At 42.8% G+C, this 60948-nt stretch overlaps 1 protein-coding gene across 1 annotated transcript; it reads left to right on the top strand.

Moving 5' to 3' along the window:
* The first annotated feature begins 3918 nt into the window (after positions 1-3918).
* Positions 3919-30049, top strand: hace1 (HECT domain and ankyrin repeat containing E3 ubiquitin protein ligase 1). Its single transcript, XM_041942865.1, has 24 exons — positions 3919-4159; positions 5221-5275; positions 6537-6626; positions 8976-9080; positions 10449-10524; positions 10676-10807; positions 12517-12599; positions 12791-12887; positions 12971-13072; positions 13419-13525; positions 14661-14811; positions 15513-15817; positions 16876-16944; positions 17127-17214; positions 18856-18967; positions 21073-21170; positions 21310-21397; positions 21497-21646; positions 22471-22667; positions 23636-23767; positions 24891-24989; positions 25318-25388; positions 25472-25585; positions 26749-30049. The coding sequence occupies exons 1-24, from the start codon at positions 4069-4071 to the stop codon at positions 26849-26851; spliced, it is 2715 nt and encodes a 904-aa protein (XP_041798799.1). The 5' UTR covers positions 3919-4068; the 3' UTR covers positions 26852-30049.
* The last annotated feature ends 30899 nt before the right edge of the window (positions 30050-60948 follow it).

Raw genomic sequence — 60948 nt, 5'->3', positions numbered from 1 at the left:
ACCCAACTCCTTGAAAGAGGTTGGATTCTCTTCTACTCTGGAGTTGCCCGCAGTGAGAGGCGACGGGCTGGTGTAGGCTTGCTTATAGCTCCCGACCTTAACCGCCATGTGTTGGAGTTTTCCCCGGTGAACGAGAGGGTCGCTGCCCTACGACTTTGGGTTGGGGACAGGTGCCTCACTGTTGTTTGGCCTACGGGCCGAACAACAGTGTAAAGTACACACCCTTCTTGGAGTCTGTGGGAGGGGTGCTGGAAAGTGCTCCGACTTGGGACTCTGTCGTTCTACTGGGGGACTTCAACGCTCACGTGGGCAGCGACAGTGCAACCTGGAGTGACGTGATTGGGAGGAACGGCCTCATCGATCTGAACCCTAGCGGTGTTCTGTTATTGGACTTCTGTGCTAGTCACAGTTTGTCCATAACAAACACCATGTTCAAGCATAAGAGTGTCCATCAGTGCACGTGGCACCAGGACACTCTAGGCCAGAGGTCAATGATGGACTTCGTGGTCGTGTCATCTGACCTTCGGCCATATGTCTTGGTCACTCGGGTGAAGAGAGGGGCTGAGCTGTCAACTGATCACCACCTGGTGGTGAGTTGGATCCGCTGGCAGAGGAGAAAGCTGGACAGACTTGGCAGACCCAAAAGGGTAGTGAGGGTCTGTTGGGAACGTCTGGCAGAACCCTCTGTCAGAGGGGTTTTCAACTTGCACTTCCGGGAGAGCTTTGACCAAATCCCGAGGGAGGTTGGAGACATTGAGTCTGAATGGACGATGTTCTCCACCTCCATTGTTGACGCAGCTGTTTGGAGCTGTGGCTGTAAGGTCTCTGGTGCCTGTCGTGGCGGCAATCCCCGAACCCGGTGGTGGACACCGGAAGTAAGGGATGCCGCTGAAGAAGGAGTCCTATCGAACCTGGTTGGTTGTGGGACTCCTGAGGCAGCTGAGGGGTACCGGCTGGCCAAGCGTGCTGCGTCCGTCTGGTCTCTATTCATTATTTTTATGGACAGAATTTCTAGGCGCAGCCAAGGGCCGGAGGGAGTCTGGTTTGGGGACCACAGGATCTCATCTCTGCTTTTTGCGGATGATGTTGTTCTGTTTGCTTCTTCGAACTAGGATCTCCAGAATGTGTTGGGGTGGTTTGCAGCCGAGTGTGAAGCGGCTGGGATGACAATCAGCACCTCCAAGTCCAAGGTTCTCGACCGGAAAAGGGTGGCTTGTCCCCTCTGGGTTGGAAGAGAGCTCCTGCCTCAAGTGGGGGAGTGCAAGTATCTTGGGGTCTTGTTCACAAGCGAGGGAAGGATGGAGCGTGAGATTGACAGGCGGATCGGTGCGGCTGTAGCAGTAATGCGGTCGTTGTACCGTTCAGTTGTGGTGAAGAAGGAGCTGAGCCGAAAGGCAAAGCTCTCGGATACAAGCGGCTGAAATGAGTTTCCTCCCAAGGGTGGTGGGGCGCTCCCTTAGAGACAGGGTGAGGAGCTCTGTCACTCGGGAGAAGCTCAGAGTAGAGCCGTCTGGTCTCTATTCATTATTTTATGGACAGAATTTCTAGGCGCAGCCAAGGGCCGGAGGGAGTCTGGTTTGGGGACCACAGGATCTCATCTCTGCTTTTTGCGGATGATGTTGTTCTGTTTGCTTCTTCGAACTAGGATCTCCAGAATGTGTTGGGGTGGTTTGCAGCCGAGTGTGAAGCGGCTGGGATGACAATCAGCACCTCCAAGTCCAAGGTTCTCGACCGGAAAAGGGTGGCTTGTCCCCTCTGGGTTGGAAGAGAGCTCCTGCCTCAAGTGGGGGAGTGCAAGTATCTTGGGGTCTTGTTCACAAGCGAGGGAAGGATGGAGCGTGAGATTGACAGGCGGATCTGTGCGGCTGTAGCAGTAATGCGGTCATTGTACCGTTCAGTTGTGGTGAAGAAGGAGCTGAGCCGAAAGGCAAAGCTCTCGGATACAAGCGGCTGAAATGAGTTTCCTCCCAAGGGTGGTGGGGCGCTCCCTTAGAGACAGGGTGAGGAGCTCTGTCACTCGGGAGAAGCTCAGAGTAGAGCCGCTGCTCCTCCATGTCGAGAGGAGCCAGCTGAGGTGGCATCTTTACCGCATGCCTCCCGGACGCCTTCCTGGGAGGGTGTTCCGGGCATGCCCCACCGGGAAGAGGCCCCGGGGATGACCCAGGACACGTTGGAGGGACTATGTCGCTTGGCTGGCCTGGGAACGCCTCGGGGTCCCCCCGGAAGAGCTGGAGGAAGTGTCTGGGGAGAGGGAAGTCTGGCTTCCTCGTTAGACTGCTGCCCCCGCGACCCGGCCCCGGATAAGCGGAAGAAAATGGATGGCTCCCACTGGGCATTTTGCGGCTTCTCAACACACACACACACACACAGACAGAGAGAGCACACCTGTCAACAGTGGGATTTGAAAATACAGGACGTCACCACGCTTCCTACTGTCCACACCTCTTACAGTTAGACAAGGCTGCACACAGTGAAACCTAAAATCACTTCCAGGCAACAACTTCCTTTAAAATATCAGAGCAACAAGGACTGGGTTAATTAGTTCCTACATTAAGTGGTGGTTAAAATCAGGTCACTGGTTGAAAGTCGAATACTCTGAACATCCCAACGTTATGAAAATAAAAAAATTTCAGCATTTCAGCACACCGCTTTTACTGTATCACTTAAGAAAATACTTTATTGATCCCACTTGTTACAACAGCAAGACTAAAAATGAGAGGTGAAGGTTTCTGCACCTCTCATTTTGTTCATGGCAGATTTGTCACGCTGGCTCACACCCAGTGTCCGTCTGATGCACTAAAATCTGTGTGCCATATTTTATAAAGAAGCATGGCCAACATAAGCCCCCCCCCATTTGATAAGATACTTGCACATCCCTCTTGCGTTCGTTTTTCTTTCTTATTTAAAATACTTTTAAATAATTTACGTGAAATTGTTTGAATGTGAGGAGAGCAGGAAAGAGGAGTAAGACACAGGGGAATCCCAGGTGAAACAGGAGGGCCGACAGGTTTGACTCAGAATCAGGAGTTACGGTGCGTTAACTATCAATGTGCTATAAACTAGATCGTATCTTTATGTGTTTACATCTGAATGCAAAAGATGCGGTCTTCAATGAAAAGCACACAAAGACACACAATCCAGTATTCTACAAAATTAACTCTCTCCGATGAATTATACTTCGCATCACAGACCCATCATGAACAGGAGGAATGATTACAACAAGCGAAAACAAGCGAAAACAAGCGAAACAGTATTCAGGTGCACACTATTTATGCGTGCACCTGAATACTGTTTGTATCGAGTTGAACGAAGGTGAAGCCATCCTCAAACACTGGCGATGGAGGAGGCCCTCACCCGCCTCAGGCAGGGACATACAGGGCTGAACAGCACATTAAGAATAGTTGGTAAACACCTTACAGGTAACTGTAGAAGCTGTAATAAGCAGGAGACAGTGGAACGCGTGTTAATGGAATGTAAAGAGTATGAAAGAGAGAGGAGAGTGTTGAAAGCAGACCTGGAGAAAGAGAAAGTAGGATAGTAGGATTCACACTAGGGAATCTGTTACAAAGATCAGACGATATTAATAAACATGTACGAAGATATTTGAGGAAAGCTGGTTTAGTTGAGAGGATCTAGATTGGGTTTGGAGGGGGTTACCCCCTCCCATTTCTTTTTCTTTTCTTTTTTTCTTTTTTTTAACTTTACTGCTAGCCTCCTGTTCCAATTCCAGTCCAGTAGGTGGCGGCAATGCGCCTACTGGTAGGATGCCAGCCGCCAATCCAAACCAAAAGAAGAACAACACTGGCGATGGTCAATGGCGTGTAAAACTACATTACCCACATTGCATAGCGTTAAATGTCATCACAACAGGAAGTACCAGAGGCTGGGCAGTAACAACATTTTTTTGCATGAGAGGAACAGTGTGGTCGGAAAAAATGAATGTACTGTAATTCAGTGGGTCTGTCGGAGAAACTGCCAGCGCCTATGGACGACGCCCAGGAACAACACGTCCCCATTAGGAACAAATAAACCCCACGGGCGAGGCTTATCCCGCTGGACTGGTCACCTATGATGGAACGGGCGATGGAGCAGCTCAACGTACAGCTCAACCGGCTGACCCGTTCCCTCCGCCGGGCCAGGACCGTCGAACTACCGGAAGGTACCGACACAGGATGTTAAAGGCTGTTGCTAAAACAGCGCGAGCGGCCACCGTAAACAATGGTGGTCACGTGCATAGAGTCATGGTGAGGTGTCATAGCACCCTGCCTGGCCTCTGTCACTGTTACTGTTCTGTATCTTCCTAAGCTAGGTTATTCTGTGATCTGTTATTTCCCAATTTAAGATTTATTAGGGATACAAAGTCAGAGAGAGCAGGACAGTGTGTCAGTCAGCAAGAAACTGTTTTTACATCATTTATTGTCATTTCCATTCAGTCACATGTGAGGCTCGATGATTTCCAATGTTCATAAGACACTATAGTCAAATTGGGTTATTAAATAATGAATTCATCAACAGAATATCAGTAAATACAGAGGCAAATAAAGAGTAACCAATATAAAGGCATTCTTCCTGTAGAAGTGGTTCCTGTGCCTCTGAGCAGGACACAAAAGACCAGACTGCAGGTTATTCATGTGATGTTTGTTGAGCAGATAACAGAGCACAGAGAGAAAACACTGCTCCTCAGGCACTGATAACTGTGTGCTGACGATTCATCTCCAGTGTCTACAGCTGTGATGCTTCAGAGGAAAGAACTTCTCATTTGTATAAAATCAGATTTCCTCGTTTCTGCTCTGATGATTTTCTTGTCTCACTCCACACATCCTCATTGGGAGAGGCTATGACACCAGGAAAACATGCAAGTGAGGGAAACATGGTGCCATTTAAGAGACTTAAGAAGTACCCAGTGTGATAGTGAGCCTTCATGAACCCTGCTAAGACCCTGAAATTGAAGCAGATACATGGAATTGAGCCATTATTCATTTCATTATTTACCCTTTTTTTCTGCCATCAAATGTCAAAATGTCTTCTGTGAAAAAGGCCTACTTTGTGTATCTGTTGTAGTCCATGTGAGACGTACATGGACAGGCACTGTCCCACTCTCGGAAACATGAATGTAATACAGTAAAAACCCAGTTTTTCCTCTTATTTCCTGCTTAATAACTGTTTGTTTGGAGGTGTAATATTTGTCATGTTATTCATCGTCTATCTCTCCCTCCACAGACAATGAGACTGCAGTGTACACACTTATGCCAATGGTAATGGCTGACCAGCACAGGTAAGCATCAAACCAGACTGTACAGCATTGTAGTGTATAGTTGGCACACTGTGATCTCAGTGTTTGAAGAAGAATGCATGTATCGTGGCATGTTTACCTACAAGCAACATAGGAAGGACCCATCTCCCAGGACAGACATGCAATAGATGCCACACACATAAAACAAAAGCCAAACATCAAAATATAAACAGATTTTTGTAATGAAAAGATAAAGTGTCACCTGACAGGTAGAACCTGAGCTGACCTCCTGTCATCCATGAAGATCTGGAAAGAGGACAGGCCACACAAACACAGATGAGGCAGCACAGCAATTAGAGACAGGAGAGGCAGACAAACACACAGAGGGAGGGAAGGACATCATGGCATGCAGACAAGGCAGCGAAGAGGAGAGGCTTAATCTCCTGGGGGATGTCAGACTGAAGTTAATAGATTAATTGAGACTGAGACTGGCCCACCGTAAGGATAATGCCAACAGGGACAAGGCCTGAGGTATCAAAGGATGAGCACCAATCAAAAGCTAAGGTGAAAAGATGAGTTTCTGCTCAACCAGGAAGTAATTCCAGAGGTAAGGGTTGAGTAGGAGAGGGACCTGCATCCAGCGGACTTCTTTTTAACTTTGCTTCAGGAGCCCTGTATTCTGAGAACATAAAGCACGGGGTGGGATGTAAGGTTTGATGGTCATCAGAAGCACCCGTGGATAAGGAGCCAATGAAGGGAAGCTGAAATTGGTGCACTTTGGTGAAATTTTCTGAGTCTAGCTGCAGAGTTCTGAACCATGTGAAGCCTTTTCATGCTAGCACGTAGCATATCAGACAGCAAAACATTACACTTATCAAGTCTGGATGAAACAGTGGTGCGAATTAAGGCCTCTGGGTCAGCCATGGACAGAAAAGACCAAATTTCAAAAGGCGATCTTAGTAGTTTCTTTAATGTGCTCATAGAAGGAGCAGGTAGGATCAAACGTTACACCAAGATATTTGACTGTTAAACTTTGCAGAATTACACAGTTTTCAAGGGTTGCTGTTATTTGGTCAAACTGGTGTCTCTGTCGAACAGAGCCAGTGACCACTGTCTCAGTTTTATTGGAATTTAGGAGCAGAGAAACACTCCGCTAAAATGATTATTTGAGGATGATCACAGCTAAGTATCCTCAGGCCAAGAGTGGAAATGTATTCTGTAACTACGTATAATTGACCTGCAGAGGTATAGTGAAGTTTGTGTTGTGAGAAATGATCTGTTTGTTGTATCCTGTCTCTCAAAGGTCAGTGTCAGAGTTGCTGCTCAATTCCAAGTTTGATGTAAACTACGCCTTTGGACGGGTGAAGAGAAGTTTACTGCACATCGCTGCCAAGTAAGATATTCTTCTCCTTTCTGAATTCTGCCTGGACCGTCCCTCCTGTCCAGCATAGCGGCTGCACATGTCTGTGTGAGGGTTAGCCTTGTACTAAGTGCATGCTGACAGACTGGCCAATAATGGCTTAATGCATGTTGGCTGGAAAGTTACAAGAAACTGCAGTAAAAAAATAATCCAGCCTGGGTCTGAGGTAATATATAAACAATGTCTCCATTACATTTCCAGAAACATATGCAGTTGATTTTTCAATAGTAAAATGTCATGCTCCAAAAAAACACATGTATGCATCATTATTATTTTTTTAAAATTCCCAAATATTATCAGCCACAAACGATGCAGAGGGTGAGGGCCTTATTTGTGATGGACAACTGGCAGTTTTGCGTACAGCCTTTCTCATTTTGCGTCTTGACAGGATGTTGATATTCAAGAAGAGATGAATGGCAGCTTTACTTCATTTGCATAGCACCGTTCATGCAAGAAATGCAGCTCAATGTGTTTTACAAAAAAGGAATGACATACATAGAATGAGCATAAAACAGGGATAGAAATTTGATGTAAAATCAGATGGAGAATAAAACCCATTTAATAATAGTAGTAAAAATAAGCTAACATTAGAATGAAGTCATAGCATAATTTGAGATGGGAAAAAACACTTAATTGTAGTAATAAAATAAAGTTTAAAATAGAGTACATAGAATGCATAAAATCAAATAAAATAGGATAATTTAAAAGAGTTGCAGCAGTACATACGTGCAAGGCAAAGCACAGAAGTTTGAGGCCTGTAACTAGAAAGTCATTGCCAGTTAAAGGCTAAAAGGAAGTTTTTGCTTTCTTTTAAAAGTATTCAGTGAGCTGTCTTCCCTGATATCTAGAGTGTTCCAGAGCTTTGGTGCGTAATGGACAAAGGCTGCCTCCCTGGTTTTCTTTAGGCTGTTGGAAACCTGCAGTAAACCAGCAGCAGGTGATCGCAGTGTATTTCAAGGCAAATAATAAATAAGTGATGTAACAGTGTAGCTTGGTTCAAGTCCATTAAGGGCTTCATATACAAGGAGGAGGACTTTAAAATCAATTCTAAATGTTACAGGAAGCCAGTGCAGAGCAGTAAAATGTGCTCTCTCCTCTTGGTTCTGGTTAATTGCTGAGCTGCAGAGTTTTGAAAGAGCTGAAGTCTGTCAGTGTTTTTTTATTTATTTTTTTATTTTTTTTGGAAGACCAGTAAATAGTGTTACTGAGTCCACTTGAAATAAAGGCATGATCGGTTTTTCAGCATGCTTGTCATGTATAAATGGTTGTTCATCAGCTATGTTTCTAAGGTGGAAAAAGGGCATTTCCATTACTGTGTTGATGTGGGAATTGAAGCTTAGATCTGAGTCTAGTGTAACACCAGATGCATAACTATGGAAACATACATCATCCTCTCCAATGATATCAGCATGACTTGAAACACTGTCAAAGACTTGCTTTAAAAATGCTGTATGTTCAACACATGAGGTGGACGAGTTAGACTCAGTGACAGTCTCGCAGAGCTCAGTTAATATAAGACAGTTAATTTTCACATGGTTTCATCTGTTTTACAGGGTTTGTTGAGGTCATCTGTGATCACATCAGCAGCAATGCTGGCTATAATTTAGGCTATGTTGTTACTGAAGAACGATGCAAGTTCTTCACAGTTTGATGCAGAGGACTGTGGACGGGTGGAAGCAGTGTTTAGTAGCTGGTCAATAGTGGAGAATAATTTTCTAGAGTTCCCAGCATGCTCTGTATTAATCTAGGAAAAGTAATCCTGTTTTGCCAGATGTATCGCTTTGCTATAGACAGTCATGGCTTCTTTGTATATATTACAGTGAACTGTGAACTGTTTTCCTCCATTTACTTTCAGCTGCTTGACAGCACTGCTGTTGTTTAACTATGAAGAGATGCTGTTAGTCAACCTCTTTTTAACCTTCAGTGGAACAACAGAATTTAAATCAGATGGTATAGTTGAAATGTTCAGCCATGTCATTTAAAGAGCAGACTAATTCTCGAATAAACCATGAGCTCCCTCCCAGGCTACTTTAAACGCATCATTTCATTTCAAAACCACAACCCAACTCAACTTAAACTTAAGTTTAATGTTTCCTTCTGAAGCAACAGACCATCGGTCAGTCAGACCATATGTTATTGACTGGATTTTTTTTTTTAATTAAACCAGGAACTGTTATGAGTTCTTTCTGTGTCGCGTGTGTCTTTTAATGTCATTACACACTTGCTTTGGTCTGGTGTCTGGTGTTGAGCAGATGTGAGTTTGTGTGCATGTAGGACAGTTGTCTTGCCAGCTGCTCTGACACTAAGATGCTCTCTACACAGCTGTGGGTCAGTGGAGTGTCTGGTCCTGCTGCTGAAGAGAGGAGCCAACCCGAACTACCAGGACATCTCAGGCTGTACCCCTCTGCACCTCGCTGCTAGGAACGGGTAGGGGTCTTAAACTGCATTCAGTCTCTGTTTGCATGTTGGTGGGGTCACTTTTAATTCAAGGTCTTGTGGCATTTGGTCCAGTAAGTTCACTTTTGGGACATCCCGGGATGTCTAAATACTGGACATTTCGAGTTATTTGCTGATTCTTCTCATTTCTTTCTGTCTTCATTCTCTGGTCCAGCAAAGTATTGAATGCATTTCCTTCCTTATAAATCATTTCTAAGTGTCAAGTATTATCAAGTGTTGTTGAATTCTGCATTATTTTCATCTGTGTTTACCATCTTGCAGTCTACTTCTTTGCTGCGTTTCTTGGTGCACCACCTCCACCTGTTGTTAAGTGAAGTGGTGTGAACCATTGGCAGGAAAGTGGCTCGTGTCACACGTGCACGTCTTTGTGTGTTTGCACATGACAAACAAAATGGGGACCCAGTCATAAAAAAACTGCTCAATAGCACCACAAGAGGTGAAAGAAACACCACAGGATACCTTAAACTCTCCTCTGGAAATGCTGCCAGTGGATTAGTGGGTCAAAAGATTTGAGTCCTGAAGTATTCCAGTGATATGCAGACGCCCTCCAGACAGTGTGCTATTAATGTGTGGACATTAGCTGCTGCAGAATCCTCTTTAATCTGCAGTCTTGAAGACTTCCAGTGTCTGGCCAGATGCAAATAAATATCAGCAAACTGGCCCAGGGACTGGGCTAACAGAAACCTTGTCAGATACAACATGACATTCTAACCATCCATAACTGTATTTCTACTGTCAGCTGACTCCAGGATGCTGTCAGACAGGACCGTCAGCGGTTGCTTAGCTTGTTTAGACACTATTATGTCCTAAGACATACTATTATGTCTGTCCTATTTCTTGCTCATCATTTTTCATGCATCTTTGTGGAAAGTTTCAGATAACACGCGAGCTTCATCATTCACGCGGACGCTTTTCTCTTTTTTAGTGCAGATTCTGTCGTGCCAGTTCATGTAGAAATTCTCCTCCTGTGTGACTGGTTGCTTTGGTTAAGTGGATTGTAGGTTAAGAAGCTACACACCAAAGTAGAAAAAATAGACAACTTATGAGAATTGAGCTCACTCCTCTCCACTGAAGTCATACACTGACAGTTATCTCAGGGACCAAATGTAGCTTATCAAACTGTTGTTGTAGTGAGAATACAACTGGATGGATCCATTACTCTGATGGCACTTATTAGACCTGCAGATGTTACTTGCCTGTAGTCACTTGTAGTCAATGAACCTTCAAGATACTCATGGCTGTTAGAAGTGTGAAATGGCATGAAACAGAGTGTGTGTGTGAGAGAGAAAGTGTGAAATGATACTGTCTAAACACTTTCTTGTGTCCGTGTTCCCTCAGACAGAAGAAGTGTATGGGCAGACTATTGGAATATAATGCTGATGTGAACATCTGCAACAATGAGGGACTGACTGCAGTGAGTGATGTCTATCCTCTCATGGTGTGGTTATTGTATATGAATGTCTTAAAATCACTGTAATGAAATGATTGTTCTGCTCTCTGTGTGACTGGTGGTTAATTAACACCTGTGGTCAGGATAGTGACTGTAATGCCAACCTCTCCTGCAGATCCACTGGTTGGCAGTGAACGGGCGGACGGAGCTCCTCCATGATCTGGTCCAGCATGTGTCCAATGTGGATGTGGAGGATGCCATGGGGCAGACAGCTCTACATGTAGCCTGTCAGAACGGACACAAAACTGTGAGCAAGTTTGAAAATACTTCTTTATTCAGTTATTGAAAAATGATACACTGTATGTATTTTTAGCCCTGCTACTTCGAGCATGGGACTCAAAGTTGGCAACAGATGTTGGCCTTTGGCTTGGTTCAAGCCACTGAAGTCCAGGTGGGTGTTAGGAGCAGCATGGCTGCTTGTTAGTCTTTTAGGACTGTATGGCCTGTGGTTTGAAGGTACCTGTTGGGTGGTTTTACCTGCAGTGTGAACACTTGTTGGTAAGCTACAGAGCCTCAGTAAAACACTGTGGGAAATTTATTTTAGAAATCTTTTTTAAACTACTTTTTTGTTCCCTCACAGTTCTTTGTACGTTCTCTTTGATCCATATTTCAGGGGGAACTCTGCATCACCCATCGCCACTAAGTGTGACTACTCCGGCACACTGGCTGGTTGTTCCTGGCTAAAGCTTTAGCAATGATTGTGACTGGCTGGCTACTATTTATAGCACTAAAGATAGTAAAATCGTTCAAGACAGTGTTGTAAAGACAGGTGCTACCAGGATTTGAACCTGCGACTTCTGTCAGATATGACAGATATGTGTATTCAGGAATAGCTTCTCCAGAAAGCAAAGCCAAATGAAAATCCAAGTTGGCAAATATAAAAATATGCTGAAATAGGTGTACTTTGCTACAAACTCACCACTACAAGTCGAGTTGACCATGTTTTGCTTTGCATCAGCTCGGCAGACTGATTGACCCAGGCCACCTGGCCCAGTTACCAGTGCCACTGCAAGTACTGTATGTGGTGACACATTGTGGGAGTAGATCAGTCTAATGGGAAAGATTAGGAACATGGTTGAAGTACAGCTAAAAGAATGTTTAGAGAGAAGTGGCATGAAGAGTTTTTAAAAACATTGTATCTGTCGTGGAAACTGAAGTGTCAGTTTTTGTTTAGGCTGGAAAAAGTATTTAAAGGTCAGCACCAGTCAGCCATATTCCCTTTCTTCAGTCATCATCAGCATTACATCAATGTGACTGAAGAGAGTCAGTCCCTCCTCTGCTTTCATACACCTTAGGTTACATGTTACACCATTAACTCATTTCAAAGCAAGAAGCACAACCTTTTGACAGGAAGGATGAACTTCTGACACAACATTGATTGTTCTTCTCGTTTTCACATCTCAATGGATTTCTTTCTCTGTTCATTCTTACCCACAACAGTCAGACAGTTGCCATTATTAATAGACTTCCTCTTTTACACAGACACAGGAGAAGTCCAGCGCCTCTGCTTGGACTCTGCTTAGCCAACGCATCCTTGTCACTTCACTGCACCTGCAGAGGCCCTGCATGTGGCTACTGTTAGACCCATTAGATCCATATGTGTGACAGCATTGCAGTGATGCAGCCTTTAGTTGGGTTACCTACTGTGGCCGTGGCATTAGCCAATCACAGCAGAGGGTAGGCCTGCTTGAGCTGTGCTCACAGCTAGCAGATGGAGCTACTGTCTGAGCTTGGCCTCCGGAAATATGAATAATAAACCAGAATTATTCTTTTAGGGGGATTCCCTAATATAACAACTTTTTTATCCTGTTGATACTTTGCCATTACATAATGAGAATGTAGATACTAAAATCGGTAAATCTTGACGTAATCATTTTCTTACATTTTTTCTAGGTGTCTAGTTTTCAGTTTAATATTTCTCTGCATGTGTTTTGAGCGTATGTTATTTCTGCTCAGACGGTGTTGTGTCTTCTGGACAGTGGAGCTGACATTAACCGGCCAAATGTCTCTGGAGCCACGCCTCTTTACTTTGCCTGCAGGTGATGTCATCAGACATGTCATTGTAATAGATATTAATTCACATTTCACAAAACAAAAATACCCCTGTAATAACACAGGGATTGTCATATTCTTACATGCTCATGGATAGCTGTACATAGCCAAGTGCCAGTATTGGTATTACAGTCCATTACTCCAGTTATACTGAAAACTGTCTTGTGTGATTCTCTAGCCATGGCCAAAGAGACACAGCACAGATCCTGCTCTCTCGAGGTGCCAAATACCTCGCTGACAAGAATGGAATCACTCCACTGGATCTCTGTGTGCAGGTGGTTTAAACTTTTCACTCTAAGCCTTGTGCTGCTTGGTTTCTATTGAGCTCCTGTGGTTACAGTCCCTCCTGTGTTTTCAGGGTGGATATGGGGAAACCTGTGAGATCCTTATCCAGCATCACAACAGACTGTTCCTGACCCTCATCCAGATGACACAGAATGATGATATTAAAGAGAACATGGTATGACCAGTTTGTCTCTATATACATTTCTGTTGATGTGATATGTTTTAGTTGCCTCTTAGGGACCTTCTCTGGTATAAAAACCAACCTTGTTGGGACCAGATGTCCTCATGGGGACCAAAGCCTGGCTCTAATGAGGAAAAAACACTTTTTGTAAGGTCCTGATTAAGTTGTGTATTGAGGTTAGGATTAGGCATGAATTGGTTATGGTTAAGGTTCTGTGTGTGTGTGTGTGTGTGTGTGTGTGTGTGTGTGTGTGTGTGTGTGTGTGTGTGTGTGTGTGTGTGTGTCTGTGTTTGTGTGTGTGTGTGTGTGTGTGTGCGCGCGCATGTGCGTGTGTGTGTAGCTCAGGCAGGTTCTGGAGCATGTCTCTCAGCAGAGTGACAGTCATTACCAGAGGATCTTGACCAGTCTTGCTGAAGTGGCTACCACCAATGGACACAAGCTTCTCAGGTATAAATGTACAGATTTCATTTACATATTTGCTCTGTTTTTCCTATTTGTTATTTGTTTCTTGATCTTGTGTACAGTCATTATTGTAAGTAAAAAATACACTGTTCTAGTTTTAATCAGACTTATTCATAGTTTTATAGGTCTCTTACCTGGTGAGAGAGTGAGACTGTATATAAAGAGAACCAACATGCTGACAACATGCAGTATATTTATCGCCCCCTGGTGGCTGACTGCAGTATAGGTCATAGACCCTGCCCCCTCCATGTTAGAGGATCGGACATAGGCCAAACTAAAAAAATCAAATGTTTTTTCCAAAGGTGTTTTCTATTCAGGTAGTTCTTATCACACTGCTGCATGTTTAAGTGCTCATTTTTCTGCTAAGTGTGGTTTTAATTAGACATTTGATGCTATACAGAGGTGGTGTTCCATCATGACTGGCAGTTGAGTCCTGCTGATGATTGGGTTGGGCATGTGCATGGGCGGGACCTCAATACCCCAAGTTATAATTAAAACTGCCTCTTTTTGGGACTAAAAAGTTCTACTGTATCCTGCTTCATCGCAATAACCAAATTTAAAGGAAGTATGGCCATTTAGTAATTTGCGATACAGTTTCAGATTCACTTTAAAAGTCAAGTTCTGAAAAGTAAAAAAAAAAAAATCAAATCATGTAATTATTTAGAAAATCTTTTTAAATGTGACACTTAACTAGTATTCTTAGTTACGTGGAGTTAGTTAATGTGTGACTTTGCATTTCTATTAATTTCCATGATGACTGATGGACTGAAGAGAGCAGTTTCCCCACTTTACGTATTTCTCAGAAGTTATCTTCATGTGTCACAATAGTGTGACAGTCAGCATTTCACAGGAAAGATTATGCCTGAGAGGAGACAGAGGACCAAAGATGTTTAAAGATGTTCAGACAAAATCAGTGTTCCTTGTTTGATTCAGTTGAATCTGAGCAATCAGTGCTCCTGTCCATTGACTGCAGACACATGGAAACAAACAGCAAATATTTCAATATCATGCCTCCCTCCATTGCAGCTGTCTTATCTGAGTGTGTTTGATTTCAAAACTTGGTTGTTAAGTAGTGCTAAGATGTGTTCCAGTCCCTCCTTTTCCCTCTGTCCCTCCTCAGCCTGTCGAGCAGTTACGAGGCTCAGATGAAGAGCCTGCTGAGAATTGTTCGCATTTTCTGCCATGTGTTCCGCCTGGGGCCTTCATCACCCAACAACGGCAATGACATGGGCTACAATGGCAACAAGACGCCTCGCAGCCAGGTCTTTAAGGTTAGTAGGAGGTGTATGTACAGTATATTGAGATCTGTAGATGTTGTAAGGAGGCCGCTGGGATGGAAATTGTGTATGTCTTGTGTTATTTGCAAAAATGTTAAATTAAAATGCCAATTCAAAATAAGTCAAAACTGATCATCAGTTGCATTTTTTAAATCATGATTTAATGCTTTATTGATGCTTAAAACTTAATTCATGAGAAAAGTGTGAATCAGTAAGCATTTCTGTATATTTCAATATCAGCCAACCCCAAATAGTGTCTTGCTTTTGGGGTTGGGATTGTGTTATCAGAAACAACCAGAGAATGAAAATGTGGTCAAATATCACACAATTCTCTGTTGCTAGATAGCACAAGAGGCCAAGCATGTATTTTTGTAGTTTGGATTAACTGCACACTTCTGTGCTGGTGTGACTGACAGGGTATCTTCAGGTCCTTGACAATCCTGATAATGTTCCTTAAAATGACCTGAAGCAGGGTCAGTTCTTTTTTGACTTGTACTCAGAGAGGTCATTCTTTGGAGCTTTTTTCTATGAAATTAGATTTGCAATCCCAGATAAAATGAAAAAGGTCCTAAAACCGTAAATGAAGCATTGTAAAATGTGCAGCCACCCGGAAGGTCAAAGTCACTCCTGTCATGAATCATGCCATTTGCTTTGTCTTTGACCCTGTGCCTCTCACTCCCTCTGTCTCTCTGTAGCCTCTGGAGCTGCTGTGGCACTCGCTCGATGAGTGGCTGGTGCTCATCTCCACAGAGCTGGACAGGAACAGGAAGAACCCATCCTCCTCCTCGTCCAGCAGCGAGATAGCCTCTCTGTTTCTCAAACAGCGGGAGGCCGACCACTCCGGCTCTATGCCAAAGCTCCCCTCTTTGCTGGACCCTCAGGTCGTCATGGAAACTGAGGTGTACGCCGATGGGGAGGACGTTATATCCATGACAGCCAATCGTCTCAGCGCTGTGATTCAAGCCTTCTATATGTGCTGCTCCTGTCAGATGCCACAAGGGTCTGTGCTCAGCCTTCATCTGTCAGCTGTCATACAGTGTGACACATGTCATACTGTGTTCTCATCAATACACAAAGAGGCAAAACCTAACCTGGAGAGCAATAAGTAGCATCCAAATAGAGCTCTTACAGTACCAAAGTGACACTGGTACTACTACCACACTACTACTGCTGTACTAATACATGACTTCGTATGAAGCCTGCCCACTGTTGTTTGTATAGTGTTACATCAGTGTCCCTCTGTAGGCTCACAGTCTTGTCTACCCTGGCCGTCTAGTGAAATGAGCAGCTGCTTCAGTCCTGTCACACCAGATATGTCCGGCTGCAGTACTGCGCTTGTCTAAGCTGCATGTTGGCAGTGCACGCAGCTTAAAATGCAATCACTGTAGTTATGTGCAATGAATGGAACAAAATCGACTTGAAGCCTAAAAGGACAGATAAAGTTGCAGCAGGTGTAAACAGCTGTGCTGGCGTAAATAGAAGCGTAACACCCGCGAGATGGACGACTGAAACTCGTGTCCTCTGTAGACAGCCTCAGTTCCCCTTGTGGGACTTGTCACTCTGTAATCTCTGCTGTGCTGATCTTGGTGTATCCTTGTGGACAAGGAAAAATACATTGTAGTCCTCAACTGCATACAGTATATCTCAATAGATCTGCATTCATGGCAAACTACTACTAATTACTACCACATAATATCACTATTTCTCTCTCTCAATACTTCCAAGAAGTTGAGATAGCTCCCACTGTGACCAGCCCTCCCTAACCTACCTCCTGTTTGCTCCCACATGCATCTATCTTTGTCTTAACCCTTCTCCAGGCCCATAATCATATGCAATTAGATCATTAAAGATGCCTAAATAACAGCAGATGGAGGCCTGTTATGGACATGCCTGCTGAAGTGAGCGAGCTTTCTGTTTTTGTTGCTCTTGCCCTTTTCATCAGCATTCCACATCCGTGATGTCTGATCATTTCCACTGTAGTGGTTTAAAATTACTCATCTCTTTTCCTTTCTCACTCCACCTTCCTCACTCTTAACCTCCCTCTCCTTCCTCACCCAGAATGACGTCCCCTCGCTTCATTGAGTTTGTCTGCAAGCATGACGAGGTGCTCAAGTGTTTTGTAACCAGGTAAGTCAATGTGGCCCTGTGCCACACTTCAAACTCCTCACACAGCACCAAGGGACTGAGTATTGATCTACCAACTTCTTTCCTCTTAATTTATTTCCACGCTGGTCTCTTTGTGCTCTCACTTCCCCCTGTCTTGTTTATCTCTTTCTTCATCTCTCTGCCCCCCACCCCCCCTTTTTCAGGAATCCAAAGATCATCTTTAACCACTTCCACTTCCTCCTGGAGTGTCCAGAGTTGATGTCACGCTTTATGCATATTATTAAGGGCCAGGTAAGACACAATGAATTATTTTATGAGATGCCTTGCGGGACTTGATTAGGAAGCACAAGTTTGGAAGCTAAATTCAGTCCATCAGAAAATATGGTCTGTTCCTTATTGAGCAAGAAGTTACAACTGTAATTCGTTAGAAAGTGCACAGCTCCTGTCAAGCTTTCATCATGTTGATTTTAATGTTTTCTTCGTATCGTTGGAATGGCCTGTTGCTACACATGCCAATATACATTAGATTTAGTGTAGACATGCAGTATATGCAGTACCAAAATATCTTTATTCTGCTCCCACATTCATCATTCATTCACATTCATCCTTTTACTCCTTCTTGAATTGATTAAGTGACTAATCTTTTCAACATTATAACCCACCATGCTTTGCTCTGAAAGGATTGATACATTCTCTATGAATTAATTAGTCATTCAGTAGAAAAGTAACAGGCAAATATTTTCCTAATCAGTTAATGCTTGAAGTCATTCAGGAAGCAGCTGGAACCAGAGATTGATTGTCTTGTTCCAACTTCTTCAGTGTGAGAATTTGCTTATATCATTATAAACTTTGAGTTTTGGGCTGTTGCTCAGACAAAACAAGGCCAAACATGTATTCAATAAATCTAGACAGATTAATCAATGACGAGAGTGAGCAAGAGTTGCAGTATGCATCTCTTTTTCAGCTGGAAAATGTGCCCTGCTGTGCACATCATAGCTACTGTTTTTACAAAAGAAATCAAAGTTCAAGGTGTTTTTATTAAAAATGTTTCTTTTATGTGTTCATGTGAAGAACAAGACTTGCGATATATATCGTCATCAGAGTTTATAAAACACAGTTTGTTTGTAAGTGACTGCATTCTGTTTTTATTTATGTTTTACATAGCGTCCAAACTTTTATGGATTCGAGGTTAAGCTCCCAAACTGAACCAAATCCATAACATTTCTCCCATCAACCCTACGCTGCTTGTTTTCTCTCTCTTGTAAACAAACTTCGCTGTGGCTCCAAAAGTATTATCTAGTATGTACCTTATTCTTCATTTTCCACTTTGAAAACTACCTCTGTGTCTTTATGTTTGTGTCTTCAGGGACTTTGAAAAGTGACTTTGAAAGTCCCCCGTCTTCACTTCAGGATCATTTAGCAGTGTTACAACCATGGCGATAACACTTGTCTTAAGTTCCATTTATACGGCTTCATAAATTTTAAGTGCTGCTCCAAGTTGTGTGCTGTTCACTCACTCTTCAGTATTCATATTTGAGCTGCGGCGTTCGAGCCTCGTTACCCATGGATTATGGCTCGCCTGGGAGTAGGCCCTTATTTTAATTACAGACTTTAACCTGTGAATTTGATTTCATCTCCTGATTCCTCACTCGGTACGCCCCGCAGCCCCAAGGGGAAAAGCGTTTCTTTCTCTTCCACGCTTATCCTTCACTCTACCTCCATCGCGTCGAGAACAAAGGCATATATTATGCAAATAGACCCCAGCCTCATCTCTGTATTACAGGCAAGTATTTTAGCACAGAAAGCTTTCAGAGCTGTCGGTTCAGACTGAAAAATCCACAGTCTGCAAGTTAAAAGCACAGCGAAGCGGTAATTAGTTTAGGAAAGTGCTGTGCAGTGTGCGATGTCTTGATGTCTTGTTTTTCCCCTCAGCCCTTCAAGGATCGCTGTGAGTGGTTCTATGAGCATCTGCTGGCCGGCCAGCCAGACTCAGACATGGTTCATCGTCCAGTCAACGAGAACGACATCCTGCTCATCCACAGAGGTACAGACACACTGTTCGTGTGTGAAGAGAGGATCATGCCAAAGTCCACTCCAGTGTAGTGTTGCCTGGCTTACTGGCAAATGCACAGAGAATGGGCCAGTTGTTGGTATACTGTGAACATTTGGTCTCATTTTAGGAAGACACTAAAGCTAAACAGGCACCAGAATTACGCTTACAATACTTCAGGCACTGCTTTACAAAATGAATTAAAAAAGCAACCAAGAAAGGCTGCTTCGAGTAATCAAACCATGAGTTTGAAGGCTATAATACTGTCAGACATTTCATAGTACATTCACATTTTGTACAGCTGTCTCCCAGGAATGCACACTTGCATGCAGGCTACGGTGCGATGTTGGCACCTGTGCCGTGCCAACACAGTGGTCAGTGAGTCACCTAGAGTTTTAATCCTCCATATCTCAGTCCTGGTTGATTAGGTTGACACCTGTGGTTCAGATAAAGTCCTGGTTAGTTCAACAGGGCAACCTACAAAACAAACAGTAAAACATAAAACATGGCAAAACTTACAGCTTCCAAGTTTGCTTAGCCTGCCAGATCTGCCCGGGTTCCTGCATTTACAGACGATGAGGCACGTTATGATTGGCTGTATGTTGGAAAGTGGAAAGATGCTATGTGTTCACAACACAGGCTTCCAAATTTTCATTTTGCAATTGTGTAGAGAAAGAGATCTGCATCTCGTAAAATGTTCCTGCCAAACCTTAAATTGACCTATTTCGTATGTGTTTGTGTAGAGTATAAGTTACTGTATTTTTTAATTCTGTGTTCCATTCTGTGTTATGGAAGTTAGTCAAACAAATGTTTGCCAATATTTACATGTAAAACATACACCTCTTTATAGATACATTTATTTAATAAAACAGCGCCACATACAGTAGATGTTTGAATGTGTTTAATATCTTTGATGTAGACAGTAGCCCATCTCTACACAAGATTTTAGATTTTTTAAATTCTGTGCTGGGCATACATGCACTGCTGCAGTCTGGAACATGGGCTGCTCCATTATTTATTAGAAAAAACATCAAATTCCACGCACAAATGTAATCAGTAAGTTAAAGGTCCTCGAGCTTGTTCCATTACCAGCCCACGTAAAATGCAAACACACATTCCAGGCTTCCAGTTGTTGTGGGGACATTTCTGTCACATTTCTCTGCCTGCCTGTGCTGCGTTTCTTCAGCAGCTTGGAATACAAGTGAGGAGAACTCGGAAGTTTTGTTTTTGAGTATGAGCACGCCGCCCTGGCTACCCAGAGGTGGAGACTAGACCTCCAAGCTGAAAGAGCCTGTAGCTCTCTCTTCCACCCCACTACATCAGTGTACATGTCAAGTGACAGGAGCTGGAGCCAGAAGAACAACAGACTGTGCAGCCGGAGAAGTCTGTTTACTGGTCGATACGGCACACACTGACAAATTTATTGCATCAATTGACCACATTTACAATCCACACAGATTGGACAGCCACATAAAAAGTGGCGAATGTTCCATTTAAGAACTAAACATCCTTTCGTTCTTTAGCAGTATGTAAATGCACTGCATTTATGTAGTGCTTTTCTCGTCTACCGATGACTCAAAGTGCTTTACAACAGAAGCCAGCATTCGCCCCGGCGTGCAAGGTGCCTGCCTGCTTATCAGCGATAGGGATGCAGCACTTTCTATCCAGATTCCCTCATGATGATTCTATGCACACACACACACACACACACACACACACACACACACACACACACACACACCATTGACACCAGCCATCTTGCCCAAACACACTTGGACGTGCAGACTGGAGGGGCCTGGGATGGAACCATCCGACCTGGCTCCTGGTCCATGAATGATGTTAGTTGTGAGTGGTAGGATTGAACTGCAAAAGTAAAGATGCTGCTTTGTGCAAAATTGTGAGATAAAAAAAGTGATAAATTGTGAAGGTCTTCTGGGTGTGGATGTATGACAATAAGCAAGGTGACTATAGATTGGCAGGTTGTAAATGGAGTTTGTTCTGTCTATGAAAGAACAGAAAACATGTGGCTCTAACCCACCACCACATTTACAACCCTCTCCCCCATCTTTTTGTTCTTCTATTTTTCTACACACTAACAGACTCCATATTCAGGAGTAGCTGTGAGATGGTATCCAAGTCCACCAACGAAAAACTCAAACAGGGTATCGCTGTTCGCTTCCACGGCGAGGAGGGGATGGTGGGTTTCTAAATTCACATGACACTGCATGAGTTCTCAGTGATACAACTCCTTTTCTGTGTGCCTGTTTTGGCTGACGGCTGATGGTCTCATTTCAAAGCAGTGACTTGTTGTCACTTGTGTCTTCTGTGTGTTTCAGGGCCAGGGTGTGGTTCGGGAGTGGTTTGACATCCTGTCCAATGAGATCATCAACCCAGACTATGCTCTGTTCACTCAGTCAGCTGATGGTACGTGACGTTTTGCTTTCTGTGATAACATTCAAGTGACAAGCATGACTTCATCATGTGGAACGAAGATGTGTGTTTATGTGTGTGTGTGATCCACAGGTACCACGTTTCAGCCCAACAGCAACTCCTCAGTGAACCCAGACCACCTGAACTACTTCCGGTTCGCAGGTCATATCCTGGGGCTAGCTCTGTACCACCGGCAGCTGGTCAATATCTACTTCACCCGCTCCTTCTACAAACACATTCTGGGTAAAAGCATGCAGACATATGTGTAGATAAGGCTCAGACTACTGTTTTGCCCCTTTACATTTGCTTCCTGACATAAAGTTCCTGGTTCAAGTTGGGCCTTTATTGCTAGTTTGTCCTTCTCTCTTTGTCTTCACTTATTTTCTGTCATGTCTCTTCTGTCAAAGGCAAAATAGCCGAAAAGACACAAAACGAAACCAAACTGAAAAATGTTTTAAAAAAAAACAAGTATAGAACCACTGACAAAACAAATGCTGTCATCTCTGAGAGGCCTAGCTCGGAAAAAAAAAACATCACAGTTTGACAACATGTCTGTCTAAGACATGGGAGAGAAAATGTAGTAAAATCAGTCTGGGTTCAAAGCATTCAGTGTTCGATAAGATTGATCATTTTTATTGGTCACACATTGTTTAAACTCGATGGTAATCTGACATGTTTGTTGTGATCTTTTGACCTTATTCTAGTCAAGTATGTTGCTACACACGGCAGTATTAGCATTATGAAAAAGCTGCCTTTTTGTTAGATATTTGCCATGATTATTATGCTCTAGCAATTTATTTTATTTTAAACAACTGCTCAGCAAAAAAATGGATCATTCAATTTGGAAGATTTTCCATCCTGAAATAAAGAAAAATGTTGGGGAAACAGAAACGTCAAGCTCTACTGCACATGAAATGTCAAATTTGGCTGACATTTTAGAGCATTATGTATCTGACTTCCTTCACTTTCAGTAAGGTATAATGTCCTGGATCCTGGACAGTGCTCTTGACTTTCCTTATTATATATTAATATATAATGAAGTATGTGTCTGTGTTTGTGTTTTCCAGGTATCCCTGTGAACTATCAGGACGTGTCGTCCATCGATCCAGAGTATGCTAAGAACCTGCAGTGGATTCTGGACAACGACATCAGTGATCTGGGTCTGGAGCTCACCTTCTCTGTAGAGACAGATGTGTTCGGGGCGATGGAGGAAGTGCCACTCAAACCTGGAGGTACCAGCATCCTGGTTACCCAGGACAACAAGGTCAGTCACCGCAAACACAGTCAGAGGCATAATGTCATCCATCATGCAACGTGTTTGTTTGGTGAAAGGACAAAGCTCAGTGCGAGGTGGTAACACTTTATATTCTGTATGTATTTCTCTCTCTCTATAAAAGTTTTGAAGTAGTTTGCAGAACATTTATGTAAATACGTAACTAGCCAGGCACCAGATATTTACATGTTTGTGAAAGCAGTTAAAAGTTAGAGTTAGAGTTAAAGTACAAGGCCCTGTCAACAGACATTCATATCTGGTTGTTTTGCATCTGAATGTGTGGCGGCCAAGATTGGAAACAGCTTACAGCAGTGGTTCTCAAACTTTTTCTGGCATGTCTCCGCTTCAGAAGCCTCCTCCCCACCCTGCAGTGGCTCTATGTGAGATGGTTGGAGGGATTAAATACTAGTGTGGAGACTTGCAATGTAACAATCATAGTATGTATATGCAAACTTTCATTTCTAAACAATATTGTCATTATTATTACCAATATTGTGACATCATTTAAGCCATATCACCCAACCCTAACTTGAATGAACCAATAACCTCTGTCCTCTTTTCCTCCATTTTTGTTTTCAAGTTTAATCCCAGAAAATACTTTGATTTGATCTGTTAAAGTCTGAAGAGAACACTGGACATTGAGTTGAGTATTTTTGTGGTGTCATGCTGCAGCAGTGTGGCTGAAGGTGGCGTTAATGACCGGCCTAAGCTTCCCTCCAGTATATTCATACATAGTTGGTCTCCTATGAGCAATTGATCTCTCTCCTCCAGCTTACTGCCTGGAAGAGTCCTCATTAGAGAGTGCAGTACTGCAGTGTTCCTGCAGATGGCACTGTCTTGTAAAGCAGGGAGCAGTCCAACAGGAGCAGAAAGAATAACTATGTATGAGCTCAGTCTCTTTCTCTTGTCCGTCAGTATTTCTGGAGGACTTTGATCTATGTGTGTGTGTCCTCTCTCAGGCTGAGTATGTCCAGCTGGTGACAGAGCTGAGGATGACGCGAGCCATCCAGCCTCAGATAAACGCCTTCCTGCACGGATTCCACACCTTCATCCCTGCCTCGCTCATCCAGCTTTTCGACGAATACGAATTGGTTAGTCGTCCTCCTCAGACCTCCCTGTCCTTCCCTACTTTTCCTCCTCTCCCCTCCTCCCCTCATCCTTTGTCTTTTATAGTTGGTTTTCTCCTTGTTCCCTGCTCGGCTCTGATGCAGGGATTGATTAGCCATGTTTGGGTGAGGTGGGAGGGCTGGGGGGCTGGGGTCACCTTGAAGCCCCTCCCTCTTCTCCAACTCCATTAGAGGGTTTCTTTCTGTGTGTGTCGGCAAATCTCCACACTCTTGCGAGGATCAATAGTGTAGCGTGTTGATTATCCCATCCTGGATTTGTTGGACATGCCTCGGTCATGCTGTCATTGCAGGGCAGCTGTCAACTGAACAGCATGTTTTGTGTTTTCACAGCACAACAGCTGCTTCACTGTCACTCTGATCAGCTGCTATCAGCAGAGTGAATGTTAGGAGAGTTTATAGTAAGGATGGCGACATCCTATATTTTTCTGATTCTCAACAACTCCCATGTGAAGAGCCAAACCAACACTGAATCTGTCTGACTAACTCATAATGTGTGTATAGCCAAAGCTTCATATATCTCATTCCTCTATGGCACATAGAGCTCCATTATTCTTGTGAAAAATGTACAACTTCAATAGCAACCAATGGGCTTGGGTGCCACAGACGGGGTAGAGAAGTCAGAAAATATTGAGTGACAGACTAAGTCATTGTTGGCTTGGGTCTGCTCATGGGGTTTGTTGACAATATGAAAAATACCAAATAAAATTATGCTTTGACAAATTAAGCCCAGGGTCTCAAATGGTAAATCTGTCTAAACACAAGCAGCAGTACAAGAACTCTTTTTAAAGTCAGTAGAGAGAAAATCAAATTATTTCTACACAGAGAGGATTTGAAATGTGAGGAAACAAGTGAGCGCTGGCATCAGACTGGTGTTGGCAGATGCTCTGAGATGAGCTATAGAATCATAAGGGGAAGAAGTTGGATCTGTGCATTCCTAAGAATCAACGCAGGTAACGGGCTGTCCAGATAACCAACTTAGCAATCACACTGCATTGTGTTCATTGTGTCAGAGGTGGACAGTATTGGTTGATAAACCAGTTGTTTAACACGTGTAGTTTTTCTTCATGCCGTGTGTGCGTGCATGCAGGAGCTCCTGCTGTCGGGGATGCCAGAGATCGATGTGCGGGATTGGTGCAGGAACACTGAGTACACCAGTGGCTACGACTCCCAGGAGCCAGTCATCCAGGTGGGTTCTTCTTCTTCCAGCCTGATGCTCTGAACCCTTTAAGACGAAACAATTCATCTCGATGTGTCTAGTGATGTTGATGTTTACTAGATAGGTTGTCCAAGCCTTAGGCACAGGTTTTTGTAACTTAAATCATCATGTCTCATTTCATTAGAAAGTTGATGAGGATGATGTTGAAGAAGGTGGTTGATTGAGAATAAATAGCTCAATGTTTTCCAACAATACTCAGTAGTAGGGACGAAGAAACAGAAGCACCTCACCTTCTGGGTTGTTTGATTCTCTGTCTCTTCCTGTCAGCCATGGTTTACCTATCTGCAACTTTTTGCAGTGGTTCTGGGAGGTGGTGAAAAACCTGACCCAGGAGGAACGGGTTCTTCTGCTTCAGTTTGTCACTGGAAGGTTTGTCTACTTAATTTCTGCTGTGGTTCTTGATATAGGAAATGTGCGAATGTCCGTTTCAGTAAAGTGTCCTTCTCTATCAGTTCCAGGGTTCCTCATGGTGGATTTGCCTTCCTAATGGGTGGCAGCGGTTTACAGAAGTTCACCGTTGCTGCAGTGCCGTACACCTCCAACCTGCTGCCTACCTCTAGTACCTGGTAACGACTCTTTCTGTTTACGTAGTTCTATTCAAGCCTGCAGTGTGTGATTCAGGTCTTTGTCTCGAGTCTCTTTTGAGGTGTTTATTCTGTTGTCCTTGACTTACATAGACTTGTGTCTCAGTCTTGGCCGCCAGTATTACCTGTTACAATCTTTGCCCTCAGCTGAGTCTGAGCTTTTTTATTTTGCCTTTTCCTGCCCACCATCGCTTGCCCCTCTTGTAGCAGACTCACAGAGATGTTACATCTTTATTGACAAGTGCAGGTACAGCATAGTTTCAATTGTATGTCTTGACATTGTCAGAAACCTTCCTATGAATTTAAAATTACAAATTGGTTTTTATAGTTTTTATCAGAAATTATAAGACACTGTGGGATCTGTAAAATAAAGCGTTATTGAATAGTTTGTCATAAATATTTGTTTTGTTGTGACTTGCAATCCCACAAATAATCAATTATACATGAAATTTGTATTTTTGAAGGAGCATGAACCTTTCAACCTGTTAGTTAATCAGCTGATTCTGGTTGACAGTGTTTGATGAAACTACAGCACTATGTTTCCTGTTACTGTCACATTTCAAACTAAATCTAAATCCAAAGGACGCAGTTGACTCGGACTATGAACAACAGTAAGACAACAATATGAAGAATATTAAATGAGCACTGTCCTGTTTCTTTGAACTCATTCTGGACTCAATCTCAAAAGTGCTCACAGTTGGAATTGTCTCAGACTCACCTTAAATGGCCGTCAGCCCTAGTTCAGCACCGCACATCCTGCTGTGCTGGCAAAGATGCTCAACAGTACTGCCAAAATTTGTCAACAGGCGAAACTAAGCACTCTAATGACCCCTCTCTTTAAGGAATGAGTAAACAGACCCAGACTCTAGCCTTAACTGAGGGACATTTGACAGCTATCACTCGAGGCACCAGAGGGCAGTGTGTCTCTTCTGTGTTGTTGGCACCGGGTAGTGGCATTGTCATGCACTAATTTGAACACAGGGAGAGGTCTCTGCCTGCTGGTATGTGCAACAGGTGATTTATTTTGCTGCGGGCCTTTCTTTTGGATAGGTATGAGAGCACTTCTCCACTGGCTAGACAGATCGTCATGACCACAGGGTTCCACTGAGTTGACCATGTCCCCTGCTTTTTACTCCTCTCCACAGTATCAACATGCTGAAACTCCCAGAGTACCCAAGCCAGGAGGTCCTGAGAGACCGGCTGCTGGTAGCACTGCATTGTGGAAGCTACGGGTACACCATGGCATAAACATCATATCAGTTCCTGCTGCTGTGAAGGTCTGCAGACTCATGCAACACTCTAACCTCCTCCACTTACACTCTGTTAGTAGTCAGGCACTGCTTTTGCTGGACATAAAAGGGAAATCCAGATTCTTGTAAATGAGCTGCTGGAGAGGCACAACAGACTGTACAGAGACCACATCCTCTGCATCGCCACTCATACCTGTGCCAGGACTTTTATTTTTTTGATTGAAGCTGGTCGTTTATGCAAATAATAATTCAACATCTTAAAATTTGACTATTTTCATGTGCACGTTCATTTAAAAAAACACAGCATTTATACCAAGAATTCTCTACTTAATAAGCACTATAAAACATATTCATGCAAGCTTACTGAATGTCAGATATCGACTGAATGGAAGCCGTGTGGAATCGATCAGTTTCAAACATGCAATTAATCAAAGTGCATCATATCCATATAAGTGTAGATTACTTTAAAGGGGCAACATCAGGCCCAACTATCAGCATACTGGTATAATAGAATAAATCTTCAATTTGTTTTTACCTCAGTTTAAGTTTTAAGACTTTTATGTGTTTTTTCTTTTTTTTTTTCTTGTGTTCATCTCTTTATTTGAACAGTTCTTGTCTTTTGGACCAGTAGCTCTACTCTGAACTACCAAAACCACTGACTGTCAGGGCTGCGTATCATCAGACGTATAAGATTCCAGTGCCAATGGGGTACATGATTTTTTGATACCTTATTGCACTGTGAAGAAACCAAAATCTCTTTTATTAATCAAAATAAGCCAAACTTACCAGATTCTTCATTGTTTGAAATATATTGTAAAAACAATGTACTTATGGCCAAAAGTAAGCAAATCGCCTACATTCCAGTCATATGTGAGAGTTGTCCAGAACCATTGGCATCAATGTGCTGTTACAACATCCTCTACTATTCTGCCTTCAGTCGTCCACCAGATGTTGAACCTGGCTGCATGGATTTGCTCCCATATAGACATGAGAGCATTTGTGTGGTCCAACACCGATGTTGGCTGATAGGCCTGGCTCACAGTCGATGTTTCAGTTCATCCCAAAGATGTTGGATGGGGCTGAGGTCAGGATCCTGTGCAATTCGGTCAAGTTCTTCTAGACCAAAGTGGAGAAAAACCATTTGTTTATGGAGTTGGCTTTTTGCATGTTTAAACAGGAAAGGCCCAAACACCAACTGCTGGCACAAAGGTGGAAGAATGCTATTGTGTGAAATAATACTGTATATTGTAGCCTTAACATTTACCATCATAGGAACTAAGGGGCCCTGACCATGAGAAATAGTGTATATAAAAAACCTGAACCGGGATGAAAAAAATAATGTCATCAGTGCTAAAAATTTGAGCATAATACAGTTTACTTATCTACAGCAGACTGAAGGCATCAGACACTGTTCCAGTATGAGCTGCTCTGCCCTAAAGTGGAAACACACATTTACTGTTTGTGTTTCCATACAAATTACAAATGTACTACATTGATATCCTGCTTTTCTAGCGCTTTGCAACACAAGTCAGCGTTCACCCATTCACACACACATTCATACACTGCTGGCAGAGACTACCATGCATGGTGCCCCTGCTCACCAGGAGTCATAACCACGACCTTTACCTGCTACTCTTTTTTTGACGTTTTCCTTTTTTCACAACGAGTCGATATTAGCCATGTGTGACTTCAGTTGTCTGTCCGTTTACAAAACAAATTAACATTTGGGAGGACTCAAAACTAGTTAGCCTAGCTTTGAAGCTAGTTAGCCTAGCTTTTTAACTGCTGATTCCCATTACACGTTTTTGATCAGGTTATTTCAACAGCTGCTGAGTTATTGGCAGCATTAGCTGTCTCTCTTTCATGGGTCCAGATGTGGTGATGGAAAATGACCGGACCCGTTACTCAGGGTTTGTAGCACAAAATTCTGGGCCTTGTACATAGGCGTTCTCTGTGGGCCCCTCCCCGCATCCATGGTTATTATTTTATTGTTTTTGTGGGCCCTCCTCACATGAGTCCTGTATACGTAGTCCCCTTTGTCCCCCAGTCCTTCACCCCTGCAGTTACTCAGTGGGTGCAAGACTGGCTGCTAGTTAATCACGTCAAGTCGAGCAGCCTGTTTTTTGTGTTTTAGGGTAAATTTGGGGACTAATTAAAACAAATAACACAGGATTGTTATAGGCTGGTTCCACTCTTTCTAGTCTAAATATATTTGAATTACTACTGTTAGATGAACAAAAACATAAAGGATTCAGTATTTCTCCACCAGAATTGCAGTCCTGTGTCTGTAAAGAGGGATGAAAAGAGCATTTAGACTTTCATATTAATACAGTTACAGAAAATGCAAATGAACAGTTAACGGGATGTGGATTCATGGCTACGCTCCTGTGCATATCCACACAGATATAACAATGTCATGCCCACTTTTTGACCACAGAAGCAGTAATATTGATGCCTTTATTAGTTTCAATCTCATTTGGACTTCTTGTCCATCATTGTCCGTTTATCCATTTATTTGAGACTTATCCAGCTGTGATGGAATGTGTATTTGCAGAAGAGAAATTGCAGTGTAACAACATTTATAGAGGTATTGGACAGACTGTATGGCTGAAGTGTTTTCCTTTGTCGGCATAGCTGCATGAACACGCCCCTCCATCCCTGTAGCATGAAAACATCATGCTCATCATCATCATCCTCGTATAGTTTACTATGTGAAATGCTTTGTCATTTTTGAAGCCAGTTTTTTTGCTGTGATCTGTATTGTGCTTCATGAATGAATAGCAATCTTCTTTAGCTTCCTTTTTGTTTTTTCCCTGTTTAGGAGACATTCACAAGGAGCAATACAGGTTATGTTCATGCCAAAAAGCTGGAATCCTTATTGCTTTGTTTTTTATATATTTTTGCCTACACAGCATGCTTAAAATATGTTTTTATTCTAAAAGAGATGGGGATCATATATTGACGTTTCCCCTCTTTCCATTTGTAAAGGGAGAGAACGTATTGGTTTGATATTTCATATTATCTTTCAGCATTGTTTTGAATCCTTTGCCTGAAATGCTTTTGTAAACTGATGCCAATGTGTATTGAAAACAAGAGCCTTTATACATATTTCTGTAAATGTCATAAGTATCAAATGGTGTGTTTTACCATAAATATATGTTGTGCTGAGATATTTTATCCAATAAAACTTGTTTTGACAATCCAGGTGATTTGGTAACGTTGTAAGCAAGTTGCAGATGAAAACATGTCTCATGATTGTGTTGGGATGAAAAAAGGGGGGCACTGAGCGTGAGAAGACGGTATACATACGCTGATGTGCAGCCCTCTGGTGCGTGCGTGCGTGCGTGTGCTCGGATAGACATATGTTCCCCCAGCTTGGATGCTGTGTTGGGTCACCAGTTTAGAGCAGCAAGTCTACTGGTTGTAAATGGCCCCTAACCAGCGTTCAGTCCGTCCAGCATCTGCTGCTTCTCTGTCTGAACAGCACACTACACTGGCTGCAAACTCGTTGGCTCTTCACCCTGTTACACAAAGGTGAGCAAAGTCACTTCAGCTACTTTAATTTAGTTGAAACAAGGAGTGAGACTCAATCACACATGTTTCATCATCACAAAGCCTGCAACATTTCAGTATTTACACACTCAGAATTGTGCAGTTTGTGCCCCCTTCATTCATTTGTTTGTTCAAATATAGCTCAGGATGTCTCAAGTGAGTTTAATCAGGATTGATCAAAGGCATCTTGAGTTGTGAGCCAATATGTGGACCCTCAGATTTGAGTTAATACATGCCGCCAGAACATGCACAGGAAAACTGGTCAAATTTTGTCCGCTGGTGAGGTACACATTTTTGGGTTTAGTGGCGTCCCCTATAGGTCGAGCTCAAAATGCATCAGCAGGCCAATTATGATACATATGATTTATGATGATTGGACAAATTGTTAATGAGCTATGGTTATGCTCATTGATGGCGGCCTATATGTAAGGGGTCATGAGACTTCTGTTGAGATTTGGTGCGCTATAAATAAATTTAATTCAACTGATCTGAACATTGAGCTGGATTTGTGTGTCCAATTACAAGTCAGTTGGACTTAGGAGGTGAGCTACATGGCCATCCCAAAATTGCATTATTGGGCCTTAATTACAGCGCCATCTTCTGATTGGGCTCATATTTCTTGGGAAACATTTGCAAATAATTTACAGTTATTGGGCTGTGTTTCATGTTTGTAGCTCATTCCAGCTCATGCCAATTTGAGCTCAGACAACATATATATATATATATATATATATATATATATATATATATATATATATATATATATATATATATATATATATATAAAAACCAGCACATACACAATAGGTTTCTTTTTTAAAGGTGTTAACTAAACTAGTGACCAGGACACTCACATAGGTAACACCAAATGGATAAAATTTGATTTGTGATGAAAGGCTGCTCTCCCAGTAAACCCATACACTATATCTGTCTTACCTTATTCTTCAACACGGTACCTGGTCACCATGGTAACCACTCCCCCCCACCAATAATGCACTGCACTCTTCTTTAAACACAGGATGCTTGCCATAGCAACAAGGCCTTCATAGCATTAGTCTGGTATTGCCATGGTCACAGCTTTTCAAGTGCTGCCGGTTTCCTGCTGGCAGGCCTGAAAGACTGTGGATCCGTCACAGCATAGTACAGCTTCAGGTTTATAGAACTGCACCGTATCTGCTGAATATCTAACTACTGGATGTGTTCTCTGGTGTTCAACAACACAGTACTATTTTATTTAGTGGTATAACATTACTCTCAGAATGACATGTGCAGCCCCTCACTTGATCCAAACATACAAGCTTGCTGTCTTCAAACGAGGCTGCAATGCAGTGGAAAACCTTCCACAGCAAACTGATGTAGAGAATGTGATTGGTCATTAGCAGCGGCAAAAAAAAACGGCACCAGGTGCATGCTGCAGGGCACCAGGGTGCACAAAGTTGTGCTACTTTTATGGTGAAACAGTTACATTTTGTAGCATCTAAGGCAGCCTGTATGGCACTGCATCACATTTTCTCCATTGGAAGGGCACCCGAGAAGGCCCTGCATCGTGTTGTCTTGCACACTGGGCCACCATAGAGGGTATATTTTATTTACCATAGGGCCATCCAAGGGTCAGGGTCTTTGGCTCCACATAATATACATGTTGTAGATTGTGCCCACTCAGCCATTTTTATTACTATTTAGCCCAAATTCAAGTCAAATAGGACACACATTGCATTAATATTTTAAGGCCCCTGCCTCCACACAAATGCACTTCCTGAGTAGTGACTACAGTTCACATAATACATGCTGAAGTAATGTGTATGGGACTTGATCATGGAGAGGTTATCAATCAGCAAATGGCAATACATTAACATGTTGATCAGTAAATCTTTCCTTGAAGAGGAAGAGAAGGAGGAAAAAAACAAGTATCACAGCCAACATGTTCTACGTTGTGTTGATACTGATTGCTTGACACAAGTTGTGATTTTACTTGTGCTAAAAATGTGCACAAGTGTGGCCTTTGTGACTTTGTGTGTACTCTTGCTGGTTACTTTGTAAAAAGTTATATGGTTATGAACGCAAACCAGGCCAGAACTAAAACAACAATAGATCATGTCTTTTAACTTGGTCTGGACCAAGTGAACCAAACTACAGGTACAAAGGGGACATCTAAAGGGGCCCCTATGCCATGTAAGGGCCCCTTTTGATGAGAACGATTTCTCACATGGCCTAACCTGAAATAATAATGTGACTCTTGGAGGTGTGTTTGTCTGTGTAGCATTTTGTGCATCCTTGCCACAGTTTTGAAACAAACACAAATAAGTCAAATCCTGTGACTGTGCTTAAAGTGCCCGTCTGCTCCTCTCTGGCTGTAAATCTCACACAGGTGATCCTCTCCCTGCGCCTAAACTCCAAACTGCTGCTTCTGTATCTGCTGGCAGAGGTTTTTCCTGATTGCTCCATGTCTTCATGACAGAGATAGATTCACTTCTCCAGCTTTCCCCTTGTGGAGTTATTACCTCTGCATCCACACACGATGATTACATCTGTTCAACCCTGCACTCTCACACACAGGAACACACTCCGGCTGCTGCTCTGCTGTACAACAACACCCTGTTCCATTCTGCAAAACACCTTGTTCTGCCTCTTTCTCCTCATTCCCCATCTCCTGACTTTCTCTGTCCGCCTCCCCTCTTCATTCTGCAGCACACACACACACACACACACACACATAGTCATATTTCCATCACTTTTGGGGACATTGCATAGACTTACATTCTAACCATAACCATCATCAATACTTGCCTACCCAATACCCTAACCCTTACCCTACAACCCCCCCAAAGCAAGGATCTAACCTCAGGAGAGTCAGACAAGCACACATTCAGACCACTTTAACTCGGCCTGTGGTTTTAAGTCTGTAGCAGATAACTGTGTTTGAAGTTACAGAGGTACTATATTGTATTATTTCATTCATTTTTACCTCATGTTCAGCATCCTGAATATGAACAAGAGTTTGTTCCTCATTGGATCAGTGACTGGAGGAGTGACTACAGCATGCAAAACCTGTTTCAGCATTCATATAGGCACCTGACTCTTGTTTTAAGACAGACCTGAACCCATCCTTGAGGGTTTAATAGCAGTTGACAACAGAAAAGTTACTGAATAACAGCCATGTGATCACTAAGACAAAAAAAGTGTTTGTTACAGTGAAAAACCCTGGTCCCCTCTTCTCTTTTACATCGCGACTGTATCCACACTTTACAGACCAGCAGCCCAGACAGCAGCCATGTTTGATGGCACAAGTCTGAAACCATTACAATCTAGCTGCCACAGCAATTATTACTGCAGGAAGCTCAGCCCTCACTGGGAGAAATGAATGGTTATTGGGACTCACCTTGGCCCTTTGCTACCTTTGATTGGATTATGGATGAAAGATGCAGGGGTGCCGGCATTCATGGGAGCTTAGTAAGCATGTAGGAGGCTAAGACGGACTAAGAAAGTCAGCAGGAAACTGCTAGTTGTTTTAAATTTGAATGCATTGGGTTGCATGCCTCACAGTCATCCCACTACTGGGGTGGGTGGATGTATGATGGAAAACACTCAACAATAAAAGAGCCAATTTACTGTGAAGGATTGAATACAGTTTTTCTAATTATGAAAAAAGTAATCTTTGTTTTACACTGAGAGAGTGATTTCCCAAAATACGTAAAACATTAAAGGCAGCACACGTAATGAGGAAAAAGCAGAAACACACTTTTTCTAGTACAAATGATGAGTGGAATTCATAAACAATAAAACACACCATTACCTAGTCCAACACACTCAGGAGTTACACAGCAGAACAGACACAGTAACACAGGAGAGCAGTTGTCTTTTAATTAGGGCCCCAATACCAAATCTAGGTACGTATGCCATTTTATCTCTGCAATAAGTAGGATTACCACCTTCAGTGTGGAAAATAAAGGACACCTTACCAATACCTTCATGCCCCGGGGACATAAATCTGGTGGGGTGTCTGGAGGTCCTCCCACATGAGCCTGACAGGCCCCTCATTTCCTCCATTCTGGTGAAATTTTATGCACCAATTTGTGCTTTTTTTCCTGCTTCTCTCTACATGAATTGAAAGAAAATAAAGAGTCACTAAGTATTTGTAGGCATTACGGCACATAAAATAAATCTAATTTTTGAACGTTCAGTCCAACATTTCAGTAAGGATGGAGTAGCCTAGCCTAATTTCTGGCTAATGGGTTAGTGGTTAAATTTCTCCCTCTCTCTCTGTCACACACACACACACACATACAATGTGTGAGTCTTCTGTTTACATCCTCAGAGAACTGTGAGCTTGTGTATCTGGGAGAATGACACGATGACCCTAAATCAGTCCTAACTTATAACAAAGGTACACACATTTGCCAACAACAACCTACTGTATCTGCTCTGAGGCAGTTTGGGGTGTCATGAATTGATCGATCCTACACATGTTAAAATGTTCTGGGACAGGAAACGCTGCCTTGAAAAGTGCGTGGACATCATTGTTTGGCTTTTACGAATGGTGCTGACATCACTTCAGCCCTCAGAGTAGCTGTTGGTGAAAAACAGAACAAAACACTTGTCTGAACAGAGGTTGCCACTGTATCATTAGATCCAACATTGCCAGTCTGTGATCCAGCAGGAGCTGATGTAGTGACAGCAGACGCCACTCCATTTGTGCATCGTTTCATATGGGACTCAGCTGCTTCAATCCCCATTGTCCCAAGTTTTTTGTCACGTCTTCCAAGTCACCTCAAAATTGTTGTTGCGACAGCTAACCATACTTTTCATCTCAGAGCCAAGTCCCCCCACTTGCCTCTTCTCTCTTCAGTTCCCACACAGCATACATAAGTTATATGAATACAAGATCCACACACATCCACAAAAACGAGTCAAAGAAAATCATATGACACAGTTATATAGGTATGTGTGATGAGGTGTTTGGACATGTCCTCTCGTAATTTAAGACCTCTCACACCTCTTATTGTGATTGTTGGTTGGCTAAAAATCGAAATATATTTACCGATGAAAAGCTGTGAAATACATTGCAAATCTTCTGTAAATGAGGCCAAGTTATGTCATTCCAGACAGTCTCTCAAATGCAGTCAGCTCTGTTTTGTTTCTGTATATATAAAGAATTCCTTCAGCCCCTGTAGATATTTGGTTGCCATTGTCTAACTATTTGATTTGAGTGTGAGGAGCTCAAATCCCCACGAGACATCCTCAAATCTCCCTGAAATCAGTTCTGTAAACTCTAGATGTCTGGCTCCTACAGTGATGAATTATACAAAGCAGGCAGGGAGGAAGCAGAGAACAGCACAGCAGCTGCACTTCAAAAAACAGGTACATGAATGAAGAGGGGTTCCAGGGGGATCTCAGCAAAATGACGATTAGACTGATTCCACATCGGTTTAGTTCACATATTTAGTTTAAGAAATAAAACCACACTATTCTGCATTGTCAGCAGCATTGATCTCATACAGCTGAGTGGTACAGAATCTCCAAACAGGATCAGTAACATGTAAGATGTGTCTTCTTGTGGTCTCCTGAAAACCAGGTGAGTATCCCAAAGAATGCTGTCCATTCTGTACCTCAACACCCAGGGCCAGTGCAGGAAGCTGTGCATCCTTTCTGTATTGAATTAGAAAGACAGAATGTGAAGGTGGGGGGTGTTGGGTTTGTAAGGCTTCTGAATGTAATGGAAGAGTTTGGGTCCTTAATAAATATTCATCTTTTTTGTTTTTATCAATGATGACCACTCTCCTTCCCTAACTGTTAAGGAGGAGGAGGGTTCAGGGAAAAATTATCATCATGGGGCATCGGTAAGGATGCGTGAGCCAGGAGAAGTGCTCATAGTCAAGAATATGTTGATTTATGTTTAAGTCTTCAGTTAACACACAACAACAACAAAAAACACACATGGACCGATGACTCTGAAACAAAGCAAACCAAGGATTAGAAATGATCAAGTCCATTAAACTTAAACTTAAATAAAGATAAGGATAAATAAAGATCTAATTTAACTTCATGAAAATGCTAAACTGTGCAAAACCAGCCCTAACCTGTGCTGCCGCCCCGTGAAATGGCGAAAGACTGAATGAATGGGTGAGTAGGACTTAAATAGGGCGTGCACAGGTGAATGAGGTGAGAGGCAACCAATGAGTGAAGAAGAAAGGGAGAGAAGTGAGGTAAAGGGAAGTGATGTAAAGGAAGTGAGGTGAGCTAAACAGGGTGGGGAGACATGAGAAATAAGAGTCTTTACTACACTAACCTTTACCAAAGGCTTGCCAAACTACAGTATGACCACATCCTGAGGTTCGCCAAGTCTTTTTTCTTGCCAAACAATGCCTTACCTTCAATGCCAATACCTGTGATGACTGAATGGGAAGTGAATATGACCTCACTGTTATATATTTAGGCTATAGAAAGTACAGGCTGCCTTAAGCATCTCATTTATCCTCATGACTCTCACACCTTTTTAGTTTGGATATCTCCACACCCCATCTCATTTTCTTATGAATTAAATAAGATAATTTGACTTGAGGCTTTTGTGTGTGTTGTTACAAGCCTGAGCCAAGTTTGTACCATGGGGAAAGAGAAAAAATGAAAATAACATTTTCGTTTATTTTAGAAAATGGAAACATTCAACAGTGGCTAGAATTCTTACTGTGACACTTAATACTCAAATACAGGCATATTGTCAATAAGAAAAAACACACAACACAAATGTCAGTAACTCTCATAGACTCTGCTCTGTTATAACTCCTCAGCAACTGCAGCTTTTGTGGATTTGCATAAGCATAATGGTACTGAAATGTATTCTCTACAACCGCAGTCCGAGGCTGTTGACACTCGATCGTTCCACTGATCGACACATTTGGCGGATGCCTTTGTAAATGACTTGTGTTCCACCCACTTACCTGATTTCATTTGAACTATCTCAGCCCACAGTTTGACACTAAACTCTGTCCATTTTCTCTAACTGCTGCCATACAGCGGGTTTAAATCTCGTGGGACGATGCTCCGGCTCTGCTCTCTCTTTTGTGTTTGTCTTTGGGAGGCAGCGACACTGCATGAGTAGTGAGGCTGTCCGGCTAAGCCGCCTCGCGCTGGCACACTGCCAAAACTTTCCAGGTAAAACTCAAGCCTCAGATTTCTGTTCCACTCCTGTGAGTAGTAGACATAAACATGCTCTTTTGAAAGTGATGTTTGGGTCACAGGGCGTGCTGAACTGAGGAAGTCGATCACAAACCAAACATCCTGTACCAAACATATAATGTTGCACCTTAGTGATGTTTTGTTGGAAATTGAACATATTTCATTCACTCAGGGCTCCTTTGAAAATTAGATCTCAAACTCAATGTGCATCACCATTTTTTTAATTAAACCTAGTTTTCTATAGCTCATATTTCTTCCTGCGGTCCTTACACTGCAGTAAATGAAGAGTTCAGCTTTGCTCTGAGTATAAAGATCCATCCCCGGTGCTCCACTGAACCCTTTGTTGCTGGGATTGTACTTTGCACACAGGTGGTATTTGCAGCAGATGCAGGTATCAGCTTTACCCTTCAATCCCCCTCCCCCATCCTTTTCTCCAGCTCCCCCACTCTGAGCGCGACTCATTGAACCAGACCGCAGACCTCACCGCTGCTTTCCAGGATCGGGCTGCAGCCTTAACGTGCTCTGGCATCCTCGTTACAGGAGCTGCTTTCGCTCATTAATTCACTCAGCGCTGTGCCAACCTGGCCTCAGAGATAGGGTTGGTTTGGGGGGGGGGGGGGGGGGGTTGAGTCACAGCCCTACAAGGTAACAAGAGAAACAGGCTTCGCCACAACACAGAATAGTCGGTCTCACTGAATATTCAGAATGTGTCAGCTTGCCTGAATAGCACTTGCCACTCTGTCTGCTCTCAGTTAAAAGCGTCGACACATTGGTTTGTGTTGGAACACAAAAGCCCAAACCAACATTTTAATACACACACTCTCCCTCTCCCTTCATTTCCACCTGCTCGTCCTGTTGAGCCCACGTCAGTCCCATGCAGAAGAGACCCAAATGACTTTGCTTCATGCTTTACCAAACCAGTAAAAGTCTGAGTGAAAAAGGAGAACTGAAGCCATGATGTCTGTGTGCGGAGAAGTTGTAAAAGAATATGACTGGTGCATTTACAGAGCAGGTCAAGTTAAAGCTGCTTCAGACAGAGCTGAAATAAATATAGCACAGCAGCTTGTTTTTCAGGTCTAACTGATTTAACCTGTTTACACGGAGGATTAGTTCACCCAGCATTATGCTATCAGGTGGCAAACTCTCTACCTGGGCTACTTGTAGGGCAGATGGTACCTCGGCTGTTACCAGAGGGAGCATGGAGAGATTGTGGAGTAGCTCAGCTCTTTGAAAAATGAGTAACATTTTAGTACTAAGTAAAAACTAAAGTGATTTTGTCATATCCTTCATTAGAGGACACAGACCTAAATGCACTTCCTGATTTTTAAATATTCTGTGTCAAGTTTAAGGTTTTTAAAGCTTGGGAATGTGCAGTTATCACAAAATTGCACTGAGCACTAAAATAAATATATCAACTTACAAATGTACAAGACTGGCACTTTTCTATCAGCACTGCTCTCTTTATTAGCAGCGACAGTGTTGTTGTTGGCTTTCATAATTTTTTATCATCTTCTAGAACAATCAGCTCCTCTTGGCTGAAGGAGGCACCACATGATTCATACATTTTATGCAAAAGAAGAGTCAAAGATGGACCAAACGCCCCTTTGATGGGAATGCTCACAGAGCCTTAAGAAGAAACCCTGGGTTGACAGACACAGTTAATAACCACCATTTTCATATCCATGATCTCTGACTGGGGTTTTAGGTTTTGTCAAGCCAGCTCACGTTGCTTCATAATATACAACAGATGTATATTAGCCAAACCAAACATATAGTCATCAGGATTTTACCTTTTGAAAGTTAAACATAATGTTTAAAATGACTCCCAATAAAGAAAGCCACACAGAGGTGACAGAATCTGAACATTATAAAGAGAGAGGAGCAAAAGTGTCTTTGTCTCAGTGTCCATCAAAACAATCTCCCATGTGTCAACCATGGTACTTCACTCAGCAGGTGAAGGAGTTGATGTGGTACATGTACTGTGTGCCACATATTCTTCATCTCATTCTGGTCCATCAAGAACAGCATGCTTAGAACTGCTGCAGAGGCGGGAGGTTTACCTTTCAAGACTTATGCCTTATCAGAAGTGTTTCAAACAGCTCTGATAAAGTTTTACAGTTCAAAGACCTCAAGAATGACCTTGAACTGTTTGGTTCAGCAAACGCATGTCCGGTCAATCATCCCACCTCCTCTACAGAGCAGTATGCAGCTGCTTCCATGAGCTTTTCTATGGAACCATCTTGGACTGTCTCGTGTTCGTGGTGCACTGGCTACCATTTGCATTTGGCTGATAGTAAATTGGAACTGACTGAGCTGTGTTGTCCTCATAGCAAAGTGCGTATGGAAAAATGAAATGAGAAAGGTAATCGCATTAAGTGTGAAATTCATCGTAACATCAGGAAACAAGCGTCTCCAGGTGGCAGACTTGACTCAGAGGAACTTGTGCGAACACTGGAGGGCAGACAGGAAGCGTGAGTGCCTCAGGTTGTTTTTTTATGCGTGGATCCTCCTCCTCTTCTTCTTCTGGGCTCAGAGGAGAGGTCAGGGTTATGAGCAGGGTCACCCTCCTTGTGTTTTTTTTCCTGCCTCACAGCACTATGAAAGGGTCAGGCCATGAAAGCACGGATTAACTACTCTATAATGTGTGTGTGTGTGTGTGTGATTGTGGATTCTCCCACACCCTGGCCTTGCGTCTTTTTGCTTGGTAGTCATGAATACACATTAGTGCTGGTGCGCTCTCGAGGGGTCGGCAGTTCAAAACAGTAATCGTGTTTCTGTATTTGAACTCCCTCCACCTCTGTTTGACATTGGCTCTGATGTTGCCACTCCTGAGGCGAGCTGCAGTTCTCTGCCGCCACCCCTCATCCGTGGAGCCGGGCCTCAGGGTGTCTCTGTCAGGCCTGCAGGCCGCTGACATGCCATATTGATCTTACAGCTCCATTTTTCCTGCTTCATGTCAAGCAATCACATAATGCACAGACCTTTGAGGCCAGATTTCCTTCCTCCCATGTGACTGGCACAGGTCCAGCTGAAATATGATTACTGCTCACTTGTTCTTTAACTTTCATCATTTTGTCTGTAGCATGCAGAGTCCATTCTTTTCTGAGTGATTCTTTCTGAAACTATCAACTAAACAACTACAACTAAAATGTCTCTCGAGGTAGGTTTTTCTCTTGAAATTGAGGAGATAAAGAACATGAAGAAATAAAGACTTGGGGAGCGAGGAAATGGATTTCTATTAGCATATGTGACAAGATGACTGAGGCTCGGTGCTCTGAGAGAGATAACAGACAGCAGCCATTCCAACCACTGAAGAGATGTATGGAGCTCCTTCCGTTCTTGTTTTCTGGAGAGAAATCTGCTCACTCCTGAAGAGCAGAGCGGTGATATCTGTCGGGGCGCTTTTATCCATCAACATTGTTACAGAACTCTGAAATCCTTTGCCGCTGTGAAAACTCTGGATTAAAATACCGCTGCTCCTCCTCTTGGCAAGGTGATGAGTGGATGGAGGATGTAATTGGGCTTTAGGAACGAGTGACTCCAGTTCCTGCAAGCGCACTTTTCCTCACACCACTCCTCAGTGCTTTGGGTGAGATAAAAACAAAATGGATGACTGCGTTACTAATGAAACAACTGAAAAGACTGAAGATGGGCTCAAGATGAACGTGAGAGCAAATGAGTGGCAACATAAGTGAAGTTAAAGCACCTCTGGTTTGTCTTATTTTCAGGTTGTCGGGTTTTTTTCTGTGTATTTTTGCTCATTAGCTTATCATCAGTTTCACTGAGAGGAAAAGGAGAATATGCTGATGACTTCTTGGAGGTCTGGGGAGTTTGGCAGTCTCAGGAGTTTAGTGCCAATCGTTTACTATGTGAAGTGATTTATACAGCAACTGGCCCTTTTGTTATCTTGGTGAGGCAGTCTATTGTAAATAGCTCTGAAGTTATCTGGGCAGCACAGTCACTAGGAAAGAAGTAATTGGATAATTAATTTAGTCCCGGACAGGTCAAACGGATTTTTCGTCTGGTCTGCCTTTCTGTGGCTCGCAAGGTCCCATGGACACATGATTGATGTGTGCCAGTACTGGATAATTAAAGGGCCTCATCTGCCTCTCATCCTCCACACAATGAGAGGTGACTAGGGTAAGACCAATAGTCTATACATACTGAACATGTATCAGGACAATTCTGTGCTTTTATTAAACCAGATCAGTGTTGTTCACCAATGATAGGTTCATATGATGCATTTTCATCGAGCACTCCAGTAGTTGTCTTTAGGAGGCACTTAACTTGATGAAGCGTTTCCACACGAGCACATATCAATATGAAGTAATATAAATAGTGTCATACCTGTTAAGTGTAGAGTTGTGTGTGTCGTTCAGACCATTTGTGGGTGTTAAGCTTTGCCAGTAAATACACAGAAAGCACGAGATTCCAGCAGCCGCTGACGCACAGACTGAGACACACTTTCATTTTGAGTTGTGAGTTTTCCTGCGTATGGGCGTTATGACACTCTTTTGGCACGTTGAGGTTTCATCCCAATCTCATCTCATTAGGGAGAATGAAACTGGCCCACAGAGGAAGTCGTGAGGTTCCCTGGTGTTCTGTGGCGTGGCTCGGAAAGAGGCCTCATTAAAGTGATTATTCTGATTAGTCTCTGAATGCATCCTAGAGTGAAAAGCTCTAATCATCACACACTGCTACATCCAACACTGATTGACATCTAACCCTCATGGTTTACACAGAAATAATACCTACACCAGTGTTAAATTTGGGGAATTAGAAAGCTGGCTAATGTTGAGGAACCAAAGGTCTACTGGATCAAAGTAGTGTGGCCTCATCACCTCACGGGTCATGTTGTATTAATGAGTGTTATCCTAGAGGAGTGTGATACTGTTTCTCAAATACACGTTTGGTGCCTGTTTTACCAGAGCAAGCATTGCCTCACACAGTTTAACTTTTATTTATGTTCTCTTTTTAGACTAACACAGAGAACAAAAACAATATACAGGTTGATATAAACTTTGTGAAAGTATTCTGTCATGTGACAAAAGCACCCACCAGCCTTAATCAAGGACAGAGATGACATACGGTGCACAGGGCCTGCAGGGCATGACATTTCCCCTCACCATTGAAAACAGCTATGTGCAGCGATCTGTCGCCGGCACATGGCTGTCTACACTTAGCGGTGTACCAAATGGAGTACCAGGCAAGTCCAGGTGTGCCGTCAAACACTCATGGTAAAACAAAAGCCTTGTCTTTGGAGTCTGTGTCAGTCAGACAAGGAGGAATAATCTGGTGGATGTGTCTGTCCCAGGTAGAGTTTTTCCAGTAGTTTGCCTGACGTGACAGAGTTTTGTGGGGATCCAGACCTTTGTGTTATTATCTTTGTGTTCAGTTGACTGAACCCTGGTGAATTGACTTTCACACTATGGTCAAAATGGCCACCTACAAAACAGACACAGATAATTGTTGTAAATTCCCACATATCAAGTATACAACCATATGTTACTAATTCTCTCATGTTGCGGTGGGAGACGTGGATAAAGTTTTTTATATATCAATAATTCTCTTTTTATTCTATCCTTTATTATCTAATGTTTGCTGTGTATAAAGACACGGAAAAAAAACCTTTATACTTGTCAATAGCTCTGGATCAGTTACATCAAGCACTACACTTCCTCAAGACCTTAAATGCAACTTTACGCATTGTCGGATTAACAGAGACCAGAAATCTGTAATTCCAATGGAGAGTGAGTGATGGGCAGTAATAGACTAGGACCACCTTGCAGTTGCTGGACTTGCTGGCAGGAAGTGGAGGACAAGAGTATCATCGTAAAAAACGATTGATTTTCTTCTTGCAATGATTATGCTGAGCTGCGTCAAAGACAAAAGACAAATTTCTCTTGCCCTGTGAGAGACAATATTCCTTCAAATTGTGATGATCATAACATTTTGACACACATACTGAGGTAAATGTGTCTCATTTCTGGTTGCTGTTCTACTGGTAGCATAATTTTGCTGCTCTTGTTGTTCCAGCTGCTATTCTTCATTACAGTGGCTAATACCACTATCCATTTAAATCTACAGTAGTTAGGCTCAAACAGTCATAGCTTTCTTTCATTTAGTGACTTCTTTGCTAATCCTACCATTGTTGTACATGCATGTACATGTTTGTCTGTTCTGCTAGTTACCTTCATCAGTAAAGGGTCACTTCTGGAATCAAAACTCACTTAGTCCAGGATAAATCCAGTTCTTATACAGAGGCCACTTTGTCAAAAATTAGCATAACTCTGGTCCAGTTTACTTCTGGGTCTGCTTGATGATCCCAGCTTTTCAAACACAGAGAAACCCCAGTGAGCCTCCTGACAACCATTACAGATACGCACATATGCAGGCACTCACACACACACACACACACACACACACACACACACACACACACACACACACACACACACACACACACAAGCTTGTACCTTTATCCTTTTGAAGACCCTCATTGACATAATGAATTCCCGAGCCCTTTACCCTAGCCTTAACCATCCAAACTAAATATCTAGATCTAGGCCTGACCCTAACCCAAGCCTAAACCTTAATACTAACATAACCTAGTTGTGAGGACTGGCCCAAATGTGCTCACTTTTCAAAAATGTTCCCATTCTGTTAAAAAATGGTCCTCACTATGTACTAAGTACACGCAAACACACACACACACACTAACACACACACTCAGGGGCACGTGTTCACATTCCAGGTCTAAAAGCATGGGCTCTGTGGCTGTGATACAGGGAAAATTGCCCTATTTCAGAGTGCAGCCTTGATGTGGAGCTGCAGTTGAAGGCTTTTAGTGTTTTTGTTGGTCAGACGTGAAGACTGAGCAGGTGAATGCAGGTAAGGCTGAGCTGTGCGGTGCTGAGGCTGAAAGTTTTTAATCTCCATTAAGGCTGCATAATGCCACATTTCAGATCTGATTTGATTTGACGTCTCTTGCCTGGGCTGTAATTACCGCCCACAGCCGCCACCCAGCAGGAGAGCTGATGTTACTCCTCACTGAGCCCCACAGCAGCAGCTCGCAAAGGCTGGAATGGCTTTCTATCGATCTATACTGGATTTACTCTGACAAATGAAACAAACCTGCTGGCTGCAAGTATGAACGATTTCTCCAAGAAATAGAAATACATCAAAGAATATTTCAAAAATGAAAGACAGTTATGAAAAAAAGTAACTAAAGGAATGAATAAATCTTTGAATGGATGAATGTGTGTAGTAAATTAATCAGGACACTTGATGACACCATAGTCACCATGACGTGACCATGAACTGTCATGAAGATGAAGCAGTCCTCATGAATGTTAGACTGTTGTCTTTAAGTGTCATTTAGTCAATTATTAATTAAATCTAAGCTTATTATTTGAGGAGTCTTTGTTATGACAGCTTGCCATTAATCAAGACAACATAACCTGTCGTCAACATTCAAGAAGCCTAACCATCAGAGTAAAAGAAACTCGAGGACCCTAATCGCTGCAACTGGACCTACTCACAAGTGATCGTACCTTTGTACAACCCTGTTTCCAAAAAAGGTGTGACACTGTTTAAAATGTAAATAGAAGCAGATTGTTATGATGTGCAAAACACTGAAACCTAGCACAAAGACAACACATCCAATGCTGAAACTGAGAAATTTATAAATTTCTAAAAAATGATAGCCTCATTTAGAATTTGATTCCAACAACAAAGAAAACTGAACTGAAAAAAGCTGGGACAGAGTCATGTTTACCACCGTGTTGCATCACCTCTTCTTTTAACAACTCTCTGTAACTCAGACCAGCTGCTGTCATTCTGAAAGTGGAGTGTTTTCCTATTGTTGCTTGATGTCTGATTTCAGCTGCTCAGCAGTTTGGGATCTCTTTTGTCAGATTATACTTTTCATAATGCGGCAAACATTTTCAATGGGTGACAAGTCAGAGGTCCGTTTCACAAAGCATGTTTACTGAAAACTCCGAGTATGTTAACCCTGTAATGAGGGAAACTCTGAGTTTTCTGTTTCACATAGGAAGGTAAGTCAAACCAGAGAAAGAGGGGTAACTCAAGCCTGTTTCACAGACAGGGGTAAGTTAAACTCTGAGTCAGTTACCGTAGTAACAGACTCTATGACTCTACTCAAGGAACCTCGAGTTTCTCTGTGTCTCCGCCCTCTCTCAACCACACACCGTATTTCACTTCCTCATTCATTCATTCAGTCGGCAGACGAGTTTTGGCATAGTTCTGCCGTCTGTTATTAAGAAAAATCATTAAAAATATCAGTCAGTGGGAAGTCCATTAGGCACAGTAGGTGGTGACTTTTTTCGTTAACATGGCATGTTAACGTCTTTTGATCATGATCCCGTGGATGAAGGTGCAGCGATACTGCACAGAGAATTAAATATTCGTCGGGAGATAGTTATCAGACCACGATGTTCTTGCTTTTCCAGACAGTTATCGGTGTTGGGCCACCACCAGTTCTTCGTGCATCTGCCTTCTTTCTGTTAGCTGAGTAAAAGTCTGTGTTAGTTTAAATATAGTCTTAATTATTTAACATAACATGATATAGATGAGAACACTTTTTTTTTCATTTTTAAATTTTATTTCATTCCTTAACAAAAAACAAAACATTATATGAACACAATATAACCAGTTTTACAATGAAAGGGAGCCACTTAATATTTACTTTACAATGTAAAACATGATCAAAATGAGGTAGCTACCTCCATGAGATCATGCAGAGGTCTTACCTGTTTGAACAATGTTTTTATATTTCATTTTAAGCTGCTGCCAAGTGCGCTTCTCCCCCGCGGGATTGCACCTAAATGAAATAAATTAATAGGCAACCATTCAAGCAGTTTTGCCCTGTAATATTATTGTGATTTCAAAGGACTACATTTATACTCACGCATTGACCCGAGCAGCAATGTTCTCCCACGCCGTCTCCTTCTCCTTCGCAGCTGCAGCGGTGTTGGACTTCCGTCTAAAAACGTGTTCATATTCGCTGTATGAGCGCATTAAAATGGCTAATTCCAGTGGCGTGAAGTAGGCAGCTTTCTGCTTCCCCGTTGCCATGGTGACTCCTCAAATTGGGGTTCCATTGATGCTGTCTTTTTATAGTTGTGGTGCACGCGCTTAACTCGAGGTGAACCTACTCTGAGTTAATCAAACTAACTCAAATCTGCTGTTGTGGAATCGAAAACTCAGAGTTTCCTACCTCAGAGTAGATCAACTCAGAGTTCAGGGTTACACTCAGAGTTTGTTGAACCTGCTTTGTGAAACAGACCCCAGGACTGAAGGTAGGCCATGTGCACTATGGACCCCCATACCATCACAGATGCTGGCTTTTGAACTGTGTGCTGATGACAGGTTGGATGGACTCTCCTCTTTAGCCCGGAGGCATCCATGATCTTGACTCGTCAGACCACAGGAGAGTTTTCCACTTCGCCTCAGTCCATCTTAAATGAGCTCAGGACCAGAGAAGGTGGAGGTGTTTCTGCATCTGGTTTATATCCGGTTTCCTCTTTGCATGGTTTCAGCTTGCATTTGTGGCTGCAGTGATGAGCTGTGTTCACAGACAATCGTTTTTGGAAGTGTTCCTGAGCCCATGCTGTGATCTCTGGTTTTCAGCCTTGTCTCTCCCTTAAATTGTTGCACTATTTGCCAGCGCAGTCTGTCACAGCGTGGTGAACCCCTCCTCATCTTCACTTCAGAAAGACTCAGCCTCTGGGAGGCTCTTTTAATACCCAGTCATGTTACTAACATGTTGCCAGGTAACCTAATTAATTGTGAGATGTTCCACGAGGTGTTTTCGTGTGCCATTTCAAAACTTTTCCTGTCTGTTGTTGCCACTGAAACAACTTTTTAAAAACTTTTTTGTCTTTGTGCTCTTTTCAATTAAATATGGGGTTTCAGTGTTTTGCAAATCATCACATTCTGTTTCTATTTATGTTTTTTGGAAACTGGGTTGTAGTTGAGGTCAAGGAACTCATTAATGACACCATTACAAAATCATTTGACAGTGTAATAAAACTTAATGACATTTTAATGACTATTGTTGTCCAAATTGTACCACTGTAGTTGAGGTCAAGAACAATTATGGTCTAATGACAGCCATTGTCAGAACCAACCACAGGCTCAGGCTGTGGCTCAGGAGGTACAATCCTCATTCACCTCTAAGAAGGTCAGCAGATCGATCCAGTCTACATGTCGAAGCATCCTTGGGCAAAATCCTGAACCTCAAGTTGCTGTGCCATCCAGTGTGCAAGTACATGTGAATAGTTAATGCTTGTAATGAGCAGGTGGTCACCATACCATTCTCTGAATGTGTGTGAATGTGTGAATGCAGACTTGTGTTGTAAAAGAGCTTTGAGTGGTCATCAGACTAGAAGCGCTATATAAATACAGTCCATTTACAGTTTAATGTAATTGTAACCCATCTCTGTGTAAGTACCCCTCACTCTAGGTTTGGGAGGGGCTAAGTTTTGTGTGCAATAATCTAAACACGACACAAGTAAATTCTGTTAACTGCAACTTTAGTTTGCCTATGAACAGCAAAACAATCCAGCATCGTCAGATACAGATCAGATACAGGTCTAATCTGTCAGGGTCTTGGACAGAGCGCACTCTTTAAATATGTGTGTTCAAGTTGGCACTAATCCAGGTGACTGGCACAATCCCACCACAAGGCAGATAGTTCATCAGATGGATCAGTGGCAGTAGAGATCCTGGTTCCTGGGAATCGAGCTGGGAGGCTCACCATGTACTGGGATCACTGGCTCTTCTTCAGGGGATCTTTTCACTCAATAAAAGACCTGACCTGCATTTACAAACAGGTTCATAGTTCCACTTCCCTTTATATTTTATCTCATGTGTTGTACAACATCTGTCTAGTTCAACTTCCAACTTCTCAAATGATATTAGAATGAATTTGTTTTAATAAAATCTACTCTGCATATATTGACACAATACAAATATCAGACATGAAAACAGAATCAAACAGTTTCAGCTTGGCTAATATTTAAATCAGTATTGTCCTTTTTTCTTATCCAAATTACTGTTGGACAATTAACTTAATCATCTCCAGCAATGAGGAGTAAGTGATTAAGGATTGAAAGATTTTTTCCTTTTAGTAAAATAAGAAATTACCATGAAACTTACACTGAATCATCAAATATGTTTCCCTATAGACAGTTGATATTCACAAATAACAATAAAAGACCACTACACAACAAAATCAGCAGAACAGAGCTGGGAAGCTGAGACAGGTGAAGTGCAACGACTAAAGATGATGCAGGGGAACCTTTTCACTGTCATCTGATAACTGCTCAACTTCAATAACCGTTCTGGCTCAGTTTTTACTCTTTCTAAGATCTTTTGTTTGTGAAGCTCAACGTTATTCCATGGAGCAGCTACCCCGAGTTCAACCTGACAACACTGGCTAAAATCCTCTTCCTGTATCACAGACCTTTTTTTTTTTTTATTGCAGTAAACTTCCTGTGAATTTTAATATGGTGGAAATGGGTGAAAACAAAAGATATAACCTAACATAACTATAATATTCCATAACAAAATAAAGGAATTAACTTATATTAAATAAATCAAATCAATAAATTAAGTTTATCGTTCAACAGTTTATAACTTAATTTTTTCTTATTTGAAGTCATTTCGTTTAGCTGGGTTACACAATGTTAAAGCTACATAGTTTCTTGAAGTTTGAGTTGGGCCTGCTGTGGCATGGCAGGTCATGTTGTCTATGCTGTCAGTGTCAAGTTGTCATAACAAAGACATCTCACAGAATGGTAACTTTGCATTGTGCTGTCAAGTCATTAAGTAAATGTGGTAATGAATGAATGTATGAGGGGTTGTGTCCAACAAAGCCTTTTTTCTCAACTGAACATGCCGGGCGCTCTGCTTGCAATGACACAGCATCTCCGTGGAAGTACCGCTTACTTTCTGCTTTGCAGAAGCCTGATTTCACAGATCTGTATTTGTGTTCTGAAGTAACACTGAATGCAAAAATGTGTGCTCAGCGAAGAATAGATGCTCAGGGCCTCATCATGCTGCTGGCAGGCACTCCCACTGCAAACAGTTTCAGAAATATGTTGGTCCCAGGAAACATACCTGTAAAAGCAAATAATGAGGAGACAAATATGTGTATAAACGAACCAATGACTGAATAATATATGGACAAAATATAAATCTACAAGTTAATAAAAACAGGATAAAATAATGAAATAAAAAAGATCAAAAAAACAAGCCAACTCTGTATCTTACAACGCAAACTCACCTGAACAGGCCGCATGGTCCCAAAGAGAGACTCTAGCTGGCCACACCCCCACCTTATCTAAACTTCCTCTTCCTGGTTCTCTTCCTATTGGCAGAGCAAGAAGATGGGGCGGGGAAAGCAGAGCAGAGCAGAGAACATCAAACATTCAGCTGCTCTCATGTTTCAGTCCTTACATACAGCTCTCTAGGAATCATGGGTAATGTGTGTTGTTGTGCACATTAGAGCATCTCCATGGTGCTCTTCCATTGGTCAGGAGAACCGCTCTGTCCGTTTGCAATGAACTGTGGGTATTGTAGGCGAGACTGAAAAAAAAAAAAAGGAATGAAAATAAGAAATAAGAATGGTAAAATATTATTTCATGATAATGAGTCGAGTTTGAATAACTTCTTGTTTAAGAAATATTTCATTTATATATTTTACAAAATGTAGTTATTTATAAATTATTTAGTGCACTTGGGAAATTATAGCCTAGCAGAATGCACACCAGTGAACAGAATATATTTTTGGAACATCTTTTTAGATTTCAAGTCTATTTTCTGACTTTCACATGAAAGTGCTTTGCTATTAGCTAAAACTACATCGTCTTTTGGGCAGGGAGCACTGTTAAAGAATCCGATGAAGTTTGAGTAATCCATGGACATGAAGGCTGAACAAATGCCAAGAATGCCATCAACACCAACTGACTGAAGACAGCTATTTCACTCCGGGGGGGGGGGGTGTAGACAAGGAGGCTCAGGCTGCATCTTAATGAATGGATATCAAGCAGGCATTCAGTGCCTCTTTATTCTACTAATTATGCCATAGTAAGGGCAAAAACATATTACTTCTGTCTGATTTAATGGACAACAATCACACACACACATGCACACACACATGGTGCAATAATCCTATAACACCAGAAATGAAAGTGATCATAATACTAAGATATTTGGCAACTGGAAGTGCAGCAGTGCAGTGATGACTTGGGTGTGTGGAAACCTTCCATCAGCAGCATATTGTGGTTCAGGTCATCTCATTTCCACTGGACGTCCACAACTTGCAGGCTCACTAAAGGGCATTCATGGACATAGTGGGCTTCCTCTGTGTTGTTGGTGTAATTGATGGGAGAGTTATGTTTATGGGAGAGTTATGTCAATTGATGTAGCTTCTTATATAAGCTGGCCAACAATCACCATCAGCCATTTTTACCTCCTTAATCAAATCGATCACATACTAAATTTACCAGCATGGTAGCAAAGGTAGGCAAACAAATATAACAACTATCAGGTTAACAGGTTACTGCTCACTCAGGCCTGTGTTTTCAAACATTTTTTCTGGTTTCCAATTTGTTCAACAGAGATGTTCGTTACATAAAACAGTATTCATAATTACACCATGTCTTAATAGAGACTAAATTCTACAGCTAGACATATTGAGTTCACTGTCCATTATCATCAAGAATGTCATGGCTATTTATCAAGCAAGGACTGGGTCCTGCTAACACATTTGTTACACTCCACAAATTAAGGCAAATCTACAGTTTATTTTAACTCGGGCTTTCTCTTCATAACTCTGGCCATAGGTTATATCACTCATGATAACACTGTCCTGACTCCAATGTAATTAAATTGCTGAAATCTTGGACCTGGAGACTTTGCTAAAATACAACAGATCAAGAACAGCTCAAGAATGTCATGGCCATCCACACCTTTTAAAAGTTTAAATACCTATTTACCTAGCAACTGGGTCAACCACGCCCCCTCACTAAGATAAAAGTTTCATTCCCTTCCTTCGTCATGACACCTTGTAGAAATTTTTTCGGCTACGTTAAGAGCTCTCTGAGAGCACTCTCAGGTTGTTCATGAACACGGCCCCTGGTTTGCATGTCGCAGGCCTCAGGTGCAGCTGATGACTGGATTGGCAGCAGGTGAGTAAGCGAGTAAGATTGGTTGTCATGCCCTGATTGAAACAGACATGCACATTCACACACAAACACACAGAGAGACAGAAACAAGACACACTATGTGCACAAACACTGAGGATGAGGGAGGAATCCTGCTGGAAACAAGCAAAACCTTAATACTTATAATAGTTAAAGGTGCATTATTTGAGCTTTTTGGTCATTTTGGGGCAGAGGCAAGCCTACCCTTCCAACATTTTTAAAGCTCTCAATACGTTAGCAAACCATTGCCTATTAGCACATCTAGCTAGCAGACACACAGCAACATTAGCACTCACCAGATAGTAATCATTACTACAGTAATCATTACTGCATTATTACATGAGTTCTCTGCAGGTATGGGTCAGAACACACCATCTTTGAACTCTGCCTTCATTTTGATCTCAATTACACCCCTGAAAAGAACTCTGATAACATAATAACTATGAAACAACTTGGCTTTGATCAGTGCATCAAAGAACCCACTATAGACAACAGGACACTCACTGATCACATCTTTTACAATGCTGTGTCCTGAAATCCTCAGAGATGTCGTCACCACCTACAACTCCAACCATGCAACCCGGTATCTGAACCATGATCTTACAGCAGTGACGGTTTCTCAGAATACATGAACAGTTTGTTGTAGGATGCTTAATGTTCATGTTCTTGCCAAACAACTGATCATTAATCTCTTGCCAATAACTGACACATCCACGACTGGCCGTATTTAATGTTGTATATTCCTTGTGTCTGTGGCAAGCGAGGGAGACACGGGATTGGGGTGAAGTAGAAGTCTAAGAGTTTCTGGTCAGATTGTACACTAAACCGACAACGCCACCTGGGGAATTTCACCCCAGGAAGTAAGCCGTTTCAACAAAGCTCACCTTTAAGGCACGCAGTTCGTTTTACTCAAAACGGTAGACACGCTCCAATCAAACATACATGTTCTTTATTTTGACAAATTAATTTAAAACACTTAAAACACCACTCACACGGGAACAAATCAACAGGGGGGAACTAATTTAAAGCTGAGGCTTACCGGGGTGCGTGGGCTACTAACTGATGCAGAGAATCCCCAACCAAAAATATAAACACCCAGGCACACGTGACAGCCACACACAGCACACACTCAGTGAGGAGACCCAGAACCCAGGGAAGCACAGCACACGAGAAGGGGGGGACCCCGCCACCAGGATACCACCACCACCACCACCGGACCTCAGCAACTAAAGAGGAAAACAAAAGGAAATTAGTGGGGTCACAACAAAATTCAATGAACAGAAATATCCAAAACTTATATACAAATCAGCAACTAGACAATACAAACTACTAACCACAAATGAAAGAAATAAAGAAATACTGAAAGAACAGCCCTTTGCCCAACCAAGATATCAAAACCAAAGAAATTCAATAACTAATTAAGCAAACAGAGAAACTGAATAAAGTAATGAAAACAAAAATGAAAGAAAATGTTGAGAGGATGTGGAGAGGAGCTTTATCACTGCATCTTGCACAGTTGCCATGCTACCATGTTAACACAATCTATCGGCAGACAGACATATAAACACTGAGCAAAGTACTCAAAAACTCTTCTGTGGTAGTTCCAGCAACTCTCTTTTGTAAACATCTATCACAGTTCACACACCCACTTCCTACTTCAACTTGGATGTACTGGACTTACCGTAGTTGTGCATCTATCTATATTTATCTTTTACTTCTGAATAAAGTGGTAGCGTACCTACAACTGCCCAAGTTGTACTAAACCATACATTTCCTTGAATAAGAAACAAAGAACACAGTGCATGCATTTTGTTATTCTTTTAACCTTGCAGTCTTCATCAGACAGCAATGTAGTTTGATCAACTACTCTTTTATCAGTAACTTCAAGTAAAGACATTACTTTTATTATTGTATATTCAAGATAACCACTCCTCATCTGTTTGAAGCTAGTGGCTCAAGACTAGCCTCTACTAGTTCAACACACATGGATCTCCAACCCAGGTTAAGTTGCATTGTGGGTAATGTAAGTGCCAGGTTTTGACATGAAAGAAAATGTGTGGAATAAAAAAATATCTTCTGGTTCTGCTCATCGACATCTTCATCTTTTGACATGAAAGAGATAAAAAATATTGTCACACAACCTTAGCATCACCCCTCCTTGAACCGCCACCTTATTGTGGTGGAGGGGTTTGAGTACTCAGATGATGCTAGGAGCTATGTTGTCTGGGGCTTATTGCCCCTGGTAGGGTCTCCCAAGGCAAACAGGTCCTAGGTGATGGGTCAGACGAAGAGCGGTTCCACAGCTCCTATGAAAATAAATAAAACAAGGACCATTACGTCGCCCCACCCTGGAGCCAGGCCTGGGGTTGGGGCTCTCAGGCGAGTGCCTGGTGGCCGGGCCTTTGCTCACGGGGCCCGCCCGGGCAAAGCCCGAAGGAGCGACGTGGGCCCGCCCTCCAGTAGGCCCATCACCCGCAGGAGGGATCAGAGGGGGCCGATGCGGTGGGATTTGGGTAGCAGTCGTGGGAGGGGGCCCCGACGGCCCAATCCCTGGACTCCGAATCTGGCAATAGGGACATGGAATGTCACCTCGCTGGGGGGGAAGGAGCCAGAAATAGTGCGGGAGGTTGAGCGGTACCGGCTAGAGATAGTCGGGCTCACCTCCACGCACAGTCTGGGTTCTGGAACCCAACTCCTTGAGAGAGGCTGGGCTCTCTTGAGTGAGAGGCGGCAAACTGGTGTGGGCTTGCTTATAGCTTCCCACCTTAGCCGCCATGTGTTGGAGTTTTCCCCGGTGAACGAGAGGGTTGCTGCCCTATGACTTCGGGTTGGGGACAGGTGCCTCACCGTTGTTTCAGCCTACGGGCCAAACAACAGTGTAGAGTACCCACCCTTCTTGGAGTCTGTGGGAGGGGTGCTGGAAAGTGCTCCGACTGGGGACTCTGTCGTTCTACTGGGGGACTTCAACGCTCACATGGGCAGCGACAGTGTAACCTGGAGGGGAGTGATTGGGAGGAACGGCCTCCCCGATCTGAACCCGAGCGGTGTTCTGTTATTGGACTTCTGTGCTAGTCACAGTTTGTCCATAGCGAACACCATGTTCAAGCACAAGAGTGTCCATCAGTGCACGTGCACGTCGTGTCATCTGACCTTCGGCTGTATGTCTTGGACACTCGGGTGAAGAGAGGGGCTGAGCTGTCAACTGATCACCACCTGGTGTTGAGTTGGATCCGCTGGCAGAGGAGAAAGCTGGACAGACTTGGCAGGCCCAAACGGGTAGTGAGGGTCTGTTGGGAACGTCTGGCGGTACTGGCAGGCCAAGCGTGCTGCGGCACGGGCAGTTGTTGAAGCAAAAACTTGGGTATGGGAAAAGTTCGGGGAGGCCATGGAGGAGGATTATCGGTCGGCCACAAAGATAGTCTGGCAAACCGTCTGGCACCTCAGAAGGGGGAAGCAGTACCCTGCCAACACTGTTTACAGTGGAGGTGGGGAGCTGTTGACCTCGACTGGGGATATTGTCGGGCGGTGGAAAGAGTACTTTGAGGATCTCCTCAATCCCATTGCCACGCCTTCCGTAGAGGAAGCAGGGGCTGGGGACCCAGTGGTTGGCTCATCCATCACTCAGGCTGAGGTCACCGAGGTAGTTCGGAAGCTCCTCGGTGGCAAGGCACCGGGGGTGGATGAGATCTGCCCTGAGTACCTCAAGTCTCTGGATGTTGTCGGGCTGTCTTGGTTGACACGCCTTTGCAACATCGCGTGGCAGTTGGGGACAGTGCCCCTGGACTGGCAGACCGGGGTGGTGGTCCCTCTATTCAAAAAGGGGGACCGGAGGGTGTGCTCCAACTACAGGGGGATCACACTTCGCAGTAATGCGGTCGTTGTACCGGTCCGTCGTAGTGAAGAAGGAGCTGAGCCGAAAGGCAAAGCTCTCGATTTACCGGTCAATCTACGTTCCTACCCTCACCTATGGTCATGAATTTTGGGGCATGACCGAAAGAACGAGATCTCGGATACAAGCGGCTGAAATGAGTTTCCTCTGCAGGGTGGCGGGGCGCTCCCTTAGAGATAGGGTGAGGAGCTCTGTCACTCGGGAGGAGCTCAGAGTAGAGCCGCTGCTCCTCCACGTCGAGAGGAGCCAGCTGAGGTGGCTCGGCATCTTCAACGGATGCCTCCTGGACGCCTTCCTGGGAGGGTGTTCCGGGCATGCCCCACCGGGAAGAGGCCCCGGGGAAGACCCAGGACACGCTGGAGGGACTATGTCGCTCGGCTGGACTGGGAACGCCTCGGAGCTGGAGGAAGTGTCTGGGGAGAGGGAAGTCTGGGCTTCCCTCTTAGACTGCTGCCCCCGTGACCCGGCCCCGGATAAGCGGAAGAGAATGGATGGATGGATGGAACCTTAGCATCAGCTTTCAATATCCTAGCTCCTAGTATTTTGCTCTAGCCAGTGTTTTCTGTGTAATCCAACATGGTTTGTGGATACTGTTCATGTGTGGCAGCTTTACTGTGGACCCCAGGAGTAAGAGCGACACATTCATGTGCAAATGCATGGTATTTGCTGAGGTGCATTCCCCCAGTGATTTTATTTGTTGAAAATTGATTCCCTGGCGTTTGCGATGGCTGTTGTTGGTGTCTACCCTCTGAGTCACTGACAGGCCCTTAAGAGAGCAAGACACTGTCCAAAAACTGTTTGTTCATAACTCACAGCAACTTGAAATGTCTGGCCACCTTCATCCTCTCCTTTCTGTCTCTTTCCTCTATCCTTGCTCTCCTTACTGTGCTGGCTGGCGCTTAAAGGGCTGTCGATAAGCGACCTCTTAGAGCAATTAATGTGAATAGTTTAACCTTTCATTTCAGCTTCCTAGAGAAATCATTGTGACTTCATAACCCAGGTCATCAATAAAGACTCAGCTGATGAGCCATTTCAGAAAGGTTAATAAGTATAACCCTCTTTTCTCGGCTCTCCCTCGTTGAAATCATGAGCCCATCTGATCCCCTTCCCACACTTCAATGAATACCTTCCTCCCTCCACATCTATTTGTATTTTCATCAAACACGCCTCTTTTATGAGCCTGCCATTGCTCATGCAAATTGATCGAGCCTGTCAGACATACTGTACGTAGGGATTGTCTGACTGGATCAAATGCATTCCTTTTAATGAGGCTGCAGGGGACCAAATAGAGTGACTGACAGTCAGTGGTATCCTCTAGCTGATACTTTGCATTGACTGCACTTCCTCACCTGTGCTCTCATTCTTTGTCGAAGATTTTTGTCCAATATCAATAGGCTATTGGCTATAGTGCAGGAGTAGTCAACCTTTATATAAGGTCAGAGGTCTGCAACGCACCAACATAAAAAAAAGTCAGCAAACTGTCCATAACACAATCTTCATAAACTTAACAGCGGAAAAATGCAACTAAGCTACACGCTGTTAAGAAAACCACATTGCAACTTGATTTCAGAAATGCGCTGTTTGCCTTGCATGTTTATATTTTATTGTATTTCAATAGTTTAACTTCTGCACTATCCTCTTTGTTATGTCTCTGATTCTCTTTTTCTCATTTCCCATTTTAAATGCATGTTTTTCTGTCCATACGTACTGTATAAGCATTGTTGAAGGGAGTCTAAGAACAAGAATTTCATTGCCAGTGACTGCTTCAATGTGATTGTTGTGAACACGACAAATAAAGAACTTACAATTAAAGTGCTGCTGCCTCAGTGTGTTGTTAATGCTGAGGTTGAGAAGTCTCTCTCTTAATCCTGTCTAGACTGCTCTGCATGCACACTGACACTGATATTACAGAAAGTACAAAAGGATAGTTTACAAAATATTACAAGAAAAAAAGATAATTTCTTAATTCAGAACAATTCAGCTGTAAACCATATCTAAAGTGCTTTGCTAATTTTACTGTAGGCCGAAAATGTGCACTTTCAGTTGTATAATGAACGAAAACTAGTATTGGATCATAAAACATAAGATCAGGACACTCATAAGTGAACTTCTTCTGTTATACTTGTACCTACATGACATGCAGAGGAGTCAAATACACTGCACAGATGATCAATAACATGGAGAATGACAGAATCACACAGGGATATTAATGACCTAATGTTGCATTTCAAAATGGTTAAAGCCAGAATAATTCATAAAGGGACTAGTTTTCATGTATTTATAGATGAGGCTGATGACATGACACAGACCAGAAGCTAAATGAAGTTGAAACAATTTACATTATCTTAGAGCACCAAAAAATCCAGAAATCGGAAAGTCGTAAATGGGAAAGGTGGGCGGGAAGGGAAGTGGGTAGAGCTTCTGTGTGTGTCAGAATAGAATAGACTGTACGTCTTACTGTGCTATTGTAATGAGTGAGGACACGACAATGGGTAGTAAAAAGCTGCCTTTTCATTTCAAATAGAACAACTACACATGAAATGAGCAGCATGTGGCAACACAACACAGAGTCCTCGTGTTGCTCCAACATGAAGTGATGTTTTAGAATGAAAACGTCGTCATGTTGTGGTGTAATCTCTGTGTCGATGGTTGTTGTTCTGTACTACTGCTGTATTCATCTCACGTAACCTCTCAAACCTGATGACAAGTTATCTGATGTTTGCATCGATGTTTGTTTTATTACCCATTTTACCACAACAAGATTATTTTGTAATTTGTTTAACAAAGCCTATGTTTGGGTTTGATGGGAAGACAGTAGCAGTGTCCACCTGGTGGAAGCAAATTAGGTTGTTATTTTCTTAATAAGTACGCATTTGAGTGGAATACCTTGAGGCTTTGGGTAGGGGTAACTTATGTTTTCCATGAAGGAGCAAACGCCAACATGTTGGCAAAAAAGGCAGCTGGTCATTATTCATCTTTCTGTGCCTTCTCAAACTCATCCCCACAGATCGCTGATACAGATGCGACATGCTTCATTTTGCTGAGCTTTCAACTTAAGTGGAGCAAAGCAAAAAGATTAATACTGTGAAAACAAAGATTTTTTTTAATTAAATGACAAGACACAATTTTCCACTCTGCTGGCTTGGTACTGCGGTGATGGGGGAGACAGACGGCGAGGCAAGGGGGGTTGCGAGGCGGAGGGTGGGGGGAGCTTGAGTGATTATACTTTCTCTTCTGTGGTCAGGTGGGAGGTGGCGGCGCTTCATTTGAACACTCACCATGCACCATCTGATTATCTGCAGTCAGAAGAAACAGCAGATAACAGTGAAGAACAGACCCCCCACCAGTCAGCAGATCTAAACACTGCTCAAGTTTTCTATCAAAGGAGAGTAGTAGAGTGGATTCAATCCACACCTCGAACAACTGAGGACTGCCCTTCATATCAAAAAGTCCAGTGGATTTTGTGTATCCTTTATTGCTTGCTGCATGTAACAATTTAATTTCCCCAGCTTGGGATTAATAAAGTGTCTTATCTTATTTTATTTTGGCAAGGATTCAGGATGACACAGGAAAAGGGCTGAAGGTGGCTCTACCGTTTTTCAACTACTTGAAATTGTCATATTATGACATGCTTTCATTTATTCATCCACTATGTTGTCTGCATATTGAAATAGATCCTAACACAGCAAGACAAATCCAGTTCTCTCCACCAATAATTCAGTTATTTCGTTTTGGACATTTAGGATCAAATAAGGAATGGCAGATACTGCTGCAACACATTGTAAACACAATTCACTGCACCCGTGGATGGTAAGGGTATCTATTGCAGCATAATGTAGATCTATATGTATATATGTATAATATAGGTATATTGTAGATGTGTGTGTGTCTAAGCATGACATCTATCAGATACAAACTACTGTCAGAGACTGAAAATGCAGTTGCAGAGTTGTTTCATAATAAATGACCAAACTGAAACAGGGTCCAGACACAGATACATTCTGTTGAATGCTAATACACAAGATAAAAAGCCACAATATGAAACACATGGTAGCTGATTTAACTGGCAAGGGCCTAAGGAAGAAGATCAGACCAGGGTGAATATACAGGGTCCTCAAGTGAGGAGGGCCTGGTCTAGGTACTAGAATGAATGGTATAGCATAGATGTGGAGAGGGGTGCATAGATAATGCCTTTGTAAAGATTCCAGACTTTTGTGCTATGCTCCTAACAGGGGACAAGTTTCTTTTGCCACTACTTTGTCATGGGCAAGTTTGCCATGATGTGTTTTGACAGTTTGATTTTTGGGATTTGCTGTCATGGGCCGCTCATTGACCTGGACACAACTTACATTTTGCAATTATATTTCTTATCTTAATGTTGCTTGAATGCAGTGAAAGTATACCCATTTATTAAATATCCAGTCTGCTCTGCACTCCAGATCCTGTACTATGTGCTTTTGGAAAAAAAACAAAATAAGTGAAAAATTAAAAATTAAATAAACCATAAATAAATAGACTCTCCAATCCTGTCAAACATGTCTGAGAGCAGCCCTGACTAATTCCAATGCAATTACTTAATTAGTGTATTTCATTTGTATGTTACTGGGAAAAGTGTTTTGCGACGGAGGCTGCTGGCACTGGGTCAGTGGGCGGTGTACCTACACTGTACCTCAGTATGTGGAAACAAAGCTGGAACTCTCCGACTTGCCGGTCACATCCTCTTTGTGAAGACCCTGCAGCACCTGACATTTACCCCCCCTCCCTGCTGCATCCAGAGGCACCTGCAGTAATGAAGGGTGGATGAGTTGTCTGGCTTGGGGTTACACTCACTCTCTTGGTAGACTAGTATAATGAGACCTTCTGTGTTGTAGCTCAACACCTCTGTCCAGGTGAGGGTCGGGAATGATGCTCTACTCTGGCCAAAGGGCAGAAAACCGCTTGTTTTTGAGGGAGGTTATGTTGGAATGTAAAATATGGAGCGATCCACTTGATGGGAGCTGTACAAAATCACTACAGTAGTTTCTCTTATTGCCCTGAAACACATCGTCCTCTGGAGAGGTTATTCTTTTCTGTTCAGCCTAAAGTAAACACATGTCTCACAGAATAAAGAAAACAGTCAACAGTGATCTTTGAGGTACTGTGGCAGACATAGCATAGGGGCAGGTGTCTGGGTTTTAACACATACACCAATTACTCTAATCTCACCTTCTTTTCCTCTTCCTCCTCATTCTCTTCATATAAACACAAAGA

This window comes from Chelmon rostratus, chromosome 8, assembly GCF_017976325.1.
Source record: "Chelmon rostratus isolate fCheRos1 chromosome 8, fCheRos1.pri, whole genome shotgun sequence".
NCBI lineage: Eukaryota > Metazoa > Chordata > Actinopteri > Chaetodontiformes > Chaetodontidae > Chelmon > Chelmon rostratus.
The sequence above is the reverse complement of the archived record's forward strand: the minus strand, read 5'-3'. Positions and strand labels throughout refer to the sequence as shown.

Excerpts from the sequence above, each read along its gene's own strand:
- hace1 (XM_041942865.1), top strand. The coding sequence starts at position 4,069 with ATGATGGAACGGGCGATGGAGCAGCTCAACGTACAGCTCAACCGGCTG. Across the intron at positions 21,398-21,496 it reads GTTCACTCAGTCAGCTGATG|GTACCACGTTTCAGCCCAAC; the intron begins GTACGTGACGTT and ends TGTGATCCACAG. Across the intron at positions 25,586-26,748 it reads CTGCCTACCTCTAGTACCTG|TATCAACATGCTGAAACTCC; the intron begins GTAACGACTCTT and ends TCCTCTCCACAG.